Source organism: Pinus tabuliformis, chromosome 6 (genome assembly GCF_031772625.1).
Source record: "Pinus tabuliformis cultivar Carrire ecotype Pingquan chromosome 6, CPIR1, whole genome shotgun sequence".
Classification (NCBI taxonomy): domain Eukaryota; kingdom Viridiplantae; phylum Streptophyta; class Pinopsida; order Pinales; family Pinaceae; genus Pinus; species Pinus tabuliformis.
The window spans coordinates 1522948308-1523020396 of NC_142292.1; positions in this window are offsets into that span (position 1 = coordinate 1522948308).

A 72089-nucleotide genomic window follows, 5' to 3' on the forward strand; every position below is an offset into this window, starting at 1 on the left:
TCTTCTTCATTTTTTTTTTTTTGTAGCGAGGTTTTTATTATTTTGCGTATTTAAAGAAGAAGGTCAATATTTTGAAGTTTCGATATTCTACATCTTTATACATCATTAATTAATTTTTCAATGCACGTGAAATAATTGTCTCTAAAAAACAATAAATTTTAACAAATGACATAAACATAACTATTTTCAACATAAATATAACTAAAAAATTACACATTTTAATCATTTTTTGTAATTTTTTGCTAGAAATGACGTGTCAAAATCACAATTTTTATAAGAAAATTTTAACTAAAAATGGTTAAATAATAATATTTTTTTTTATGAATTTCATGTCAAAAAAAAATAATAATCACTGTTTTTTTCAAAAATTAATGATTAACATAAAAATTAATGTGAAATTCACATAATACAAATATTGAACACATAACAACATTAGTTGAATGCTTATTCTTCGCATAAAATGTCAAAATCAAAATATTACAAGTATAACTAATTAATAGTTACAAAAAATGAGCTTGATTTCCGAGCATAACTTAAATTTAATCAACAATATCACGTTATCCAAACTCTTCATCCTCTAGAGTTTCATCATTGTCTTCTTCCACAATATTTTTTGTTTCATTTTGCTCATTTTCCTTTTCTAATGGATCTTTGATGTGTATGTATCTCTCAATGTATGCCTTTCCAATCATTCCATGTAATGGTGGTTGGGGTTCATTTGCCTTTTTTGCCACACGTGATTCACTAAAGTCCCCTTTCTTCAACCCAATTTCTTGCATTGCATCTGGAAGAAATTGAAGAGCATTAATTCTTTGCTGAATAAAATTGCACTATATTGGATCATTTTCAATGGAAATGCAATTTCTTCCTTTCTAAAGGCAACATGCTAGTGTTGTACCTGATGATCAAGAATAAATGAAATAATGAAGTAAATTAGTACAATGACATATAAATTAAGAAATAAGATATTGAAATTCAATTCCATATAATAAAACTTACCTGAGCCAAAAAATAAATCCAGAACCCAATCTCCTTCATTTGAACATATGTCTATAAGATAGTTAATTAATAACTGTGGTTTTTTATAAATGTTAACTATCTCTCCTTTTGCTTCTTTGTCTTAATATGTTAGTTTTCTCACAATAGCATCATAAGCCAGTGCTTGGCTATCTCTTTCCATCTACCCGATTAAAAATCATAGACATATAACTATCATTTTTTGCCCAACTATCAATATGGATGAACTCGCAATAATTTATAAATGGTTGATATTCACGGTTAAGAAGATTTGACTTTTTCCTATAACATGAAATAGTAAAATTTCAATAAACTTGTACATAAACGAATTTTTACACATTAATCAAATATACATTTTCAACGTCTTACCATGTAAGCTGCATTCTTGAGTTTGTTTTACCCTTGAAGCTTGACAATAACATTGCCAATTGTGTGTCTGAATGAAATGTCACAAATCTCCATAATGACGATGATGTCAATTCTAGAAATCCTACAACCACTTTACTAAGAGCTTAATAAGTATAAGGGTCACTATCATAGTCAATGTTTGAAATAATGAAACCATGGGGAGTATCTGCAATAACTAGGGCATAATACCTTTTAGGTATGAATTTAGCAATGTCTTCACAATTGCCTTGTATTACTTGACATTGAATAGTGTCAAGCCCATTCCAAATGAAATGAATAAGAGTTGAATCAAGTTCAACGTTCTTAAGACGTTGCTTCTTCAGTCTTTCAATCTTAATTTTTTCAACAAAAGTTCTGAAACTATCCGGTGCTCCATTTGCATCCTTCCTCTTCTTTAACAAAATAAATAAATATATATGTAAGTTATAAAATAAAAATAGTATCCAGATGAATAAAAATGAATGTATAAATCAACATACTTTTTTAAATGCAAGATAAAAAAAATTAATGTTGATGTAGAACTTGAATCTGGATAGTTTTGTACAACATCATTCCAACTATCTTCATTCAACAATTTAACCATTTTTTCTTGTATTTTCATGTAAACTTTGTGACTGCATAGATAAAGTTTAAAAAGTTAATATAATTATATGTATAACAAATACTACCAAGAAAAATATGTTATATTTAAAAGAAAATTATAATATAGAAATAAGTAAAAATAATTCAACAAACTTACTTTTGAAATTCCTCAGACATTTCCTCCAATGATAATTCCTCTGACCTCACACGAGATAATATTGGTTTGACAAGTTTTTCATCCTTCACTCCTTGCAATGCTCTCCAAGGTGTGATAGTCATATCTTCTGGAAGATGCTTCATTTTAGGACATGATTTACTGTTGCTACATGTCAATGGTTTAAACCTTTTGACTTTTTAGTTTTTAATGTCAAAGTTCTCCCACATGCTAAAAATCTCATTAATCAATTCCCATATCTCTCCAGTTCTAAATGCCAACTGGAAAATGTTATCAATACCTCTGAATAAATCAGTATTTACTTTTCCGCCTTTTGAATTGATTTTCTCCTCAATTTGATAGCCTATTTCCATACAACATTCCTTTCGGAAATCTACAGTAACATTTATCTTATCCCCACCACATTTTTCTTCAAATTCACTATGAATAAATCTAACCCTTTGGATGAAAGTCATAGACATCCTATATTCATTATTTGAATTATGATCCCATGCCACTAACTTTGCTTCTGTATCTGATAAACTGGCATAAATGATACATTTCGTTGTTTCAAAATGTGGGTTATTGGGACATTCATCCATTAATTGTCTTTGAGCTTCTACAGAATGGTTCCCCCCAAGCACATAATAACTATATTCAAAACATTTTGACTTATCAAATGCTTCTTTGTTGGGAACTTTAACTGGATCAACAAGAAGCACATAATTAACCACATGAGCATATGGATTGTACCTCATCAATGTCTTCAAGTTGTGAACATGCAGGTGGTGTGGCTTTTTGATTTGATAATTACATTGTCCTTCACTTGCCTTATAGATTTGTCTCACATTAATCTAAAATGTACGACCACCCTTAATTAAGTTTCTCTTAGTCAAGTTCTGTCGAATGTCATTTTGTTTTTTTTTTTAAATGCCATCCTCTAAATCAGCTCCTGGTGTAATTATTTCTCTACTTTTTCTTCAAGTTTCACTAGGATCTTGACTATTGGTAATGACTACTTCAAAATGTTCAACTTTACTTTTCTTCCTCATAACATTCTCATCATTAACTAGAACAGATTTATTCTTGGGCTTTGTTACTTATGGTGTTTTACAGCTCTTCTCCTTTCTAACATTAGTTACAATGTCATCCTCAATAATGACAACATATTCTTCAGTGTCAATTTCAACTTCCTCATATTCAAAAGTAACTTGTCTACCTTTGCTAGATTTATCCACTAGAGGCATGTTTTTCTGATCCCTTGAATGTAGTTTTGTAGCATATGAATTAATACCTTTTGGTTGTTTGCCATATCTTCTTCTAACACTGAGTAGGAACTGTTGAAAACTTTCATAATATCATGCTCTATAAAATGAATGCCTCCCAACATAATTGAACTTTCAACAAAATTATGCTTGGAAACAAAATATCATATGTCAACAAAAACAAAGTTATAAAAATATAATGAGACAGTTACAAGAACGCAAAACACAAATATAAATAACAATACTTATGGTATTTTGTTTCACCTCATTTACGATTTGTTTACCAAACTTTGTAGATACCTCTCTTGTGTCATACAATGAATTAATAACTGGAATTTAATCCTTTCATGTGACTAGGGCGATTTTGTAAGTATGTAAAAAGCTTCAGTGTCCGGTACCTATGACCTTTCCCAACACCTCATAAATTCCATTATCGTTAGATATCGAAACATATAGATATATCTCCACATCTTGGCTTTCTCTTTCTTTCACATACCAGATATTTTTTGGAAGTTTCACTTCTTTTGATTTCTTCTAGTCTGAAATCACCTTCTTATCGTTTGAGGCACTTGAAAGATTTGTAGATATCAGCTCATATTTGGTCCGCTCAACAATGTTTTTTGAAGATTCATCTTTAACAGTGTTTGGTCCATAAATATTAACAAAAATCTTGTTTGATGCAATTTTCCTAAAAAAAAGACACATATAAATCAGTAAATTACAAAAAAATAATAGCTTAAATTAACAAAAAAAATGATAAATGATAATTAATTTTGTAAAACATAACAATTTAAAAAAAAAATTAAAAACACAGTGTCCTGTCACCCCACCCTGGAAATTGGTCGGCCACCCGGGCCAGAATTTGGGCCCAACCCTCTTACCCCACCCTGGCAGCCCAACAACCACCCCCCCTCCCCATCCCAGCTCCACCCGGCCCCCCAACCCACCCTGGCGGCCCGCCGAGGTGGCGTGTTGTTTCCGAGAATTAGCCCGCCACCCCGACGGCCTGACGGGCCATTGGGCCGTCGGGATGAGGTGAAGGACTGGCTTCCAGCCTCCGCCCCACCCCGGCAGGCCATTGGTGTGGGGCGAAGGCTAGCCGCCATCCCTCGCCCCACCCCAGCAACCCAACGGCCCGCCGCCCCAGCCGGTCATTGGGTTGCTAGGGTGGGGCGGGGTGCTAGGCAATTAGCCCACCTGCCCCTCACTCACGGGCTTGTTGGGCCGCCGGGAGCATGATCGGGCCCACCATGCCCACTGGACATAGTGGGTAAATCTGTCCCACAAAAATTTTTAACTTCTAAAAAAAAAAAAAAAATCATTAAACTTATTTAATTTTAAAATTTGCACAGCAGAAAAATTAACTAACCTTTCAAATGCGATAATCCTCCGTTGAATATGTTGTTGATAGCAATGTAGCTGCTCCACAAATTCGCTCCAAGTCTTTTAACAAACCTCGGAAAACCTTGATGTGATGTGAGGAATAGTGATAATGAAATTTATTATATAGGGGAAATTACGAAATTGTTTTACCGTACGGTTAATGTGGGATTAATTTGTTTTTATAAATTTTAACATGTTAATTTTGTTATGGTGATATAGGAAACTATGATAAAGCGAACATTACGAAATTGTTTTACAACACGGTGAATGTGGGATTAATTTGTTTTAGAAGATATAACAAAAATTAAAAAAAAACATTCAATCGTTTAGTAAATATTATATAGTTTAAGTAATAAATTAATTTAGGTAAAAGATTTGGTTCACAATTTTAATTTTAAAGATTTATTTCATAATTAAAAAAATAAATAAACAAATAAATAAATTATTTAAAGTTTTCCAATAAATTATAGAAGAAAATAAGGGAGGGAAATACATGAAACGAAATTTTTGGAGGGAAATTTTCATTCTTTAAGCTATATATTATCATTAGGAGAGTCTTCATTTGTATCATTCAACCTCTTCTATTTGAAAGGCATGGATTCTTCTTATAGTGAAGTTTCTCTTTGTGAAGCATCAACATCTTCGTCATGTAACAACTCTATTCATATTGATGAATATAATGGAAATTCTTCCACTATGAATAGAGAGACAATTCTTCCACTTAGTCCTAATCTGAAGGACTATGAGAGCAGCACTATTGAAAGATGGGAAGAAGAATTTCAAATAAATAAACAGTCACGGTTTCCACTTAATCCTAATCCTATGGATTATGATAGCAACAGCGATGAAGAACATGATGAAGAATTTCAAAAGAATGAAGTGTCACAGTGTCCACTTAGTCCTAATCCTATGGACTATGAGAGAAATAGTGATGAAGAGCATGATGACGAATTTCAAAAGAATGAAGTGTCACGATGTCCACTTAGTCCTAATCCTATGGAATATGAGAGTAACATTGATGAAGAGCATGATGATGAATTTCAAAAGAATGGAGTGTCACAGTGTCCACTTGGTCCTAATCTTATGGAATATGAGAGTAGCAATGATGAAGAGCATGATGAAGAATTTCAGAATAATGGAGTGTCACAGTGTCCACTTAGTCCTAATCCTATGGACTATGAGAGAAATAGTGATGAAGAATTTCAACTAAATAGATTGTCACAGTGTCCACTTAGTCCTAATACTATGGACTATGAAAGCAGCAATGATGAAGAACATGATGAAGAATTTCAAAATAATGAAGTGTCACGGTGTCCACTTAGTCCTAATCCTATGGACTATGAGAGAAACAGTGATGAAGAGCATGATGAATAATTTCAAATGAACAGTGTGTCACAGTGTCCACTTAGTCCTAATCCTATGGACTATGAAAGCAACAATGATAAAGAACATGATGAGGAATTTCAAATGAATAGAGTGTCATGGTTTCCACTTAGTCCTAATCCTATGGACTATGAGAGAAACAATGATGAAGAACATGATGAATATTTTCAAATAAATAAAGAGTTGCAGTGTCCACTTAGTCCTAATCCTAAGGACTATGAGAGTAGTAGTGACGAAGGACAAGATCAAACACTTGGTCTTAATCCTAAGGACTATGAGAGTAGCTGTGACAAAGGACAGGATGTAGAATTTTCAGTAAATAAATAGTCACATTTTCGACGTAGTCCTAATTCTATGGACTATGAGAGCGACATTGACAATGCACATGAAGAAGAATATCCAATAAATCAAATCAAATTTTCCATTTAGTCCTAATTCTAAGGACTATGACAGTAGCACTGAAGAAGGGGAAGATGAAGAATATCCTCCAATTTAGTATTTCAAAAGCGCATCTGATCATAGTCAAGATAACATTCCTCGGAATGATGATGATCCAATGATGGAGATGTTGCTAGGAAATATTGTATCGAGGAGTAGGAGTAGACCTTTTCGTATCAATCCAAGATGTTCTAGTTATATAACAGGTAGAGAAAAATATCTGACGAGAAGAAGTTTTATCAGCGCTCTCATTTCAAGTGAATGTTGTCAAAAACATTATTTGAAACATATGGATTTCAAATTTGCATTAGAGAAAAGGAAGAGATATTTTTCAATGAATAAAAGCATGCAAAATTCATATTTAGTTGGGAAATCTAAATTGTCAGGTTGTGGTTATCATATTGGGTCTTTGTTTCTCTATAGAAAGGCTTTCAAAATGTTTCATTCGATGGGTAATTTTCGTCTCTCAAGAATCCAAGAAAATTTGGAAAATGATCCCACATTTTATTTAGATGTACGTCATAAATCACAGTTTGGGCCATTATCAAATACTGTAATGTCATGGATGAAAGATTTAGTTTCAAAGCATAGAGAGTGTATGCCAAATAGAGAGACAATACATATTCCAGATAATTTTTCAAGATGAGAAATCTGCAACTTGTACAAAGAATATGCAAAAGGTTCTAAGGGACATAGTCGGTTTATTACATATCAATATTTTGTGAAGGTGTGGAAGAAAGAATTCAACAATGTCTATATTCCTAAGAAGACAAGGATGGGGATTTACAATACGTGTGCTTCTCTTAAATCAAAAAGGGATAATTGTGAAGGGTCAAAAAGAGGTAAGCATTCATAACTTTAACTTTTAAAATTGTATAGTTAATCTCGCACAGTGTTAATTAAATAAACCAAGGCAACCAAGATAAAGTCACAAATAATAGTATAGCAGAGATAAGACAAAGAATAAGATACATCAACTAGCCGAAAGAGCGAAGCATGGTTGGAAGGATATTCATCATAACTAGTTACTAGGGTCACATTAAAAAAATTAATAAACAAAGGAAGAACCAGTAAAATAAAAAAATTAATAAACAAAGGAAGAACCAGTAAAATTCCACATTACTCCTGAACCCAGAAAGCCACCGCAACTATATTCTAACAAATACGAGCAAAAGAATATATATATATATATATAAAACTGAGAATACACATAATATTGCCATCATAGGACTTCAATGCATAAACAGAGGTTCCGCCCAATAGGCAGTCTAAAACCTCGAAAACTGTCACAGTGAAAAGACTGGGTAACCTTAATAGTTCACCCTCTCCGAAAAACAAAAGAGATTTTATAACTTATCAAATAATACAAATTAATATCTCGGTTGAAGAGCAAGATATGAGTTAGCTCATCGTTACAATTATCCCAATTTTAAAAGAGGGACTCCATCTCTGCGCTTCTGACAAGTGGCAGTGGCCTTGCTTTCATGTTGGTCAAACTGCGGGGACATTGAATAGGCTTCCTTTGCCGATGAATCGAGTGCTGATCCTGCGAAACCCTCTGCATCCGCAAGCTGGAATGCGCTGGTCCACAGAGGGCAGGCCAGCGTACCAGGCCGAAATTGGCTAGGGTAACCTGCGGAGAAGAAGTTGAAAGGAAACAGGGCCTGCACATTGCCAGTGAATTCATGGCAGCAAGCGAAGGATTCATGAGCAACGACAGGAATGAGTATCAGAAAACCACAAAACCAAGCGATGGATCGACTTGGTCTAAATAGCCTCGAATTGCCTGTTACTGTAAGAGATCCAACACGTGAATCGATGTTGCTTTGAATTATTGAGCACCGTAACGGATTAGGAAGCGAGGGCCAAAAGAAAAACGACCAGCGATACGACAATTAAACTGGTTCAGTAACTGACCTTCAGCATTTCGGTGAGTTTGGCATTTGCTTTGGTTAAATTTCGACGTTCTGTGGGGGTGCCCGGTTGTCGTTTTGAGAAGTGAGTTTGGCATTTGCTTTGGTTAAATTTCGACGTTCTGTGGGGGGGCCCGCTTGTCGTTTTGAGGAGAATAAATTTTCGCGCTGTAGCATTGAATATGAAAAGATTTTTGCTGCAATGAGTAGTAGAGGTGACACCATAAGGCAAATAAGAATGGATGGCTCCCTGATAACACTGGTCGTCCATACCACTGGTTTTGAAATCCACTTTTAAGTGTTTTACCAGCGGTCCTTCCATTCACTGACACCATTTTCCATTTGCATTGGGCTAGAACGGACAGCCCAGTTTCCATTTGTCATGTGTTAGTACGTACCGTCCATTCACCGACATCATTTTCCATTTGCATTGCACTAGAACGGACAGCCCAGTTTCCATTTGCCATCGTGTCAGTACGCAAAGCCCTGTTTCCATGTGTTATTGAAAGCCATGCATGTTTGGAAATATTTGTTAGAGGTTGAGTTATCAATTAAGGAATCTTTCTCAAGACAAGAGTCGCGGGATGTTTCAAAATTTTGCAAAATCGTCCAGATTCTTATTTTATATTAAGGTTGGGAAAGTGTGAAAGCTACACCTTACTCGGAGTTGAGGAGTAACTTATTGTAAACACTGTAATTAAGTTGTTTTTACGCGCTCATCACAAATTGTTCCATAATTTTAAGGCTTCAGCGTTTTGTTCTCTTCAAAAAAACCTCTGAGCCTTACATCCGCCACACAACAAAAGGCTTTTAACTTGTATATTCAAATATACATTTCAACACATTAATTCATGACAAAGTCAAAGTATTAAAACACAGTATGGGCCTTTGTACAAAATATATATATTTTTAAGCTTGTACAGGTTGCGGAATACAAATAACACTTGCAGAATAAATGCTTGACCATAGGATCTTTGCATTAAATGTCCATTTCTTCTTAATTACTTGGTGTGTTGAGGAATGGGAAGTTTGTACTCCCGAACTTCATTTAATCCATGTCCTTCACCGTGCGAACCAATCCGCAACTTGGAGTAAAACTCCACTTGCTTAATTTACTTGTGTACCACAATTATGGTTTTTGTTAGTTTATTTAACGTGGAGGTTGGGATTACTTTTCCAACACTCCCTCTTAATCACAACTATCGCCGTTGAGAATTCCCAACGAGATAAACAAATTTTTCACGTGTCAATGGATTTGTGAAGATGTCAGTGAACTGTTTCTATGACATACAATGCTGCAACACAATTTCACCATTGTTAATCAATTCTTTAATAAAATGATATTTAATGTCAATGTGCTTGGTCCTCTTATAAAAAACAGAATCCTTTGATAGTGCAATTGCATAATTATTGTAGCAGAAAATAGGTGTTGTTCCCTCTTGTTCATGGCATAAATCCCTCAACATTCTTCTCATCCAAATTGCATGACATGATGTTGCTATTGCGGTGACATATTCAACTTTTGTTGTTGACAATGACACTATTGGCTACTTCATGGAGGCCCATGAAATGGCTTCCGAACCTGAATGAAAAACATGTCCTAATCTATTCTTTCTATCATCAACACTTTTTGTGCAATCACTATTGGTGTAACCAGCCAGCATAAAATCATTTGACATACCTTAAAATCCTTTTGGTTGCTTGCCAATATATCTCCTTAGGTGTCTCCATGAACCTTGACACCAAACTCACTACATACATTATCTTAGGGCTAGTTGTTGTCAAATACCTCAAACTTCCCACCATACTTTTGTATAATGTCGGATTAACATTGTTGTTGCAATCGTCTTTGCTCAACTTCAACCCCATCACAGTTGGAGTTGGTGCGGACTTGATTTTTTGCATATTAAACCTCCCCAAAATGTTTGCTATATACTTTGCTTAAGAAATAAAAATACCATTTTCTATTTGCTTCACTTTTATGCCCAAACAATACCTCAACAACCCCAAGTCAATCATTTCAAACTCATTTTTCATGACTTCTTTGAAATCAACAATGAGGAAATCATCACTCCCTGTAAAAATCAAATCATCTACATGTAAAACAACAATAAGAAGCTTACCATCACTCTCTTTGCTATTTCCATAATAGTCCTATTTTTTCTTTTCGTGACACCATTTTATTGACGTGTATACCTAGTTGTAAATTTCTTGTGAATTCCATACTCCCTGCAAAAATGCAAGAAATCATTTGATATGTGTTTGTCACCTCTATCAGTCCTCAAAACTTTGATGTAATTTCCACTTTGCTTCTCAACAAGAGTTTTGTGTTGGCGAAAGCACTCAAACACTTCACTTTTATGTTTTAGGAAGTAGACCCATCTCTTCCTTGTATAACCATCTACGAAAATCAAAAAATAGTCGCTGCCCCCAATTGATGATGTTTGCATTGGTCCACATAAATCGGAATGGACAACCTCCAAAGGTGATTTTGCCCTGATTGACTTTCCTGTTGGAAATGTCTCTCTATGTTGTTTGCCCAAGATGCATCCTTCACATAGGTTGTTCGTTTTTTCTATGAGTGGCAATCCATTCACCATCTCTTTCCTATGCAGCAAATTCAAACCTCCAAAATTAAGGTAACCAAAAATCAAATTCCAAAACCAATTTTCATCTTTGACCTTTGCTTGAAAGTTTACTTATGTGACAACTGCAACTTTTCTTTCATCCTCTTGTGAATTCGTTGACAGTTGTGCTTGCGCACCTTCTTCCTTCAAATCTAGTTTTATCTTTTGGGGGGAACGTTCTATTGTTTGTCATATAAACTTTTGCAATCAGTTGTTTTCTTGGAGACTTATCCAAAATTGTTCACTCTCCATTCTTAAAAAAGACATTGTAGCACTTTTGCATGAGTTGTCCAATGCTTATGAGGTTATGCTTCAAAACAGGGAAAAAATAAACATTTGAAATGTACTTCTTCTCCCCCTTCTTTGTTAAAATGTTGACTCTTCCTTTTCCAATGACAGAGACTTTGCTATCAGTCCCTAATGTCACTTCAGATTTCACATTTTGATCTAGATTGGAAAACATTTCTATGTTCCCTGTCATGTGGTTGTTGCACCCTAAATCTAGAAACCATACATCGCTTTTTTTTTCTTATGCTACATTACAAGCTAGAAACATGTTATCTTGGTTATGATTTTCCTTTGTGAAATTTGCACTTGGCTTGTTTCTTATATCACGTTTCTTCTTTCTACATTCATTTGCATAATGACCATACTTCTTAAAATAATGACACCGAATTTGAGATTTATCATACCTCAGACCTTGTTCTTGATTCTAGCTTGAGCCTTGACTTATATTTTGATTGTTGCCCCTTCCACTTGAGCTTGAAGGGCTACATCTTCCACCTTTGTGTGGGCTTCTGCATATTCCTCTAGCATTTGATCTTCCTCTACCTATACCTTGACCAAATGAAACTTGTGTCTTGAAGGCATGCCCCAATGAGGAGTTTGTTGCTTTATTCAGTCTATGTTCATAAGAAATTAGTGATGCATGAAATTAAACCACTAAAATTTGTGAGAGATCCTTTTTATTTTCTATGGCCACAATAGTGGCATCAAATCTTGTTGGAAAACTTCTCAAAATTTTCTCAACTAGTCTCCTTTCCTCAAGTGTCTCACCATGAGCCCTGATTTGAGTAACGAGTCTAATTACTTGTGTAAAAAATGAGTCTACATTCTCAGACTCTTTCATACAAATTATCAAAAAATCTCTTCTTAGCATTTGTAACACTTTTGTCTTTACTTTTTCCATGCCTTGGTAGGTTGTCTAGAGGGTATCCCATGCTTGCTTGGACTTCGTTGTTGTTGCAATCCTTGGGAAAATACTTTCATGAACTGCTTGAAAAATATAAAAGAGGGATTTTGAATCCTTCTCCTTGTTGTCCCTAAGCAAATCTTTTTCTGCTTATGACAAGGCATTGTATTTTGTTGCATCTATTGGTTCCTGGAACCCATTTTCCACAAAATCCCAAATATCTTGAGAAGAAAATAGAGTCTTCATTGTTATGGTCCAATAATCATAATTTTTTCCATTAAAGTGAGGTATCTGAGGATTATCCAAGCTTGTGCTTGATGTTGCCATTGTTCAAAAACACATTTTTCCTTGTTAGTAAATATGCTTCAAAAATATGCCTTCAAAGCAACCTTTAACTCCTAGTAAAAGCACTTACTCTTACACTAATAAAATTTCACCCACATGAAAGTTTAGTTAGAGGGGTCTTCCTCAAGACAATAGTCACAAAGGTTAATTCACTCAATTGACTTGAGTGATAATAGAGTTTAAAAAAACTTTAAATTTTACATTCAGAGTAAAAACTAAGTGGTTGTGCCAAACTAGACATGAAATTTTCAGAAACATATAGCAACAAACTATACTTTAGATTATGATTTCAAAACACATCAAAATACATTTTCATAAAACTATGAGTTCTTACTAAGATTTACACTTTACCAAGAGTTCAGGGTAACTCACTGTAAAACCCTGTAACTAAGTTGTTTTTACGCACCCACCCCAAATTGCTCCACGGTTTTCTCTTCGAAAACATTCTGAGGCTTACATCTGCCACACAACAAAAGGATTTTAACTTACTTGTATATTCAAACATACATTTCAACACATTAATTCATGACAAATTCAAAGTATTAAGACAGTATGGGTGCTTGTACAAAATATATTTATTTGAGCCTGCACATGTTGCAGAATACAAATAATAGTTGCGAAATAAATGTTTGACCATACGTCTTTACCAACCCTGCATTAAATGTTCATTTATTCTTGATTACTTGATGTGTTGCGGAATGGGATGTTTGTACTCCCATCAAGAACTTCATTTAATCCATGTCCTTCAGCCTGCAAACAAAATCCGCAACCTATAATAAAACTCCATTTACTTTATTTAATTGTGTACCACAAGTATGGTTGTTGTGATCTTATTTAATGCGGTGGTTGGGATTAATTTTCCAACAATTAAGTAATTTATAGAAAATCTAAATATCTATTTGTCTAGGACAAAACAAAATTAATATAATAAACAACTACATCATAAATCAATATTAGATAGTGATGATTCTTTTCATTATTGGTTTGACAACTAAGTTATGATATATTTTCCCATTTAGTAAAATGAAAACACATCAATATTAATTTATTGATATGTAAAAACTTTATCCATAATTTTGAAATCTATAATATCCTTTTTTGTGAATTTAAATTGTATTCCCTCTATTGTTTTTCATACAAAAACAAAAAATATCCTTATTCATTCTATGTCTCATCTCAATCTCCCTCACGGGAAACTAGATCTCTTGATCATTATAGACAAGAGTAAGAAAATTATGAAAACTACCATAGACTAGACTAAGTGGTGAAGCATAACATCAAGAGTAAGATGAAGTAACTGGGGTCGGGTCTTGAGTGCTTGTTCCAACTGGTGTAGGGGTTTTCAATTCACATTGTAGATGGCTTTGAAGGTGAGGAAGACGAGCATCCAAAATAATAATAGGGGAGCATTGGTAATGTGTCACCTGTTTTATTTCATTCAAAGAAGAGATTATATCAATACAATCTTCATGTTTCTCCAAGAGGACCCTACCCAAGAGTGTCTTCATTTGTGAATGAAGGATGATTAAGTTCAAGTATTAGCTTTGTCTTCCACAAGTGTGTCCCAGGTTAAGAACTGAATTGGCTACTCGAGCTTGAATTTCACTAGTGACTGAGACTTCAAGCTAGCAAATTTCCTCTTGAATTTGAGGGGGAGTGGCGAAGTGGAAAAATGGTTGACTTCTTAGGCATCAGCTTGGGCTCGCAGTTGACTCTGAGGACCCATTTCCTTATACCCCTGGAAGTAGCACATTCATTGTGAGGGTATACTGCACTAGGTAATCAATGGATAGGATAGGTTTTTCACCCAAAACACCTCAAAACCAAAGGGATTGGAAATGAGAAGGCCACATAAAATTAAAAGCACCACAACAAACTAGGAAATTTGTGCCAAATTTTAGGAAATTTCTTTTTGCAATTGGAATGAGCAACCAAGCACTAAATCTAGTGCTATTGTACATTTTCAAAGTGTCATTTTCTTCTCCACATTTGGCATTATATTTTGCATCAAGATTTGCATCTAGTTTTATGACCATTTTTTCTTCTAGTTTTGCGTCATTTTTTGCATCTTTTTTGAGTCCTTTTTCTTCCATTTTTGTGTCATTATTTGTTTCTAGTTTCATGCCATCATTTGCATCGAGTTTTACACTATATTTTTCTTCCAATTTAGTGCCTTTTTTGCATCCATTTTTTGCCAGTTTTTGCATCTAGACTCCGCTAGTTTTTTCTTCTAATTTTGTACCTATTTTTTCATCTAGTTTTGTGCTAGCATTTTTCTCCTACTTTTGCACCATTTTTTGCATCTACTTTTGCATTTGATTTGTCTCCCTTTTTTGCATCCCATTTTGTACCATTATTTGTTGCATCTAATTTTCCATCATTTTTAACACCATTTCTTGTATCCAATTTTGCATCGTTTTTAGTGTCCAAGTTTGCATCATATGTTGAGTCATGTGTTGTGTTCACCTTTTTGTCCCATTTGTGTTTAATGTTACTCTCAATTTTGAGTTATTTTTTATGTCCATTTTTGCATTTGTTTTTGCACTAAGTTTTGCATCACTTTTTACTCCTCATTTTGCATCCAACATTGCATCTCAATTTGCATCCAAAACAATTTAAACTTTGAAACGAAACTGATAATGTTACCTGTTTCATAGAGATAGCAAAAAAGTGACCCGATTTTGAAAATGGGCGATGCAGAACACACATATTTTTTAGAGCATAGTTTTTGGCACTTTAAAATTTTTTATGTACATTACGTTTTAGAATGATAGTGATTTGCATGCTAATTTAAAAAGGTGGTGACTCTGCATCAGGCCCTTTTTTTAAAAGACCTATTTTTTTATTTTAAATTTTCTAATGTATGAAATGTGAATAATTATTTTCTAAATTTAACAATTTTTGAAGTGGTCTTCTTCTTCATTTTTTTGTTTGTAGTGAGGTTTTTATTGTTTTGCGTATTTAAAGAAGAAGGTCGATATTTTGAAGTTTCTATATTCTACATCATTAATTAATTTTTCAATGCACGTGAAATAATTGTCTCTAAAAAAACAATATTTTTTAACAATTGACATAAACATAACTATTTTCAACATAAATTTAACTAAAAAATTACACTTTTTAATCATTTTTGTAATTTTTTGCTAGAAATGACGTGTCAAAATCACAATTTTTATAAGAAAATTTAATAAAAATGGTTAAATAATAGTTTTTTTTATGAACTTCATGTCAAGAAAATAATAATAATCACTGTTTTTTTTTTAAATTAATTATTAACATAAAAATTAATGTGAAATTCACATAATACAAATATTGAACGCATAACAACATTAATTGAATGCTTATTCTTCGCATAAAATGTCAAAGTCAAAATATTACAAGTATTTAACTAATTAATAGTTACAAAAAATGAGCTTGATTTCCGAGCATAACCTAAATTTAATCAACAATATCACGTTATCCAAACTCTTCATCCTCTAGAGTTTCATCATTGTCTTCTTCCACAATATTTTCTGCTTCATTTTGCTCATTTTCCTTTTCTAATGGATCTTTGATTTCTACGAATCTCCCAATGTATGCCTTTCCAATCATTCCATGTAATGGTGGTTGGGGTTCATTTGCCTTTTTTGCCACACGTGATTCACTAAAGTCCCCTTTCTTCAACCCAATTTCTTGTATTTCATCTGGAAGAAATTGAAGAGCATTAATTCTTTGCTGAATAAAATTGCACTATATTGGATCACTTTCAATGGAAATGCAATTTCTTCCTTTTTGAAGGAAACATGCTAGTGTTGTACCTAATTATCAAAAATAAAAGAAATAATGAAGTAAATTAATACAATGACATATAAATTAAGAAATAAGATATTGAAATTCAATTCCATATAATAAAACTTACCTGAGCCAAAAAATAAATACAGAACCCAATCTCCTTCATTTGAACATATGTCTATAAGATAGTTAATTAATAACTGTGGTTTTTTATAAATGTTAATTATCTCTCCTTTTGCTTCTTTGTCTTAATATGTTAGTTTTCTCACAAGAGCATCATAAGCCAGTACTTGGCTATCTCTTTCCATCTACCCGATTAAAAATCATAGAAATATAACTATCATTTTTTGCCCAACTATCAATATGGATGAACTCACAATAATTTATAAATGGTTGATATTCACGGTTAAGAAGATTTGACTTTTTCCTATAACATGAAATAGTAAAATTTCAATAAACTTGTACATAAACGAATTTTTTAACATTAATCAAATATACATTTTCAACATCTTACCATGTAAGCTGCATTCTTGAGTTTGTTTTCCCCTTGAAGCTTGACAATAACATTGCCAATTGTGTGTCTGAATGAAATGTCACAAATCTCCATAATGGTGATGATGTGAATTCTAGAAATCCTACAACCACTTTACGAAGAGCTTAATAAGTATAAGGGTCACTATCATAGTCAATGTTTGAAATATTGAAATCATGGGGAGTATCTGCAATAACTAGGGCATAATACCTTTTAGGTATGAATTTAGCAATTTCTTCACAATTGCCTTGTATTACTTGATATTGAATAGTGTCAAGCCCATTCCAAATGAAATGAATAAGAGTTGGATCAAGTTCAACATTCTTAAGACGTTGCTTCTTCAGTCTTTCAATCTTAATTTTTTAATAAAAGTTCTGAAACTATCTGGTGCTCCATTTGCATCCTTCCTCTTCTTTAACAAAATAAATAAATATATATGTAAGTTATAAAATAAAAATAGTATACAGATGAATAAAAATGAATGTATAAATCAACATACTTTTTTAAATGCAAGATAAAAAAAAAAAAGTAATGTTGATTTAGAACTTGAATCTGGATAGTTGCGTACAACATCATCCCAACTATCTTCATTCAACAATTTAACCATTTGTTCTTGTATTTTCATGTAAACTTTGTGACTGCATAGATAAAGTTTAAAAAGTTAATGTAATGATATGTATAACAAATATTACCAAGAACAATATGTTATATTTAAAAGAAAATTATAATATAGAAATAAGTAAAAATAATTCAACAAACTTACTTTTGAAATTCCTCACACATTTCCTCCATTGATAATTCCTCTGACCTCACACGAGATAATATTGGTTTGACAAGTTTTTCATCCTTCACTCCTTGCAATGCTCTCCAAGGTGTGATAGTCATATCTTCTGGAAGATGCTTCATTTTAGGACATGATTTACTGTTACTACATGTCAATGGTTTAAACCTTTTGACCTTTTAGTTTTTTATGTCAAGGTTCTCCCACACGCTAAAAATCTCATTAATCAATTCCCATATCTCTCCAGTTCTAAATGCCAACTGGAAAATGTTATCAATACCTATGAATAAATCAGTATTTACTTTGCCGCTTTTTGAATTGATTTTCTCCTCAATTTGATAGCCTATTTCCATACAACATTCCTTTTGGAAATCTACAGTAACATTTATCTTATCCCCACCACATTTTTCTTCAAATTCACAATGAATAAATCTAACCCTTTGGATGAAAGTCATAGACATCCTATATTCATTATATGAATTATGATCCCATGCCACTACCTTTCCTTCTGTATCTAATAGACCAGCATAAATGATACATTTCGTTGTTTCAAAACGTGGGTTATTGGGACATTCCTCCATTATTTGTCTTTGAGATTCTACAGAATGGTTCCCCCCAAGCACATAATAATTGTATTCAAAACATTTTGACTTATCAAATGCTTCTTTGTTGGGAACTTGAACTAGATCAACAAGAAGCACATAATTAACCACATGAGCATATGGATTGTACCTCATCAATGTCTTCAAGTTGTGAACATGCAGGTGGTGTGGCTTTCTGATTTGATATTTACATTGTCCTTCACTTGCCTTATAGATTTGTCTCACATTAATCTAAAATGTACGACCACCCTCAATTAAGTTTCTCTTAGTCAAGTTCTGTCGAATGTCATTTTTTTTTTTTTTTAAATTCCATCCTCTAAATCAGCTCCTGGTGTAATGATTTCTCTGCTTTTTCTTCAAGTTTCACTAGGATCTTGACTATTGGTAATGACTACTTCAAAATGTTCAACTTTACTTTTCTTCCTCATAACATTCTCATCATTAACTAGAACAGATTTATTCTTGGGCATTGTTACTTATGGTCTTTTACAGCTCTTCTCCTTTCTAACATTAGTTACAATGTCATCCTCAATAACGACAACATATTCTTCAGTGTCAATTTCAACTTCCTCATATTCAAAAGTAACTTGTCTACTTTTGCTAGATTTATCCACTAGAGGCATGTTTTTATGATCCCTTGGATGTAGTTTTGTAGCATATGAATTAATACCTTTTGGTTGTTTGCCATATCTTCTTCTAACGCTGAGTAGAAACTGTTGACAACTTTCATAATATCATGCTCTATAAAATGAATGCCTCCCAACATAATTGAACTTTCAACAAAATTATGCCAAACAAAATATCATATGTCAATAAAAACAAAGTTATAAAAATATAATGAGACAGTTACAAAAACGCAAAACACAAATATAAATAACAATACTTATGATATTTTGTTTCACCTCATTTACGATTTGTTTACCAAACTTTGTAGATACCTCTCTTGTGTCATACAATGAATATAATAACTGGAATTTAATCCTTTCATGTGACTAGGGCGATTTTGTAAGTATGTAAAAAGCTTCACTGTCCGGTACCTACGACCTTTCCCAACACCTCATAAATTCCATTATTGTTAGGTATCGAAACATATAAATATATCTCCACATCTTGGCTTTCTCTTTCTTTCACATACCAGACATTTGTTGGAAGTTTCACTTCTTTTGATTTCTTCCAGTCTGAAATCACCTTCTTATCGTTTGAGGCACTTGAAATATTTGTAGATATCAGCTCATATTTGGTCCGCTCAACAATGTTTTTTGAAGATCCATATTTAACAGTCTTTGGTCCTTAAATATTAACAAAAATCTTGTTTGATGCAATTTTCCTTAAAAAAAGAGACATATAAATCAGTAAATTACAAAAAAATAATAGCTTAAATTAACAAGCAAAATGATAAATGATAATTAATTTTGTAAAACATAACAATTTAAAAAAAAAATTAAAAAACACAGCGCCCTGTCACCCCACCCGGAAATTGGTCAGTCACCTAGGCCAAAATTTGGGCCCAGCCCTCTTACCCCACCCTGGCAGCCCAACAACCACCCCCCCTCCCCATCCCAGCTCCACTTGGCCCCCTAACCCACCCTGGCGGCCCGCCGGGGTGGCGGGTCGTTTCCGAGAATTAGCCCACCACCCCGACGGGCCGTTGGGCCATCGGGGTGAGGTGAAGGGCTGGCTTCCAGCCTCCGCCCCCAACGGCCCGTCGGGGTGAGGTGAAGGGTTGGCTTCCAGCCTCCGCCCCACCCTGGCAGGCCGTTGGTATGGGGCGAAGGCTAGCCGCCATCCCTCCGCCCCACCCCAGGAACCCAACGGCCTGCCACCCCAGCCGGTCGTTGGGTCGCTAGGGTGGGGTGGGGTGCTAGGCAACTAGCCCACCCGCCCCTCACTCACGGGCCTGTTGGGCCACCGGGAGCATGATTGGGCCCACCACACCCACTGGACATAGTGGATAAATCTGTCCCACAAAAATTTTTAAATTCTAAAAAATCATTAAACTTATTTAATTTTAAAATTTGCATAGCTGAAAAATTAACTAACTTTTCAAATGCGATAATCTTCCGTTGAATATGTTGTTGATAGCAATGTAGCTGCTCTACAAATTCGCTCCAAGTCTTTTAACGAACCTCAGAAAACCCCGATGTGATGTGAGGAATAGTGATAATGAAATTTATTATATAGGGGAAATTATGTAATTGTTTTACCGTACGGTTAATGTGGGATTAATTTGTCTTTATAAATTTTAACATGTTAATTTTGTTATGGTGATATAGGAAACTATGATAAAGCGAACATTACGAAATTTTTTTACAGCACGGTGAATGTGGGATTAATTTGTTTTAGAAGATATAATAAAAATTAAAAAAAAACATTCAATTGTTTAGTAAATATTATATAGTTTAAGTAATAAATTAATTTAGGTAAAAGATTTAGTTTACAATTTTAATTTTAAATATTTATTTCATAATTAAAAATAAAAAAATAAATTAGTTAAAGTTTTTCAATAAATTATAGAAGAAAATAAGGGAGGGAAATACATGAAACAAAATTTTTGGAGGGAAATTTTCATTCTTTAAGTTATATATTATCATTAGGAGAGTCTTCATTTGTATCATTCAACCTCTTCTATTTGAAAGGCATGGATTATTCTAATAGTGAAGTTTCTCTTTGTGAAGCATCAACATCTTCGTTGCGTAACAACTCTATTCATATTGATGAATATAACGGAAATTCTTCCACTATGAATAGAGATTCAATTCTTCCACTTAGTCCTAATCATAAGGACTATGAGAGCAGCACTATTGAAAGATGGGAAGAAGAATTTCAAATAAATAAAGATTCACGGTTTCCACTTAATCTTAATCCTATGGATTATGATAGCAACAGTGATGAAGAGCATGATGAAGAACTTCAAAAGAATGAAGTGTCACGGTGTCCACTTAGTCCTAATCTTATGGACTATGAGAGAAACAGTGAGGAAGAGCATGATGACGAATTTCAAAAGAATGAAGTGTCACGATGTCCACTTAGTCCTAATCCTATGGAATATGAGAGTAACACTGATGAAGAGCATGATGATGAATTTCAAAAGAATGGAGTGTCACAGTGTCCACTTGGTCCTAATCTTATGGAATATGAGAGTAGCAATGATGAAGAGCATGATGAAGAATTTCAAAAGAATGGAGTGTCACGGTGTCCACTTAGTCCTAATCCTATGGACTATGAGAGAAACAGTGATGAAGAATTTCAACTAAATATATTGTCACAGTGTCCACTTAGTCCTAATACTATGGACTATGAAAGCAGCAATGATGAAGAACATGATGAAGAATTTCAAAAGAATGAAGTGTCACAGTGTCCACTTAGTCCTAATCCTATGGACTATGAGAGAAACAATGATGAAGAGCATGATAAAGAATTTCAAATGAACAGAGTGTCACAGTGTCCACTTAGTCCTAATCCTATGGACTATGAAAGCAGCAATGATGAAGAACATGATGAGGAATTTCAAATGAATAGAGTGTCATGGTGTCCACTTAGTCCTAATCCTATGGACTATGAGAGCAACAATGATGAAGAACATGATGAATATTTTCAAATAAATAAAGAGTTGCAGTGTCCACTTAGTCCTAATCCTAAGGACTATGAGAGTAGTAGTGACGAAGGACAAGATGAAGCACTTAGTCTTAATCCTAAGGACTATGAGAGTAGCTGTGACAAAGGACAGGATGTAAAATTTTCAGTAAATAAATAGTCACATTTTCGACGTAGTCCTAATTCTATGGAATATGAGAGCGGCACTAACAATGAACATGAGGAAGAATATCCAATAAATCGAATCAAATTTTACATTTAGTCCTAATTCTAAGGACTATGACAGTAGCACTGAAGAAGGGGAAGATGAAGATTATCCTCCAAGTTAGTATTTCAAAAGTACATCTAATCATAGTCAGGATAACATTCCTCGGAATGATGATGAAAATGCTTATACAAATGATGACCCAATGATGGAGATGTTGCCAAGAAATATTGTATCGAGGAGTAGGAGTAGACCTTTTCGTATCAATCCAAGATTTTCTAGTTATATAACAGGTAGAGAAAATTATCTGACGAGAAGAATTTTTATCACCGCTCTCATTTCAAGTGAATGTTGTCAAAAAGATCACTTGAAACATATGGATTTCAAATTTGCATTAGAGAAAAGGAAGAGATATTTTTCAATGAATAAAAGCATGCAAAATTCATATTTAGTTGTGAAATCTAAATTGTCAGGTTGTGATTATCATATTGGGTCTTTGTTTCTCTGTAGAAAGGCTTTCAAAATGTTTCATTCAATGGGTAATTTTCGTCTCTCAAGAATCCAAGAAAATTTGGAAAATGATCCCACATTTTATTTAGAAGTACGTCATAAATGACAGTTTGGGCCATTATCAAATACTGTAATGTCATGGATGAAAGATTTATTTTCAAAGCATAGAGAGTGTATGCCAAATAGAGAGACAATACATATTCCAGATAATTTTTCAAGATGAGAAATCTACAACTTGTACAAAGAATATGCAAAAGGTTCTAAGGGACATAGTCGGTTTATTACATATCAATATTTTGTGAAGGTATGGAAGAAAGAATTCAACAATGTTTATATTCCTAAGAAAACAAGGATGGGGATTTACAATACGTGTGCTTCTCTTAAATCAAAAAGGGATAATTGTGAAGGGTCAGAAAGAGGTGAGCATTCATAACTTTAACTTTTAAAATTGTATAGTCATCAACTATGAAAACGTATTTCTTAATGACTTTCTTTTATGTTATGTAAATTCCATCGTCAAAGAACTCAAGGAGCATCGTGAAAAACAAACAAGTGAAAGGAAAAATTTGTACAAGCATCGAAAGAAGTGTTATGATAATCCGAATAAATATTTAGGTTTGATAATTGATGGCATGGACCAAAAGAAAACACTTTTACCACATTTTGTTTGCACACCCAAAAATTTACAGGAGGAAAATTTTATTCAATATCACTTGGTCGGTTGTATGGTATTCAATGGGAAAATGTTGCCAAGGGTGTACTTCATAACTCCAAATATTCATAATGATGAAAATCTGACAATAACCATAATTCATGATGTGTTTTTTCATTGGTCTAGTAATCTTCTTGAAGTTTTGTATCTACAATTGGACAACACTTGCCGTGAAAACAAAAATCAAGTTGTTTTTGGATATCAAAACATGCTTGTTGAATTGAGAATTTTTCAGAAGGTAAAGGTTGGTTTCCTTCTTGTTGGGAACACTCATGACCATATTGATCAGATGTTCAATCATTTTTTAGTCACATTGGGCAGGCAGGAAGTTGGGAGTTTTCCATCATTAATTGAATGTATTAAGAAATCATACATGCCTGAGCTTACTTTTGATGTGTTGGAAGAAACTGTTCACATGCAAAGGTTTATTTTGGGATCACATTGTGAGGAGAAATGCATTGAACAACTTAATGACATTAACTTCCAACATCAATTCTGTATCAAAAAAATTGATGGGAAAACACCGATATGGGGCAAGAAGTATTCAACTACTGCAGAATGGGCACCGTTATCAGGTTTGGAATTTTTTAATTTCATTCCATATCATCCAATATTTGCATCAAAAATATTGTTATTACAATCAGTTGGTGAAGTTCATAATGCACGTAGACAAAATAGATATATAAATTATTTTGATTGCCTAGAAAAAATTAAAAAATGTATTAAATATACATATGAGTACTTTGATATTGTTGATTTAGTTTGGTGGGAGTCATTTTTCAATAATCAAAGTGATATCATTTCAAGAACAACAAATGAAGATATACATTTGAAAAATCCATTTATTTGGGCACAAAATGTGTCAAATGAACATGAGGAAAGAAACATTGTTGAACAGCAACAATCTCAAGGTATTATTAATTCTTCACAGGTAGAGGAAAGAGAGATGTATATTGTTTCCAGAAGATCTCATGCACAACGTGAAGCCATGGAAGACCTTTACATGGGTTCAGTACAAGATATTAAGGAGGGTTGCATGATCACAGTGCTAGCAGATGGAGATCCCAATGGCTATCCATTCTTGGTTGCTAAGGTTATAAAGGTCTTTACAGAAAATGAAGATGTTACAGGTGTTGAAGTACATTGGTATGCCACAAATACACACCCATTCAATGGTATGTATAAGCTAGAGATGGTAGTTGATAAAAAAAATTGGCGGAAAGAGAAAAAGAAAGGGTACAAATATAAATCGTCGCCGCACAGACCTCTTAAAATTGGAGGATGTTGACATACTTGTTTATGACTTCAATTTAACAAAGACAGGAACTCTTCGCTTCAAGATAATAGAGATTCTGAAAAGGCTATTAACCAGAAGGAACAATGTTGAGATGGGAGTCTGCTAAAACCGGTCATAGGTCCAGAAGAATTTTGAAACCTGAAATGGTGGGCATGCACGTGGAATCATATGGGGCACTAGTTGATGAAAGAGAAGAATATGGAACATCTCCGTCTACATCCGGTCATTCATTTGAAGATGTGAATTCTGATGGTGTGCAAGAAAATAGGAGTGATTTTGAATAGTTGTCTAAGACAGTTTATATAAGGGATGTTTGCATCGTATATTAAAATAAAATTTTTGATTTCCATATGGTGTTAAATCAGAAGTTATGAGTCATTTTTATGTTGTTGGATTATATGTTTTAATTATGATTATTTTTATTGTTTAGAATATCTCCAATGCAACAATAAATTAGAGATATAATGTATGTTTCATTCAATCTACAAATAATGACATTTTAATTAATTTATTCATGTAATTTGTTCATAATGTCATGGTTTTTTAATTTTATAGTTGAAAATTTCCCCATTTTTTTGTATTTTTGATGTTATGGTTGAAAACAATTAGAATTTTAGCGATCTTCAGTGTGATGTTATTATATGTTTAACAACATGGATGAAAACTAATAGAATTTTAATGTGTTTCAGATCCCATTATTTTATCTTTATCGTCATTACTAAAACATGTTGAATTTATACTTAGGAAAGAAAAATATTATTCTACCAAAAACATTAGTGTGTTTTTTCCTCAAAAATAGTTTTTTTTACCACATAAAAATTCGATTTTACTCACATTTTTTAAAAATGTTGAAAATTGACCCTAAAAAAAAACCGTCATTCCAGTATCAACGCTTTTCATTTTCAGGGTGTTTTTTGCATAATTTTTGCATGAAAAAATCGTTTTCACTGCCATTTTTAAAACATGTTCAAAATTGACCCTAAAAAAAAAAACCCATTGTTCCAGTACACCCACTTTTCATTTTTAGCACAGTTTTTGATGTTTTTTCTAGGTTTTTTGGCCAAAGTTCCTATTTTGAGTGTATAGTTTCCATTTTATTTACATTGTTCCAATTTTGAGCCATTTTTATACCCATTTTTGCACCACTTTTTGTGTCTACTTCTATGTCCAATTTTGCACCAACTTTTACGTCTTTTTTGCATCATTTTTAGGGTCTAATTTTCATCTTTTTTGGCATCAATATTTGCATCATTTTTTCTATCTCATTTTGTGTCCACATCCGCATCTCATTTTGCACCTAGGTTTGAGTCTGAAATTGCATCTAGTTATGCATCATTTTTGGCATCCAATATTGTGCCCTTGGTTTCACCCCTTTTTTTCCCCATTTTGCATCTTTTTTTGTGTTTTTTCTTACATCATTTTTTCTTCCTTTTTTGCACCCAATTTTACACAATTATTTGCATCATCATTTGGCATCTAAATTTTCATCCTTTTTTTCTTCTTTTTAGCACCCAACTTGGCATCCCCTTTTTCATCCAATTTTACATCTAGTTGTTTGTCCTTTTTTGCATCTAGTTTGGCATCTATTTTTTTGTCCTTGTTTGCGCCAAGTTTGGTATCCTTTTGTATGCTATGGTTTTTTCCCTTCTTTCTATTTAGTGTTGCACCATTCTTTACTTATAGTTTAAAACCCTTTTGTGTCCTTCTTTGCACCCTGTTTTGACGCCTAGTTTAACATCCAATTCTACTCCCAATTTTGCATTCATGGTTACACTCACATTTACATACACATTTGCCTTCTTGTTTAGACTATTGTGTGTGGAGCATGATTGTTCAGAGGTATTTGTTTCAGCCGAATGTATACCCCAAAAAGTTTGTACACCCCTCCACGCGGGGTGGTACGGGGGGGACTTGTCCCCCCGCGAGGGTCAGAGGGGGCTAAAAACAGATGTAAAATTGCCTTGTAAAAGTATAGTAATTTCTAGTCAATCTGGGCCGTTCATTAGGCAGATGATCTGACGGTAGAACTTATGTTTAGTTTAGAGTTTTTTCCCTAGAAGGCAACCCCTCTCTTTGTATGAGGGCATTGTATTTGAGGCTGTGTAATAAATGTGTATTCTCTGAGCGAGAAACAAAGAGGTGAGACTATGAGAAAAAACAAAGGATATTACAATGGATCTGTTGTAGGTTGTGTCTCTTCATTTAACTGGATAATAGAAAGGAAGGACTGGCTGTTCGGGGTGGACGTAGCCCAAACTGGGTGAACCATGTATATCTGTGTCTCTCTTGTTTTACGCGTTTTCTGTGTTTATATTTCTGCTATATTTTATGTGTTGAGCACATTTGTTTCATGTATTTTCAATTTTTTCGATGTGGGTCTACTCAAAAGTATGTTGAGTGAATACTCATTGGCTGTGGAATTTAATTCCACATCCAACAAGTGTATACACTTGAAATTTGAGTAAACCTACAAGGAGAAAATTTGAAAATACAATAAAAAGTAGTTTCTTTTTTTGTTTAAAAATTCATATCTCTTATTTTATTATTTTGACTATTACTTTATTATTTTCCTTAGGGAGGCCAATTTAGACCTCAAAGTTCCCCTAATGTTTTATTGTATGAATTCATGCATGAAAAGGAGTGCTAGGTGGAGTCCTTACACAAGATGGAGATGTAATTTTCTATGAGTCTAGGAAGTTTAGCGAACATAATAAGCATTATGTCTTGCATGACTTGGAGCTCACAATTGTTATCCATGCCTTTAAGATGTGGTGACATGATTTTTTCAAATGTAAATTTGTTTTGAATACTAACCATGATGGGTTAAAGTATTGATTTGATCAGTCCTGTCTGAATGCCATGAAAACCCAAGTTGTTGTCACTCATTAGTAAGTGTGATTTTGGGATTTTACACATTAAAAGGAAAATAAAAACATGTCATAAATGCAGATAATAAACATGGAAATGATCAAAACCTACAAGAATGGTTTGAGAATTAAGAAAGAATGCTTTGCATAATGATGCACATTTTATGCATGTTAATGAATTATTATAGTAAAGGATTGAAATACTATGGTGTATATGATATTAAGTGACTAAGGATGAATTATTGATGTACTAAGACAAGTTGAACATACCAAATTCTATTGAATTGAAAAATCTCACCATGGATTAACAACATGAAAAGCCTTATTCTGGGAACCTTGTCATTACTAAAATATGATTACATCCACAAATAAGTTATATTGTTGGCCCGGGATGAAGAAGGAAGTTTTGGAACACATCACTAGATGTTTGGAATGCCAACAAGTTAATGTTTAGCATATACACCCAACAAGTTTATTGTAGTCTCTTGCAATTCCAAAATGGAATGGAAGTGGCAATCTATAAATATGGATCTCATCATGAGACTACCAAAAATTGCAAGATAGAGTGATGAAATAATGGTAGTGGTGGAAAATCTAAAAAAAATAACTTATTTCATCCTAGTAAAATCCACTCACAAGGAAATTGATATTAGTGAGATCTTAAATAAATAATTTTTTAGATTACATGGTATGCCAAAAGTGATTCTTTCTTACTAAGCTGATAATTCACTTTGAGGTTTTGGAAAGCATTATTTGAAGGAATTGGGGCACAATTAGCATTTAGTACCACCTACTAATCTCATATTAATGGGAAATAGAAAGGAAAAATAAGATATTAGAATATATGCTCCACATGTACCTAATGATTAAACCTACTAAATAGGGGAAATATCTATGTTAATATAGTTTTCATACAATAACAACTATAAAGAATCATTAGAAATGAGTCTGTTTGAGGCATTATATAGCTTTAAGTGTAATACTCCAACTATTTGTGACCATCCAGTGGATTGGATGACACTAGGACCTAACATGTTGAAGGAAATGGAACATGAAGTCTTATAGATCAAGAAAAGGTTGAAGGCAACTCATGATCGCTTGAAGAGCTACTTATAAAAATAGATCCTAGAGGGAATTCAAGTGGGGAATTATGAGTTATCTCTATACTAATCCCAAAAGAAACTTCTTGAGAATGGGAACCTTTTCCAAATTGGCACCCCACTCTTATGGACCATTAGAGGTTTCATAGAGAGTTGAACGAGTGGCATACATGTTTTCCTTACCTCCTAATATTATAGCACATAGTTTATTCCACGTGTCTTTTCTTAAGAAATATGTTTATGATTATAATTGCATCATTAAACGGGCTATGATCTAGGTGGATCTAGAAGGAGAATTATAAGTTGAGCCTTACTACATTTTCGACAAGAATAAGACCCTACTCTAAAATTGAGCCATTGTGTAGTTCAAAATGTAGTGGAAGAACTATGGAGCAGATGAAGCCACATGGAAACTCGAGGAAGGCATGAAAATGGCATACACATTTGTGTTTATTGTCTAAACTCAATTATTTGAATGGTAAAACATCATGGATAGTGTCAGTTTAAGGGGGAGGGGAAAATAACACATCATTTTCCTCTATATGTAATTATAATCATGAATCAAATTTTCCATGAGCCATGAGAAAGATATTTTTTATGATTTTTTAACTGTGGCAAATAAATTGGTATCATTTAAATGTATTTAGTTAATTAATAAAAATTTCCAACCAAATAATTGCATGGTAGAGCACTTGTATTGGCCATGATACCACAAGTGGAAATCAGTGAGGGGGCTAGGGAAATCACATTTCCTATCAAGTAAATATCCATAGAAAAAATACACATATTTCCAAAATGCCAAAAACTTAAAGTTTAAATTATTTCCCTCTTTCCCACTCCCCTGAAATCAGTGATTGAGAGGAACTAGATAGTTCAGCATCCAACCACCCATACATGGTGGTATGGAAAAACAAAAAAGGAAACTGAAAATCGATATAGGATGGTACAATAAGTACCCATCTCAAGTTATAAGCTTTAACCCATGAAATCTCTTGACACGAGATAGAAAACAATGGGCTATCCTTGGCTAGCTAAGGAAGGGAATGCACATGGTGATCAAAGTAAACTTTATTCTAAGTGTGTGGAGAGTGATGAATGTTTCAAAAGTGTAGAGGAAGATTTTTCAGATATTTGAGAGCACCCATGAGTGAAAAATGAGTTGATTCATGATTAGGTTTTCTACTTATATTTACATGCAGATTAAAAATCCTAGGGTGGCTAAAATTCATGCCCAAATGATGCATTCAAGTGACTAGACCTATTAACTTTTAAATTTGATGTAAATTTAAGGTAGGAAAACCTAAACCCAAACAAAGAAAAAGGGAATTGTGAATATGATGCTAGCTACGTTGGATATTAGGCACTAAGGGTCTACATATGCAATGTAGGGACTTCATTATACAACTACAACTAACTAGGAAGGTATCTAGAAAACTCATGGAAGTAATCACTCAATGGGTAGAGGGTTGTTGCCATGGTTTTCCTGTGAAATGGAATGGATTTTACATCTAGTAATTTTCAAAAGAATTAGAGTATTTCCCCTAGTGGTATTATGGATTGGCTAGGGGTGGCGATTTGTAGAAAATGAGAAGAATAGTTGAGCCTAGGGTTGGGTGGAAAAGCGAACACCCTCATTTAGTTGAAAGCAATTTATTTCAAAGAAGTCTCTATATTTATTTTTATTTGATATCATTTTGTTGTATAAATGTGTGTGTGTGTGTGTGTGTGTGTGTGAATGTATTTAGATGTTCATGTTGTGTTACCTCTTAATTATGACTATGTCTTAATGACTTTGTGCTTAGTTGAGTAAATTTTATAAAGGATAATGGTGCTAATGATGTAAGAGGATAAAGCCTAACTTTTATCATAGACCTCACAAGTTGGCATAATTAGTTTTTATAATAGGAATAAACAAACCAAGGTCTTCATAGAACATCTAAATCTAAACTTTAAAAAGTTCTCTTATGTTCTTATGACCCTTGCAATTCTAGTCTAGGGTTATCCTGGATTCCTAAGCATAGTACGAATGTTAAATTACTCCTCGTGTACATTAAAAGACCACCATTAATCTCTCCCAAACCTCATTTGCAGTTGCATATCGTTGTGATGAAGGGATATAACACTATGCCAAAGGGTTGGTTGGATTGGTGGATGCACTGGCCTTTAGCTTATAGAAACCATGTCGCTCATGTTTGGCTAAAATCTAGAATACCCTTAAGTCACTTCCGAGTCAAGAAATATTTGGAGTGGTCATAGCCATGGGGGCTTCACTAGGGGAGCAATACTATGTCATGTGCGTTCATATTGGGGGATATATATTGAGGAAAAACTAACATAATATATTGAGCATATAATAGGGGTAAAGGGTTTTTATATGTTTTGTATACAAAATGGAGCTAAAAGTTAATGAAAAAATACAAAGGGGTATAAAAAATGTTAATGAAAAAATGGATACCTACAATAACTAGTGAAAGTAGAGGTTTTTAAATTTGGAAGGTGTATTGGGTTTGGATTGGTAGGAGGTTAAATAAAGTGATTTTTAGAGATATTTTCCAATATGTAGTCAAATTAAGAGTATTGTTTAGTATACCACAAATGCACGTATTATATCAGAGATTCATTAAATAAATCCCTCGTGGGCATAGCTTCCAGGATTTCCAATGAAATAATTTATTGGAGCCTTTATGTCAAAATCAACATGTTACATTTGAACCCTTAGGGATAATATACATATGTGATATTTGGTTTTTCCTCTCCATCATGTCGAGGATCGAAGTGGGGAAATAAAACCAAATTTAAATCCCTTTTATGGGAAATATTTTGTAGCAAATAATTCTCGAATATACCTATAGACATACTAGGTGTTTGATTGTATGGTTAAGTAATAGGAATAAGGATTCGTATGTCTAGTTCAATATATCTTGAAAATTCTTGAATCCTCGACCATCGAGAGCACCTAAGGGATGGATTCATTACATTCAAACCCTCTCATGAGCTCAAGGCACAAGATATGGCATTGTTATTTGGGAGAATTTTATCTTCCACTGTATAATCATTCTAACCGGAAAGAATGAGACTTACACGTTACGATGTGATAGGAGATAAGAGTACATCTACTTCAAATCAACTATTGAAATTGGTGAATATAAATTGGTATTGGTATAAGATTGTTCAGTAATATCTCATTAATTCCATGTTTGAGTTATAATACATGTGAGTATCTAAAAAATAAAGATTCATTTAAATTAGGTCACAAAATTTTTACAAACTTAAATTGGTGCTGGATCATAATTCAACGTAAACCTTGTGACCACAATGAAGCACACTTCAAACTTTAAAAGTTGTATTTAATAGTATTATTCTTAACGTTGTAGTGATGTATTTTGTAATTTTTAATAAGTTTAACATGGAATTAATTATATTTATATAAAATTTAAAACAAATTTGTATTAGGCATAATTAATTTTGGTATCAACTTATTATTAAGTAAGATTAAAGAATTTTTGAAAGGAAAAAATTACGGAAGTTGAATTACAGTGACATATGACTAATTAAAAAAAATATTTTTCATGGAAGTTGAATTATAGTGACATATGGTTAATTTGGAGTCCATGTTACATAATATATGTTCCACATAACCTAAAGAAGAGATTCTCTCGCCACTAAACAATTCCCTAAAAAATTTATTATCTCAAGTGTTTTTCAATGTATACATATGAAGTCTATTTACAGTTAATTTTTTATGTTGAAATCCTACGATATTTTCTTAGTTCTTGGATAATTTGACAATTAATTTTCTCAAGGGATTGTATTGTTAACTCTTTAATCAATTAAGTAGCCATTATTACACATTATCACTTTCTTCATCTTCATTATGAACTTTTTTTCCATTTATGCTTTCCTTCATAAGATTTATATGCTTCTTTTCATGAGTTATTTTTTCCCAAAACATGATAACAATTTTTTTCTAATAAATCTATATTGTCAACGTTTCAAATCCCAACAAGGATCCATCATCAGGACAATTACTGAATATGGATCCCTATTGGGATTTGAAACGTTGACAAGTTTGATTATTACAGTGGGTACTCTGAGATTCAACTTAAAAGAAACGAACCACAGAAGCCTGAAATCCAAAATCTATATTTTATTTTCTCTATACCTTTCATAAAAAACCTCTCTCCTTTCCATTCAAAATTTCTTCTCTTTTAATGACTAAATGATGGCAAGATGGCGAGAATAATCTTTATTCGAATCTTTCTAGACCCAACAATGTAGCTAGAACAAATTGCTATTATATAGGTGAGGGTTGCCTAGATCTAGGAGTGGTTTACAACCACTTGCTTTAATTCCAATTAAACTATAGGCTAAGTTGAATACCAATATTATAAATTAGTGAAGATTGTTGTAAAGACACTGTAGCCAGAATGAGCAAGTATGGGAAACATAAGTAGTGAATCATACATGCATTCTAGTGTATCTTTTTAACTTTTATCTTTTTGTGGTATCATAGTCTCTTTATTGTTAATTCTCAATTAATTTTTTTTAGAATATTAAATTTAGCTATCAAAAATATAATTATTGAAAACACATGTCTTGACATTCACTAGTTGTGAGCCTTGGTAAAAGTCAACTAATGACATTATACAAAATGGATAATGAAAAAAAAAATGTAAAATATAGATCTAAATTTTTTAATAAATTTTAACTTAAACATAATTATTACAAAATCATCTTACTTTAGACTTTTATTTATCCTTTTCTCAATACTTTAAATTATATTTATTAAATTAAAATCAAAAACCTATGTTTTGATCAATATATATATATATATATATATATATATATATATATATATATATATATATATATATATATATATATATATATATATATACACACTATGACTGACTTAACATTGTAATTTGATTGTAATTATCTAGTTTAGCCTGGGTAGGATTCAACTAATGCCACTCCAGAAAATGGCTAATAAAATAATTGAAATTGTGAAATATAGAATTACATTTTTTAATAAATTTTAACATAAACATAATTATTGTTTATTATTATACCTTAAATTATATTTAGTAAACTAAAACCATATAATATTTTTATATATATTTGTTAATTTCTTTTAAATGTATAATATATTATTATTCACTAAATATTGTAATTATAATTTAACATAAACATAATTATTATACCTTAAATTATATTTATTAAACTAAAACCATATAATATATATATATATATATATATATATATATATATATATATATATATATAATAATTATAATTTAACATTGTAATTGACTAGTTGAGCCTAAACACGAGTCAACTAATGACATTACACAAAAGGGCTAATGAAATGATTGAACATGTGAAATATAAATGTAAATTTTTTAATAAATTTTGAGATGAACATAATTATTAAAAATTATCTTATATTTATTTTTTTTCAATATTTTATATTATATTTATTGATGATGATTATGATAAATATTTATTAAGTCTAATGTGGTTTATCAAATCTTAAGAAAAAAGAATAATATAATTGTAATTCTTTAGAATCTTATTTCTATACTCAAAAAGAAGGGAAAGAAATGCACCAAAAAGATTGGAAGTGTGACAGATTTTAGGGAAATAAGAGCGGATGTGAGTAAGAGTCGGACAATTTAAAAGAAAGTATTTTTTATCCTCCGCCCTTTTAGTATCACAGATCTGACAAATTCTAAAACCAAAACCCTAAATGTTTATATATATATATGTGTGTGTGTGTATGTGTGTATATGTATATATATGTATATGTGTATATATGTGTGTGTGTGTGTGTGTGTGTGTGTATAAAATATAATATAATATAATATCACTCACTAAACATTGTCATTGTAATTTAGCATGTAGTACTGACTAAACATTGTAATTGTAATTTAGCATGTAGCAATGACTAAACATTGTAATTGTAATTGAACATGTAGCATTGACTAAATATTGTAATTGTGGTTTAACATGTAGCATATTTCAATATGCAATATTGTAATTTATTTCATTTTTTTCTTATTTTTAATCAATTTCAATATTTTAATATTGATATTCGAATTAATTTATTAATATTTATATTTCTCAAGGGTGTAGAATAGACTGTGACAGTGTGTTTTGTTAAGACACTTCGTGGTGAAAAGACCACTAATTAGAAACTCTTTCGGAAAAAATATAATCATTCTAAGAGTTGGTACAGCCCAAGTTTAATCCCTAAGTTATTCTGATGGCTTAAAAGCCCTTGGGCTAAAGCTACTCAAGTCATAACTTAATCTTGCCAACATCTCTTACATTACTTAACAAACAAAAAAATTATTAACATTTCATTGATATTGTGATATATTAAAATTGATAATATTTTAATTATTATATTTAAATTTATTTTTTAATTAATGATGATGATCATGATGGTTAACATCCACTGAGACCAAACTTTGGTCTATCGGACCTAAAGAAACGAATTATTTAGTTTGATTTAATATCTTATTCCTATGCTCAAAAAGCTTGGAGAGAAGCCTCCCGAGCTCACTATAATTTTGACAGCGTAAAAGGCTAGGAAGGTCAATATTGCAACAAACATTATGAAACTGAGATCTAATGCAGTTGTACGTGGGGCACTCTAAGAGGAAGTGATTTTCATCCTCGATGTTCATATTCTCACAAAGATGGCAGATCCTTTCCATCCATGGTGTTTTAGGAACTGTCCAATGACCTGTTTCACTATGGAGCTCATAAGAATTCATTCTAATCTTGGCTATATTAATTTTCTTCTTTGAGCTAGTTAAAACAGAGAGATACTTTTGATCTTCTAGTGTGGGGTTGATGACCTCCTTATCATATCTTAATTTTCTTTTAACTGCTAAATATTTCTCACACCACATTTTTTCTTTGAACTTAGAAGTAACAATATTGTTAATTTAATTAATGTTTTGCAATGCAACATTCTCGTCGATCTCCCAATGGTTTAACCAGGCCCTGGTGTCTTTATACCAACCTCGTCTGAGCCTTAGGTAGTTTTGGCTGGAATTTAAAGCTAGCTTAGGGAGTCTATGGTCTCCTATGTTATTGAGCTTGTGCTTGTACAACAAAAGCCTAGTCATAGTTAGGCTCTCGATAGGGGAAAGACCCACTTCTATAAGGAGAATAGGATAGGGTGTATTTCTTTTAATTTTGAGGTTATACGTTATAAAACGCTTATGGATTTGCTCAATCTTTCTCCAGGATTCTCTAGAGATGCTACAACCCCAAACCTCAGATCCATATAAGATAATAGGAGTGACTAAAGTTTCAAAGAGGAACTTCTTTCTATCCCACATTACAAGGTTTGTCGTTTTACAATTATTTTCAAGACCAAAATAAGCTTTCCACCCCCCACTAATCCTTTTCTCAATGCTATAGTTCCAGTTGAGCTTGTGATGAATATCAATTCCTAGGTACTTGTAAGAAGACACTTCCTCCAAGTTACTATTGTCATACATAAAATTAGCGTAAGCATCCTTCTTGGATTTGATAATCATAACTTTTTTTGTTAGTGTTAACAGTCATACCCATGGTAGAGCAAAAATCCTTAAGAAGTCTAAGTTCCTTATCAATATCATATGGGCACCTTGCGATAAGAACAATATCGTCAATATAGAGAAGAAGGATGATGATTATACTAGTTAAGATCGTGCCAGCACAGCCTGCTTCCTCTAAACAACCTTCTAAGTTGTCAATGTAAATGCCAAATAGGGTGGGGGAGAGGGGGCAACCTTATTTAACTCCGATATTACACTTAATATCTTTCGACCACCCCTCATTGCTCTTTAACTTGGAAATTACACTCTCATATAACCTTATAGTGGCAGCTCTCAACTCGAAAGGAACCTTTAGCTCTTTTAATCTATTCCACAGGTTTTTTCTAGGAACCATATCGAAAGCCTTTCTAAAGTCCACAAAGCACCAAAAGAGATTGGATTTATCATTGCAGAACTCCTCCACAATGATCCTAAGCGTAACGAGGTGGTTCATTGTTGAGTGTTGCCTTCTAAAACCTGCTTGGCCTTTATCCCACTTACTTCACTTTCAAGCCATATGCTCAACTTCTTTTCCAAAATAGTACCATATAACTTAGCTAAGAGAGAGATGATCATAATAGTCTGATAATTAGAGGGGTTATTTGCATCCCCACTTTTAAAAATAGGGATAACGAGGCTCTGAGTCCATGGTTTATGGAACCCTTGCTTGACCACTTGATTGAAAAGCTTGTGGATGTGGGGGATGAGGACAGGACCTCCAATTTTTAAGATTTCCACCTGGTAACCTTCAATGTCCTTAGCTTTCCCATTTGCCAGGTGTTTAACCCCAAAATCAATGTCTTCTAATGAGAAAAATTCTTTCGTTGTGAGTAAAGTTTCAAAGTTATCCATGACATTTGGAGATTCATAAAGCTTTTTATTAGCAATTTTATTATTATCTTTAGTTTTCCTAGTTAGAATCTACCTCTAGAATTTCTTAGGAGCTACCTTAGAGAGTTGTAAGAGATTCTCTTGTCTTTTACGAATGTACTGTCTTTTTTTCCTTTTAGTTAGGGCTTTGTATATTTTTATCTTGCCAATTTTAAGAGATTCATCAACAGTGTCCTTAATTGCTCTCCTCGCACTTTTACAATCTTTGTGATACCATGGGTTGGTTTTGCTATTTCTTTTATTACTTGAAACTTCAATTGAGAACTTGTTAATACAATATAAGAGGGTTGTAGTAAAATTATAATAGAAGTCTTCTATGTTGTCTATTCTAGATAAAGCAAGCAAATCAGTTTTTAATTCATTTAAAAAAACATAACTTTTATTTCTATCAAAAATTTTAATAATTCTAATATATTTAAAATAATATTCATATATAATAAAGTTTAATATATTATAATATATATATATATATAGTAAAGGAAGTTGTTTCTCACTTATCTAAAATCCCCATCCCTACTCAAGTTGCTTGTTTGTTAAATCAACGTCGCTTTACAATATTGGTTAAAGAATTTGATGCCTTTGGAATCATACATGGTGTTTTGGGTTTAATGGAATGTTTAGTCGACCTTTATATGGAATGTTTCATAGAAATTTATTTGTGTGTATATTTATTTATTAGATTTATTTCATGTTTTTTAACGAGAATGTTTTAGTGAGATTTTTTTGAAGTTTTTTAATTTAATTTCTCTAAAATTTGGTAGGAATTTATTGAAATCACAAGCTTGATAGGTAACCTCTACACAATCGAAGTGATTTCACCTTAATTTTTTTCACCAAATTCCGACACCACAAAGTTAAAAAAGTCAGACTACAGGCAATCTTATAATCCTTCAGTGAAAAAATATTATTTATTTTAATTTTAAAAAATTTAAAATTTGATTTTATAAAATATTTTTGAAAATCCATAGACATAAGTGTTATTTAATATTTTTTTAAATTTCAATATTGAAATAATGTAATTTTTATTAAATAAATTATGATAAATATTAAACACATCTTATGATAATTTAATGATTAATTTATTACTTTTTATGTTGTTCATTAAATATTTTATTATTCTTTTAAGTAATATGCAAATATAGTAAACCAATGATTAACTTATTATAAAATTCTTGAAATTATAGTAAATTAAATTTAAACATTTCTATATACTAAGCACGCTATATAATAAGTTATGATGATTTAGTATTTTTTCCTTTTGGTTTATTAAATATTATATTATTTTTATTTAATAAATAAGATAGAAATATAGTGTATTAATGATTGACTTATTATATTAGGATAGATTCATCTTAACTCTTAATCTACTAAGGGTTGAAAGAGATCAAATTTCTCAAAATACAATTCTCTTTTTACCTGTAAAACTTGAAATACCTGGTAAATCCAAAATTAAAATGAATCTTGACTAGTTTTTAATAATGTTATTTTTATTTATATAAATTTAGAAAACCCTATACATAAAAATATTATTATTCTTAATTTTATTAAAACCATGATAATACATATAACATATATCTGCAACAATTTTCTTTAATATGTTATATAAATTTTTATTTAATTTTTTAATTTGAAATGGATAACATTGATTATTAATATAGATAAATAGATATATATTTTTAAAATACAAATAAAAAATTATTGTAGATATTGGATTTTTTATATGTTTATTAATAAAATTTAAATATAAGATCGCAATGATTATGCATATCAATATGTATTTTAATTTATATGGTGAAATGGATCTTAATTTGTAACTATTATTTATATCTTATATATTTTACATTTTTGTATTTAGAAATATTTTTATTTTTAATTATAAGTTTATTAATTAAATGTCTTAAATTGTTGTATGTTTATTATTTATACTATTTGAAATATCATGGTTACAAATATGAATCATTATTATTCAATTTTATTTCAATGCGAATTTTTACAAGGAAAAATTGTTTATAATTTTGTTAATAAAAACAAAATTTTGGATTGAATCGATTATAATTTTTATTACTTTTTTTAATTGAGCCTACAAAAATTTTTATTATGATTCTTTGATTTAATGCTTCATTTTACAGACACTACAACATCTCATTCATCTTAATCCAATACTTAAGTGTTTACACTCATTTAGGGACAGTACATCTCTCCCATACTAAGTTGTAGAGCACCTCAAAATACAATAATGTTTAATATTTATAGTACTAAAAAACTATATAAAGTAAATGGTTAGTAAGTGTCGATAGAAATTCACTATGAAAAAAATTCATAGAAATTAACTAAATATAATTCTATTTTAAATTATTATTATTATTATTATTATTATTAAAAAAATTAATATATGAGTTAAATATTTATACATTTTAATGTGTAATAAGATTTTTTTAACTATGGAGATTTGCCATACTTTATCTAGATTCACCCCACTTTACTATAGAGATTTTTGATCTAAAAATAGTGTTAGGATCACAAGCACCGAGAGAAGTGGTGGTGTCTAAATACACCTTTGTTGTGTTCCCAATGGCCAGTGGGACTACTTAACATAGAGCCTTTTCGACCTTTAAATAGGCTACATTAAAGATCAACACCATGGGTTCCCATAAAGCGCAAAAATCCTCCTGTAACTTGACCGAGTCAAGTTCACCTAAACCACCCTAACAACCCCCCCTCAAACTTGACTCGGGGAGGTTAAACTAGTCTCTCGCATGTGAGTTCTCACATTCTCCCCCTCAAGTTAGGATACTAGTACATCTGCCACCTTGTTACCTCTCCAGGTGATCCATTCCATAGCTTCATGACTCCAAATACCACTGCATTGCATGTATGCCTGAGAAAACTATTAATGTATTACAAAAATGCGTGCTCATGCGCAACATGTTTGTCCAGGAACATCAAGTCTCACAAATTCCTAGAGAAATGCACCAATATTTCACAACTTGGACCAAAACCATGAAGGTGTTCACATATTACAAACTTGCTCCTTCATTAAACTTCAACAACGTTTACTCCATCTTTGTTCTTTTGCTTCTTTTTCCATATCACTTCTCTCTCTTGCTATATCCTAGGTGATCTATATCTTGACCTAGCTTTTCAACACAAATTGCACTCACCCAATGCAAGTGGTCTTTAATGAGCATCATTTTCCATTGTCACGATTGCATTCCATAAGTTATTTTTGTGTAATAATATCATGAATCAATACTATGGGTTATCAATACTACATGTCCAACAAACCATAATTCATTTCCCCATCATATATATATATATATATATATATATATATATATAAATATAATAATTTGAAAAGTAAAAATAAATTATTATTTTAGAAAAAATTCAATTCCATCTTAATTATTATTAAAATATTATGTAAATATTTATTAAAAAAAAAATCCTTGTCTCTCATTTATCCATTTATTTATTGATAATTAAATTAAAAGTCATAAATTTAGAGCACAAATGCAAAAAATTGTTGAAACCATCTAGAACATTGTATTGTTATCTATATAAAGTTGTATCCTATTTCGCACTTCAATTAGTTCAAGAATGCTAAGGCCCAAGTTTGGAATATTGTGATTTAATGATATAAATAAGTCTGGTGGTAATGTCATTACGGTTTGTTGTTTGATTTTTTTTATTATTTTTTTACATTATCAAAATAAATTTAATAAAAAAATCAAAATAATCAATACAATATGCTTAAAAAAAAAAATAAGTAATTTAATTAAATAAATACAAAGATAAGCAAGAATGTAATATGGAAATAACTACTATAATAAATTGTTAAAAAATTAGAAAAAATTGATTATTACAATAAATTTGTGAAAAACAAATTTAGAGTATATATATGTGTGTATGTGTGACTTTTCAACTTTATCTTAAATATAAAGCTAATTACATATATCTTTTATATTCACAGTATTAAAAAGTTTTAATAAATATCATATTAATTTTAAATTATCATATATGGAAAGCTATTAAATTCTTAAAGGTACAATTATTTTTTCAAATTTTCTCTTTTTAAAAGAATTGCACTTCTAAATATTTTATTCTTCTCAATTCAAAATAGATTCAGAATTAAACTGTATTTACACATTTTATATATACATGTTATTTATCTATTCTATTCCATATTAAATATGAAAAGAATTATGCATCTTCCTCATATACATATTATTAAAATATTTTAACAATAATAAATTTGTATTTTCAATTTTCATATATATATAATTGATATTTAAATATTTTATTTAAAAAAAAAAACAATAAAAATTATATTTATAATTGCTATTAACTCATTATTTTTAAATTTATATTAAAATAATTTTATTTTTTAATATCTTTTTAAATTTCATCTCCCAACTCTAAGTGTAAAAGTAATTACACATATTTCCTTATATTAATATATTATCATAAAAAAATATTTTATTTTATATATATATATATATATATTAATCATAAAGAAAAAAAAATATTTTAATTTTTTTATTATTTATATATATATGTTAAATTATATTTATATATATATAAATTAAATTAATTTTGAAGAAAATATATATATTGAAATATTTTATTTATAATTATATTATTTATTTATTATTTTTATATAATATTATATTTTATTTTAAAGTGTAAAAAATTCGTGGTTATTAAAAACATATATCTTATGTTATTATTATATTAAAGTAAAATTATGTTGCAAAGATATCAATTTTCAGTTGGTCCAAAAAATTATTTGATCACCACACAACTATGTGACTTATTCTTCTCCTCTCATATAATATTTCCAGACATGGAAATAACTAATTTGTATTGTAAATGGCAAAAATATGACCGTACAAACTAATGAAAACTAGGACTCATGCCTCAACAAAGCCACCCCAAAATTTACACCATTCCCAAAATTGTATGTCTGCGCAATGTGGCGATTAAGTGATACAGAGTTTAATTGTAATAATCGAAGTATGTTGCGAACAGTCAACTTCTTGATGTATTGGCGCTGCGAGCACCAGGGCTACATAGCCCAAGGCAAGACGTCAACAAACACTAAAGTTTAACATTGAGAGTTTAACATTGACAACCGTGATTTTTTTTTTAAATTTGGTAGGGATACAAAAATACCACCATAGCGTCTTTATATGTCACCGCAGTGACATAAAAAGATTGTGGCACACCCTCCAAAACAATAATAATTTGATAGCTTAGGAATGATGATAATCTTGGATGCAAAGTGTAAAATTAAATGATATACATTTTGTAATAGTATATTAAATGCCATGTTGATTAAAATATATATTATTAGATATATATATATAAATCACATTTACCATATTAATTAGTGAAAGCTAATTTGTATAAAATAGTGTCATAACCAAACCTTTTTCCAACTTCTTTCATATTGTTAGGCTAGGAGTAACTCCACAAATGAATTTATGCACTTGCATTAAGATATAATATGACTATATACAAGGAGAGGGATACTATTGGGTTTCATCTCCCAATGTCTCTTCATCTTCCAACTTCTCTTATTTTGTTATTTACAATATTTACATGGGATTCATAATCCCAAAGATTAGGTGTTCAACATTCCCCCCCTTAATTTAAAGGGATGTTGGTGAGTCCAGACATCATTCTGAATCTTTCAAACTTTTCCCTTACAAGCACTTTGGTGAAGATGTCTGCAATATGCTGATTTGTGGAACAATTTCATAGGTGGATTTGTTTGGCCTCAACATGATTTTGAATCAGATGGTATTTTGTATTATGTGCTTCGTTCGATCATGGAACTTTGGGTTCTTGGCCAAGTTTATTTTTGAAGTGTTATCAACCAAAATAGGAGTTGAATGCACTTGTTTCTCCTGCAAATCTTCCATAATTTTCTTGAGCCACACAATTTCCTTTGTTGCTTTAGTTATTTCCACATATTCTACCTCCGTTGTGGAATCTACTAGAATTGATTATTTATGTGACCTATAGGAGACAACTCCTAATCCAAGACTCATAACATAACTTGAAGTAGATACCCTAGTTTCTTTATCTCCATCAAAATCTGAACCAGAGTATCCAATCAAGCTGAAGTCACCCACCTGTGTATACTTGAGACCAAAGGCTTGAGTTCCCTTCAAGTACTTTAGAACTCTTTTTTGCAACAGACCAATGACCCTCACAAGGATTTTGCTTAAAACTGGAAAGGATTCCAACAATAAATGAAATGTATGTTCTGGTAGTAGTCAGGTAGTTGAGACTTCCTTGAGTCCAAAGTCTTGAGTTCCCTTCAAGTACTTTAGAACTCTTTTTTGCAACAGACCAATGACCCTCACAAGGATTTTCCATAAACCTAGAGAGGATTCCAACAACAAATGAAATGTCTGGTATGGTAGTAGTCAGGTAGTTGAGACTTCCTAGGATTGTTTATACTTTGTTGCATTCTCAAATTATTTTCCTTCAATGGATGTGAGCTTTAAATTATGTTCCATTGGATTAGTTAAAGGATTGCACTCAACCATGCCGAATATGTTCAATAGATATCCAATGTACTTTTGTTGAGAGAAGAATATAAACTTCAGAAGTTGGGTTACTTCAATACCAATATAGTAGTGAACATAGCCCAAATTTGTCATTTCAAAACCTTTCCTTAGTTCTTTCTTTATGGATGCAATGTAGCTCTCATTATTCCCTGTCATTAGAAGATCATCTATATACACCACAATACGTACAATTTTTTTTCCAACTTTCTTGACAAACAAAGTTCCATCATCAAGATCATAATGTTTGAAATTGAGTTTCAAAATATGCTCAGTAAATTTCTCGTACCAGGGTCGCGATGCTTGTTTGAGTTCATACAAGTATTTTACAAGCTTGCATACTTTATGTTCCTAGCCCTTCACAACAAATCCTTATGGTTGGGACATAAAAGCATTCTCTTTCATATCTCCATTCAAGAACACAATTTTTACATCCATTTTATGGGCTTTCCAACCATTCTGAGTTACCAAGGCAAAGAGTGTCCGAATGGTAGCCCATTTTGATGTGGGGGAAATTCTCATCATAGTCGACCCCTTCCTTTTGCGTATAACCTTTTTCCACAAGCCTGGCTTTGTGCTTGTCAAGTGAGACATATGCTTTATACTTGTCCTTGAAGACCCACTTGCAACCTATTGGTTTGGTTCCCGATGGAGGATCAACCAACTTCCAGGTGCCATTCTTTATCAAAGCATCATATTCTTTCTACATCGCTTATTTCCATTCATCATGAGAAGTGGCTTCTTTGAAGGAAATTGGTTCGAAATATGTATACAAATTTAGTTCACAAGCATAAGAAACATCCATATCAACAAGTGAATCAAGGTCGTCTACATCACCTCCATTCTGTCTAGTTGAGCTTCTTGTACTTGTATTTCCAACCTCATTAGGACAAACACTTTCAAGTGTCTTTGTCATCCATTTTGGAGGACCCTTTTGAGATGGCCTAGGCTGCTCAGTTGACTGAGATGGGGTTGAATCAAGATTTAGTCTCCAAATTTTGTCAATTACATCACTCAAAGTTTCATCAATGGTTGGAGCTTCATAGGAGGGAGAGAGTGCTTCAGAAGAAGATTCCACAGAATGATGCAGTGTAGGGATAGCCCCTTCAAGATGTGGAATCTCATTATCAAAATCTTGGAAATACTTTGCACATCTGAATATATCCAAGGCGATCAATCTGTCGCTCAACAACATTGTCAGTCTTGGAAGATTCAACAAAGATCACATCTCTAGATATTATAAACTTCTTATTCACTTCATCATAGAGATGGTATTCGTTGGAGGTATTTGAGTACCCCAAGAAGATACATTTGCGACTCCTTGCACCGAGTTTGTTTCTTTGTTCCTTAGGTATCAAGGCATAACATGGGGAACCAAAAACCCTGAGATGCCTCATTGAAGGAATGTGGCCATACCATATTTCATAGGGAGTCCTGTTTTTTATAGCATGAAATGGGCACCTATTATTTATATACACAGCACATAGAATTACATCGACCCAAAACATCAACTCAGCGTTCTTGAAAAACATCATAGAGCGAACCATATTTAATATTGTCTTGTTCATTCTTTCAACTACACCGTTCTTTTGGGGATTGTAATGCACAGTTTTTTGATGTTTGATCCCATGATGGCAAAAATAGTTTTCAAAATCATTTGAAGTATATTCTTTTCCATTATCAGCATGAATAGAGCCAATATGAAATTGTGCATCATTTTCAATCCATGCATGAATGTTTTTGAATGTTTCAAAACATTCAGATTTGTTCTTCAATAAATAAACCCAACACATTTTGGTGTAGTCATCAATAAATGTCATCATATATTTATTAGCATTTGCAAAAGAAACGGGCATTAGGCCACATAAATCAAAATGAATGAGTTCAATTTTTCTATGTGCTCTAGAATGAGAATCATGAAAATATTGTTTGTTGTGCTTTACTAAAATACAAGCATCACATTGCTTAAGTTTCCTAGGAATTGTAGGCAAACCAGTAACACCATTTTTATTCAACAAACAGAGAAAGTCATTGTTCAACTGTCCAAAACTAGCATGCCATAAAAGACTTGATGGAAATGTAACTTCATCATAGTGATATTTGTATGAAAAGTTTTGTGCATGAGCAGAGGTTCCTTACAACTTCAAAAGTCTTTCTTCTTCTATCCCAATCATGACAAGTGAGTGATTTGATACTTTTCTGACCTCAACCTTGTCATCAAATATATGAATGGAGTGTCCTTGTTGGAGTATGTGGACCAAAGACAACAAGTTTCTCCTCAACTCTAGGAGGTATAGAACATCATGCAAAAGAAAGTCTAGAAGTCCAAGCAGTTTGAGCCTGATCGTGCCAAGCCCTGATGGCTTGAGTTTTGAGTTGTTTGCAAAATATATTTCTTCATCAATCTTATCAGTGAATTCTTCAAAGAAATATCTTCTGAAATTCATGTGGCAAGTTTCTCCTGAATCAAGAAACCAAGAATCTCTCCATGAAGCAAGTGAAGCATTAAATAATTCTTCAATTACTCCAATGTTGCAATGTGCCACAACATAATGAGCGGACTCGGGTGCTTTACCTTTCCCTTTATTATTTGTTTTACCTTTTCCTTCATTTCTTCCATGCTTGATTTTGTCCCAAGGCAGATTACATGTGGAAGCATCATGTCCATTTCTCTTGCATCATATGCAATGAAGATCAAACCTTTCTCCTAGGAAATGTCTCCCCCCGCCCCCCCCCCCCCCCGCCACCTCTAAAATTCTTCCTTCCTCTTCCTCTTCAACCACCTCTTCCTCTAGAAGAATCTTGTGCTCGATTCTTCTATTTTTATGCAAGGCACATAGCTTCTTCAGAAGATTGAGGAGTTGTCTTCTTCCCAAAATCCTTCTCTCTTTCAACAAACTTCTTCTCAAGGGAGTCAAAGGAAATCTCCTTAAGTTTTCCACTTGCTTGCAATGAATCAAGATAATGTGAATAGATGGGATATAGTGCCTTGACATAGGCAGTGAGAGGAACATCTATTTCAACTACAGTGGCTTTTATGTCATGCATAATGGATCTTATTTATGATGTTAAGGTAAGAGGGTCATCATTTTTCAACTCAAGATTGAACAACGTGATCATCAATTAAACAACTTCAAGTTTAGAGTGTGAGTCATACAATTCCTGCAGCTTCCTTAAGGCTTCAAAAGCATTTAAAAATGGGGAAATATGACGACTTACCTCTTCATTTACTGATGTTGCAATCAAGGCATAGGCCTTGTTGTTCTTGTTTTCCCAAACAACAAGCTCATTGTTTGAAGTAGGCTTTTCAGGTGGATTGTCTCCTTCTCCTTCACAAATTCATTTCCAAAGTTCATTGAGAATGAAAGTGTGTTTTATTTTCTGAGACCACTCATAATAGTTCTTTTTTCGAGAAATAACTATACCCATAATAAAAATGAGTAAATGCATCATATAGTTTAATCTAGTTTCAAAATAATTACAATGATGATAAGAAAAACTTAATGTTTTTGCAATAAAATTGCCTAACCATATCTTAAAAAACCATCTATTAAAAATATAAACTCCTAAAAATACCCTCCAACATATACCTTGGTATATGTAGTTTCATGCAATATATGGCCATTATTAAAAAACCTCCCCAAATTCATATGCCATTATTTATATGTCATGGCCCCTTTGTTTTTAAATCCATTATATACTACTCATAAATAACATGTAATTCAAGCAATATGATCGTACCGCCTCCTTGTTTTTAAGACTCAGGGCATATATAAAATGAACTTCACACATGAAGCAGCATCATACCATATGTCTCAAAGCCAATGCATCAATCATATTTAAAATCCAACCTACCAAATAAAAACATTCAATGCACAGTATCCAAATAGCTATTTTCGGCCCTTATTGGATTTGCATAGCATACCTCAATGGGCAGGCAGCGTTCACCGCGGTGTCCGAACCCAAAGTTCACAGCAGCGTTCAGTCCAGCAGCATGCAGTGTTCACCACGGCAGGGGTTCACTTCCAGCGTTCAATCCTCCAGAAAATTCAACGCTCCATTGCATAAACCATTCAACGCACAGAAATAAACCCTTATATTCCGTTCTAGCGTCAATTGAATGCACCATGGGCTCTGGACGCTTCTCTCAACACCATCCATCTTAGAGAATATACAGACATTTTGAACCAACGCAGAGTCTTCAAAAAAAGGGATTAACACAGAGGAAGTTACCAACGCACACGATCATATGGCATTCAAAGTTATCCAAGCACAAATCCAATGCTCAAATCTTCCATATCACCACTGCACCATCTTCCTTCAACGTCGCTTCTTTCAATAGGATCTATCTAGAGGGACAGAGAGTAGAGGAATAATGGAAGTAGATAGGAGTTACATGGCAGAAAAGGTTAAAAAATGGAACCTGGTTTTGATATCATGTCATGCTATGTCTCATAACTCCACCAATAAGTTGATGCATTTGTATTAAGATAGAATATAACTATATAAAAAAAAGACACTATTGAGTTTCATTTCCCAATTTCTATTAATCTTCCAACTTTTCTTATTTTATTATTTATCCTCATGAGGCTTCGTTTACGTTGATATTACATTTTAAGAGCTTATCGTAACCATCTTTAAAAAATTACACAATCTCTCAAATAATATATTCTTTTAATTTAAAATAATAAAAGCAAAATAGAATTTATTTTTTTAAATTTAAAATTATATATATTAAATTTATTTAAAAATATTTTAATAAAATTACAATTAAAAAATAATTTTGTGATTAAATTTTAAATAGTAAATAAAAATATTATAGACAGGTTTGGAGCAATAAATGTGACTTTTGTTGCCCTAATTTTGAAGGCTTTTTGCTCTATTTCTTTTGGAGATTTTCACTCTATTTCCTTATGTAATATTATATACAAGTTGGTCTCAAAAATAATTGATAATTGAATTAAAGAGAAATTATCCATATATTTTGTAAAAGAACAGTTTGGATTCTTTTAAAATAGACAAATCCAAGATGTGGTTGCCATCGCACAAGAGTGTATCCATTCGATCAAGACCAAAAGATCTAAGGCTCTGGTGTTAAAGTTGGATCTACACAAAGCATGCGCTTCTGTAGACTAGAATTTTCTTCAGATGATTCTGACGAAGATTGGGCTTACTCTTGACATTGTTGACTGGATAATGGCGTGTGTTACCTTTGTTAACTATGTCATGTTGATAAATGGGGTCCCTGTGCATTTTTTCAAGGCACACAAGGGTCTCTATCAGGGTTGCTCCTTATCAACATTATTGTTTTTACTAGTTATTGATGGGTTGAGCAAGAAGATTAAGAAAGTTCGAGATGTAGGAAATTTGCACGTCCTATAGGTAACAAGAAAAATATATGTTTCACATTTGATGTTTGTTGATGACATGCTCATTTTTTTGATACGTTTCATTGACCCAATGGAAACTTCTTTATTCCGTCATTTCAAATTTCGTGGATGCGTTTAGTTTGTTCATGAATGAACATAAAACTATTGTATTCAGTGATCCAAACAACATGAGTTTGTATCAAAGATCGTTAATATTTTTGGGGTGGCAACTACAGGGCTTGAAGCAGGTTTCATATACCTGGGATTCAAGTTAAAGCAAAATAAATATATAATCAAGGATTGGCGATGGCTCACAAACAAATTTGAGAATAGGTTGTCCCTTTGTGCTCACAGATGGTTAACCATAGGGGGAAAATGTACTCTTGTGAAATCATTTTTACAAAACATATCGTATATTGGATGCACTTATTCCTAATCCCTTGTAACATTATCCATAAAATAAAGTCCATAATTGTTGATTTATTGTGGTCAAGTGCAAGGGGCGGAAAAAAATACATTGGGTCAAACTGGATGTGATTATAAGCATGAAATATTTCAGTGGATGGGGTTTAAAGGACATTAAGTTTTTCTAGAGGGCTATAAATGGTTGTGGCATATGACAGGATATTATCAAAGAGAAATACATGTGCACATTGTCTATCATGCACTGGTATAGGGAAGGAAATTGTTTAATCTGGAGTGGTTATCACATTTGGAATGGTTTCCTAAAGATTAAACATTGGCTTTTTGATAATCTATAGTGGGTGTTTGGAAATGGATCTAAGATTTCGATTGGTATTAAATCCATTTTGGGCATGCATTCCAAATATTTACTCCCTGGGCCAGTATTAAATGTTCTGCACTCAAGAGGAATATATCTCCTATCGCACTCAAGATGGTTTCGATTTGTTGAATTCATATCCTATCTAGAAATCGATGATGGTGGTTGGGCTATTAGGTGAAAAAGCTAATATATGGGATTAATACATCTTTGGTCTCCATATGACAGGGGTTTCTATTAATGATAGAGAAGATGAGCTATGTCGGAATGGCATCATGCGTGAGGGTCAAATAGTGGCCTCAAATGTTTACAAATTCATCTCTCTTTCCCACAAAGGGCATGTGGCTAAATGATGGTACAGGGTTATTTGGACATGGAATATGCCACTGAAGATAAAAACTTTCAGATGGTTTGCTTAACAAGACAGGACCCTCACATGGATAACTTATGCAAGAGAGGATTTGTTGGTCGTGGGCGATGTTATCTTTGTAGAGACGCGTTGGAAAATTTTCTCCATATTTTCCTTCAATGCCCATTTACCATAGCGATATGAGGCTATGTATTACATCGGTATCAATTATTTCAAGGGTGGCATTTCAATTCACTAGAGGCATGTTTCAAGTGGTGGATCCAATGGCGAAAGGCATACAGGACTCTACCATTCTTTCTAATATGGGGAATCTGGTGTGCTAGGAATACATTAATATTTGAAGGTCTCCCTGTTGACATTAGTTGCATTTGCAACAAGATATGTGCATATTTTGGAGAACATGCCCAAAAGGTACTCAAAATTAAACCTGCCCAAATCTATGGTCAATGTACAAAATACTGCGTATATGGTTGGATATTTTGATGGTGTCACTCAAGGTCATTGTGGAAGTGGAGTTGTTATTATGGTGATTCAATATACCTAGTTTCATTTATATTGGTATAGTGATTGTGGAACAAATATCATAGCAGAAGTGATGACCCTATGGAGATTGTTATATTGTGCATAGAGACTTAATTTGGAAAATATCTCAATTTTTGGCGACACCAGGATTATGATTAAATGGATCAATGGACGAGCCAATCTTTCCTCGCCTTCACTCATAAATTGGTTATGTTGAATTGAGGCTTTAAATACTTCCTTCCATGGCATTTCATTTGAACATATATACAGGGAATACAACACCGTGGCAGATGTGCTCTCAAAGTAGGGGCTTTTTGCGGCTCCTGGGCATATACATTTTTGCGTCTATTGCAATGGCGTACTACAAGGATATAGTTCTCTCATGATTGTTTGAAGGTTTTTTCCATCCCTTTGGGTGGATATGTGGTATCTAGGTTTTTTTGTAGTTTTTGTTTCTTCATCAATTTACTGTGTAAACAGTGGTTTCCACCATGTACTGGAATGTGTTGTCTTTCTTATGTTTTGGGCACTGTAAGTGTTAGATATAATTTAGTTTCATAAGATTAGAAAATAATATGGGATGATCCACTATCTTTATTTGAGTGATATATGATCATTTTGATATATACGTGAAGACAATTACATGTTGTTATGGACATAATGAAAATTCTTGTTCTTTCACTTGAACTATGTACAAGATATCAATAATATGATAGTAAGAATTTTTTCTTTCCTAAAATAAATAAATAAATACTATAATCTAAATATTTTATCTTTTGTTTTTATATATTTTTCTAATTAATTTTACTTAATATTGAGTAAAATTCGTTAAAATTATAAAACTTATATAATCTAAATTTTCCATTTTTAAAAAATATTACATTTAAAAACATATTTTAAATTATATATATATATAACTAACTTTACACTGCAACAATAAAAACCATAAAAGGATTATATATTTTTAACAGAAGTGAATAATGTTTGAACATAATTGCAATAAACATCCTTCACGTTAGTGAAGCTTCATGGAAGTAGGTGGACGCGGCTCAGTGAAAGGCACGGTCGAGTTTGACTTTATTTTGTTGGACAAAGTTCATCCGTTCGGTCATCCATGTCTAAGATATTTCGATCTCTTAATTATAATGTTAGATTTTAACTGTCACGGAATTTATTTTTTTAAATAACACATTAATAATAATTGTGTAGAATATTATTCCTTATAGTTTTAGGGCTTCATCTATTTTACGCAACAACAAAAATTTGAAGAATTTGGATTACAGAAACTAGATATTATTATTTTTGTTTGTATCTTAGAAATTAGATATAAATCACATAAACTTAATTCTTTTAAAATAATCAGATATCTCGAAAACATCAAACATTATATTTAAATATTGTAATCTTATATTTTTTTCTTTTAATTCAAAATTGGAAAACCAGTTTCAAAGATCATGGGTTGAAAATCCTCCTAACAGTGAATTTTTTTTATGAAAATATTTAAAAATAAATAAATATTATTTTTTTTAAATGTAGTTTAAAAAATTATCTTTTTCCAGATTTTGTGATAGATTTTTTTATTATTCATATTGTCTTTTTAAATATAAAATAAATTTAATTTTTGAAAAAAATAATTATTTTAATTAGATAAAGTTTAACAATAAAATATTAATTTATATAATTTTTAATTGAATTTTAATAAAATAGACTAAGAAATCTAACCCACAAAAAAAAATAAAATTTCTAATTATTTGCTAAACAAAACAAATTGATAAATATTACAAATTGTAAATTTAATAACTCTAAATTTAAATATTGAGCTGGAAAGACCTAGGGGGCTAGTCTCCTGAAGAAGTTTTTATATTAAACCCGTTTTTTACATATTTATAAATGTTATTAGTCACATCAATCACATCACATCGATATATAACTCCCGGATGATAACCGCGCAACCCCACAAGAAAAACAATCCATCACAGGCAAGGTGCAAGAAAGCCAACAACAAGTGCACTTATTAAACCAATATACTGATCAATATCAGCGGCTGGAAAAATAGTCCAAAACTAAATGTAAATACTTCACGTGCGGTTAGATGCATGTTTACAATTAAAAATCATTCTTTGCATATAACCAACTCCAGGTCGACCCAATGCTTCAACCATATGAGATTCTTTACGTCAATAGCCAACCCCTATTGCAAATGGGGTGTCACAGTATAAGTTCCGGAGATCCTAATAATATTTCTGTTATTTTTTTAAAATGGAGTATTATGAGTTTATAATCATAAAACAATGTAATTATCACAATGACATTTAAATAAAGATAGTTAATATACTTCAATGAATGGCATAGATACTATGATTAACTACTTAGATGTAGTTGTATTAATTGATAATTGATATGTATGGTGAATTAAAATAGGAATAGAATTAATAATAAGGTATATGATTAATTTTTATGGATAGCTAGGTATGGGATGGTTTACCATATTAATTATGTTGAATTAAGTTAGGTTATGGTTTGTTATAGTTGAGTATAATTGATTTTGTTTGATTGTATTTGACTTTGGTTAGTTAAGTTTGAATATGTTTGGTTATGATTGATTATATTAAGTTATTATTGGTCTTGTTTAAAGTTGATTAACTATGTTTGAATAGTCGTTAATTATAGTTGATGATGGCTGAACATGTGGCTATAGATAACCATGGTGATTATTGCTAACCATGGATGACATGGTTGACCATGTTTTACCATGGTTGTCTGTGTTTGAAGATGGTATACAACAATTGACCATGGTTAACTTTGGTATACATTAGTTAACTTTCATTAACTATGGTTGATGATGTTTGAGCATGACCACGATTGATCATAATTATGGTTTCCTATGACCATGGTAGATTTTTGTTTACTTTGACTATGGTTAATTATGGGTGACCATGGTTGACCATTGCTCACCATGGTTGATTATGGTTGACCATGGTTGTTGATGAATATGGCTTATTATGTTTGACCATGATTAACAATTGTTGACTATGGTGGACCACAATTGATCATCGTTGGTCATCGTAATTATAGTTGACTATGGTTAACTCTGGCCAACCATGGCTAATTATTGTTGACTATGACCATGGCCATGAATATGGTTGATTAAGGTTGACCGTATTCGACAGTGGCCATGGCCCAACCATGGTTGAATATGTGGATACCTTGGTTAGCTTTGTTTAACCTTGGTTAACTTGGGTTGACCATGGCTTGACATGGTCAGCCATGGTTGGTTGTGGATGACCATGTTGATTATGTTTAACCTTGGTTTGTTATGTTATTGTCACATTGAGAGGGTCATCATGGTTGGCTTATGTCAAGTTTCTACATTCTTAACGATTATGTCTAAATGCGTTGAAATGATTAACCATGGACATGGTTAACCTTAACAATGGTTGACCTTGACTGTGGTTGACTGCTATTAAACTATTGTTGGCTACAGTTGAACTTGGTTGACTATGTTTGACATTGGTTGACCATAGGTGAATATGTTGACTATAAATAATCATGTTAATTGTGGTTGACTATGGATGACATGCTTAAACCATGTTTTACTATGATTACCTTTAGTTGAGCATAGTTGACTATGGTTGAACATGGTTAACCATGCTATAATATTTACTAAGGTATCAAGGCCTTTTTAAAAGCAAGCAAAGGTCCAAGGATTAGGAAATAGTTAGGAGAATTAGTTTCCAGTTTTCAACTTCCCTTCATCCAAGGGACTATCGACAAGATTTCTCAGATTCTTAGGAAGCACAATGTTTCTTCCACCTTTAGACCCTTGATCACCATTTGTAGCTCCTTACGATCCGTCAAAGACCATGTGGAGCCCAGAAACATGAAAGGCATTTATTTGGATCCATGTTCCTGTGGGACCCCCTACATTGGAGAAATTTCTCGTTCCATAAATCAAAGGATTTAAGAGCACGCAATTGACATAAAACATTGTAGGACTCGCTCCTCAGCTTTGGCCGAACATGCTAAGAAGACTAAACACCAAACTTGTATAGAGCATTCCCAATTCATTGCTAGGATTTATCATTTCCATCACCGTAAGTTGAGGGAGGTCATCGATATTGAAAAAAGGTCTAATACGCTAAAGAGGGATGATGGATGGAAGATTAGTAGTTGTTGGATCTCATCTATATATTCATAGGTGTTGTCCTTTACGTTGCTCTCCCTATGCTCTTGGGTGTTCCCTTTCTTTTATTCTCCTTTCCCTTCTCGTGCTGTCTTCTCCTTAATTTTTTTGTTGTTAGTATATTTTATTGGTCTCCTTCATTTTTTGGTATTTGGCCAATTTATGCCTCTTCTTATTTAGTAGGAATAAATTATCTTTATTAAGTAAAAATGATATTTAACTTGGCTTTTCTTTTATTAATATTCTTTTTGTTTCCATACCTTTCAGAGAATTTGATTATTCTTACAACTTTTATATATATGCATATATATTCTTTCATAGATTTATGTTTTGATCATTATTAATTCATTCATTGGATTTATTTAATCCTTTTACATTTATTTTTATAAATAAATATTCTTTTATATTCCTTTATATTCCCTTCTTTTAATCATTTTAATCTTTTTGGAAATTATTTTTAATTTTAATTATTTTCATCTATTTATTATTTATAATTAGATAATCTTTTTCATTTTGTTTCTTATTATTTTATTCTTTTATTTTTTTTTCTAGATTTATTCTTTTAATCTCATAAATATTTATTGATTTAGTTATTACTATGTCACTGTGTGACATAAGGATGGGTTAGAGGCAATAGTTTGTCCGTATAGGTGAAATTTTTAGCTTTGCCTAATGTAAACTTTAGTTTTTTGCTTAAATTTCTTTGCAGATGACAACGCATCGCCGCATACCCAAGCCAAAGTTCTAGGAATGACGTCTAGCACATTCGGATCCTAAGGCATTTCAGTAATGATATTGTATTATATTTTGCAGTATGAAACAATACTACAATGTTCCTTGGTTTTGGTATGCTTGCAAATGTGGAGAGCTCGGTGTGTTTGATAGTTAAATGGTCTTGTGGTTTCAGAACTTCTATGGTCGTGGGAGACCCCCTCATACTCAATCAGTGCCACAGTTGGTCATTCTACTCGGTCCGAGGAGGTTTGCATTAAAGTTATTTGGTGTGTATTTATAGGGATGGTAAATGTAGTCGAACAGAAGTTACAGGTGAATAAATTTGGATTGATAGAGAGAGTTTTGTGACATAATCACATTCTAAGGTTTGAAGGTTTAGAGAATTCTTTGCAGTGATGTCAAATTTCATCAACTGTAAATACAGTCGAATGAAAGTTGGGGTTTTCTCAAAGTTGCAAGTGATGTTTCAATTGCATCATATTGAATTGTGGATATGCAAGGTATAGCATTGAGGACAAATTGGAGGGCTGTGACGAGGTGATTTCATAAATTTGGATTCATATAGAGAAATTTAATTATTTGGAGAATTTTCGTGGGTTTTCTAGTGTTTGCAAGAGATATGGAGACTTTTGTTCGGTTTCTTGTTCTGAAACCAAGCTTGTGTAGTAACCCTTTTTGGTGATGGTGGCATGAATGAGGTCAGTTTTAGCTCCCAGCTATCAGATTTGTTACTCGCACAATTATCTTTCTAAAGAAAGATGTTGTGTTAATTTGTGCTCCTGATGTCGATATGAAACCTCTATTGCTTTCAGCTTATGCATTTCTCCTTCTTTGGCTCCAAGAGATTTTCACGGTAGTTTTACCATTCTTTGCAAAAGATCTAGATAATTTCACTTTGTTTCTCATTTTTGTGAATTTTTTCAATATTTGGAGAAGAAGTGGCGAGTTTGGGTGGGTTTCTGGTTTTCGTGGGTTTCTAAGTAATCGCAGGGGATAGCTCCAAGTAACTTATGCTACTGGTTCAAAAAGTAAATTGCAATTATACGACTAGTTGAATAGAGTTTGATTGCATTGTGCATATAGCTTGTTATTATTGAATTTTAGTGTAGTTTAGGTTGGTTTCAATGCAATCTTCTTTTATGCAAATTTGATGAAAACCATTGATAACTCCATGTCTGCTTTTTTTAGTCACAAGTTGGTGAGTGAAAGGAAAGTATGCTTCTCATTTTCGTGGTTGTCTTGATTTCATGTAATTCTTGAATTTCTTTGGTGATCATATTCGTTTTATTTCATCAATAGAGAATCTTGTGTAAGTTGGATTGATTGAGGAGCATCTAACATGGTTTCCCTGTGTTTCTTTGATCTCTTATTGTTTGCACTCAAGGTGCATTCAATTTCTTTCATGGACTAATTGTTCTTCTTAACATATCTACTTCAGCAGCATGTAGGCCTCCCATGCTTGTATTCAACTTCTAATATGGCTATAATCTTTTGTTTTCAAGTTTATAGTGATCTGTATTTTTGGATTTTAAGATTCTAGGAACGTTCGCATCACTTCATCAGGTTCAATCAGGTACCTAGTTGTTACTCGTTCGTCAAATGTTTATTTTCTAGTAGGGAAAGTGTTTACATCTTTAGTTGTTGGGAGTATACAGGATAGAATGAGCCGGGGAATGGCAGATGCAAGACTGCTTGGAACTAGGTACGGTTTTGTTGGTGGGATTTCTTGTGAGAAGGTTTTGTTCAAGATGAGATTGTTCTCCTTAACATGCAATTCTCCCTGGTGCTTGCATACGAGTGTGCCTTGTTGTTACACATCATTTTTTCGCATTAGGAAAATGATCATCAAAATTGGATCTCTTGCCATCCATCCAAGTGTCATGAAGAACTCCCTTGCAAGTCAACAACTTATATACCTTAAATGAAGTGGAGTTTCTGGATCTCATGGTACAAAACCTTGCTTTTGAGCATTTGCGCAATTTTTCTGAACAAAAACCGCACATGTGCAGTTTCTTCCACTATAAACTACATAGAACTGTGCTCAGTTTCTGAACAAAAACTGTGCAGGTCAATCAATAAAAAGTAAAAATAAAAAGCGATATCTAGAAGCATTGTTGAGCGAATCATTCCCAATAAAAATCCTCGAACTCATATTTATTCGAGCCTAACCTCATTTTTTATGGAACTGATTCCCATTCTTCAAGGAGCCCTCATCCCTCTTTTAGTGGATCTCATTCTTGGACTAAGGATCTCAAAGCACTTCCTTTTTGGCCTATTAATCAAGCTATAGGTGGGAGAGTTGAGGGAGGTGGTTGAGAGTAAGTTTATGCTGGAGTAATCAGGTTGGAAGGCTTATCATTCTTGGAGAGGATTGAGATCAATGGGAGGAGCTTCACAACATCAAGGCACAAATTTTATAGGTAAGCATTCCTTCTCAATTCATTGTTTAATGGATTAATTAATCAATTTCATGGATGGTTTATGTTATTTATATTTGTCCATTGGAATGATGTTATTTATATTTTTCCATTGGAATGATGTTTGTTACTAGTCTCCTTGATCACTAGTTTGAATTATTGAATCATTTATGTTGCATATGCCTTTGATCCTTTGTTGTTTCCATGTGTACAGGTCTAGATTCAAGCATCGAGGAGTTGCACTAAAGCACAAAGGGGGATCTTCAACAAGCATTTCGTAATAAGGTATGAATTTCCTTTTCTCACCTTCTTAGTTTATGATTCAAGGAAAGATAGATTCATGGAAGGAATTAGCTTGATTTTATGTTTGTTTCTAGTTTCCTTTTAGGATCTAGGGAGATCGCTCTTGTCCGCAAGAGGAATTTATCTGCCTAACAAATTGGTAACTCCACTAGGGAACAACTTATTCTCTTCCAGCTCTTTGTTTTTTATTCTTGAACTTTTGTTTTGATAGCTTTATCTGAGTCTTGACAAGTTAATGATATTTCCAATTTTGTGATTTGTTTGAATACTTTTTTATTTTTTCTTTAAGTTTTTAGACCTATGTGGTTTCCGTTTAGAAACATAGCGCAGATTTGCGCAGATTACCTTTAGTAACAGTGTGCATGTGCACTATACTATACTATCTACCTACGCATACTCTGAGATTTAAAAAAAGAAATAGCTTTTCCTCTCATTAAAATCTGATTTTTTTTGTTTTTTACGGTTTCATTACATTTTTCTATATCTCCAGTCAGTCTCTATGTGTTTTATCAAGTGTTCTTAAGGAGTTTTCTTGATATTTGTCCATTTTCAAGGATTGAAAGGTAGGATTTCTCAAGAATTTGTGTTTTGATGAGATGTGCTTCTTATGTTGCATTGAAAACAGGAGTCATTTTTATTCCAGTACTGAAGTTTAATCAGAATTACACTTTAAGCATTGATTTCATAACATTCATTCAAGCATTTTCATTTTAAGGATTTCTTTGGTTGTTTTAAATTTGAATTCCTTTGCTCATTGCTCAAAGATTTGTCTCAGTTTCTTAACAATTTTTGCATGTTTTTTCTTTTTTAGTGTTATTCGCCTTTGACTGTATGAGTGTTAATCGCCTTTGAGTGTCATTATTTTAGATCTTTGGAATTTTCACCTGATTTCCTTTACTTACACTTGATTGGTTCTTTAGTTGTATTAGTGAAAGAAAATATTCTTGTTGTTCTTTCACTGATTGGGAATCATCTTGTGTTTGTTTTGAAGAATTCTCTTGCATAGATTACATTTGCATGGTTATAATTCTTATTTCATGAACGAAAACTGTGCATAGATTACATTTGCATAGTGTTCACGGAAATTGTGCATAGATTACATTTGCATAGTTTTCAGGAAAATTGTGCATAGATTACATTGTGTGGTTTGCAACTTAGAGCTTTGAATTGCATTGAAAAATTAAAAGTGGTACATTTTGGAGTTAATATTTTAAAGAAGAACCTCTTTACTTACTCTAGCTAGAATTCATCAATATAAAAATATTAAAAAATTCGTATTTGATACATTAGAGTTTTGAGTCAAGTCGTGATACCATTAGTTTCACGCCCATTTATCCTTTGAGTAAATAACAGCTTAATAATACAGCGTTAGTTAAAATTCATCTAGAATTTTACATTTTTCTAGGGCTCTTGCCACCTACAGTGGTTTAAGTGTAGGGATTTGGAATAGGGAAGGAAGTAAACTTTCCAAAGCTACAAACAAACCATAGAATCTTGAGTTAGGGAGAGAAAATCCAATTATTTCAATTTTGCTCTGGGAAGCTCTTCTTATACATGAGTTAAGCACGAGATCATGTTGGATCTAGTGAAGTGATCGTACCCACTTCATTGGCTATGATATAGTGATTTTCACGTATTAAATGGTACCGAAAGGTATTTGGGGCACTTGAAAGTAAACCTCCAATTGATCATGTGGAGGAGCCTTCAAGGGGATTGAGCTTGTTACTCTTCCCTTGCATGTGCGTTCAATCTACGACCATCCCCCCAAGTAAAATTGTTGTATTTGTTAAACTTAGTTATTATAATCCTAGGGCTCTACCTAATTTGACGGCAGAGGGAAGGTCCTACTGTACCTGGAACAGACGTTGACTAGACTCACTTGGACTTTTTGGAGGGTGATATTTGCTCGAGATGGCATAAGTGAAGTTACTTGCACCAGATTGTTTCATTAAGCAGGTTGTCAATATAACTGGTTCCAAATTCTCATATCTATAAATCTTTTCACATTGATCTCTACGATGTTGGATTTCATCACCAACTAGTAAATATTGATCTCTGTGAAAGGTAAGTTTGTATGGTTTGAATTCCTAGATTTTTTAGCATGTGTTACCTTGTTTGTTTTTAATTTTTACAAGACCTTAGGTGTGGATTGTGAATATTATTTAATTTTAATAATAAAAAATTATTTGGATTGAATCTAATGGAAACAATGTCGGAAGTTACCGATAAAAACATCCCTTTTAATGGGAACCCTAATCCTTTTCCTGATTTTGCAAATGTCGGTCCTCCTTATATGGCTACATTATCACTTCCTGGATTCATGATAGGTTTACATGTATGGTTGTTCTCAACTTCTTTAATTCCAAATACTCCAATTGTACCAACTCAACCAAGTTTTTCACCTCAACCGAGTTCACCATCTCAACATCACCAACCTACTATTGATCCTTTACCTTCTTCATCCAACATGTCCTCCTCCCTTTCTTCTTCTTTGCTTAGTAAAAGCCTTGTTGCTAGTAACCAAGTGACTAAGAAGAAGAAGCAAGATAAGAAACAATTAAACCAACCAACCATAGTCGTAAGTATTGGTATTATTGAGGGAACTTCTACAATGCATTGTAAACCAAAATACCCTTGCAAGCTTTGTAAGGGTGACCACTTCCTTATCAATTGTCCTGGTATTCCTAAGGTCTTGGAAGTTTGGTCCAATAATTCTCATCAACTTATTGTTTATCCATCAACCAGTGATTCTCAAATTCTAAGGAAAAAGATTAAGGTCAGGTTTCCTTGTAGGTTATGTAAAGGGACTCATCATAGTCACCTTTGCCCTCACATGGATGAAGCCTCAAAATTGTTGGAAAAACTTATTATTTCACAGCAACAACTTCCAACTAATTACTATAAACTTTCTCCCCATCTATCGTCAATTGACAAAGTGATTGATCTAAATCCAAGTACAGTCAATCCCACTCTTCCATTGGAGGGTGAAACATGTATCACTCAAGTTGATAGACTATTTGTTAATTAAGTGGTCAGATCGATTCCATCTTCAGTCGATCCCACTCTCCCTTTAGAGAGTGAACTTCATACCTCTCATGTTCTTCATGTTACTTCAGATTCTTCTATTCATGGGGGCATTTCATCTGTTGCTTTTGAGCCCCATCCAAGTAATGAGGCTATTTATTTTTATTGGAGTAGACTGACAAAACCTCATCTTCCTTATTCCACCCCTTTCCAAATCATTGTGAAAGCTTATGGTAAGAATGTGTGTCGCACCAATGTAGATGAAGGTGCTTATGTCAGTATTTTATCCTTGACTTCTTGGCAAGCATTAGGTTCCCCTCATCTTGTGCCTGTTACACAAAATATGTTAGCTTTTAACAGAACCGTTAGTGAACCTTTAGGGATCCTTCCTAATTTACCTATTACCTTGGAAGGTAAAAATGTTTGTATTAATATTATGGTAGTCCAAGGTCCCTTAGATTTTAATTTCCTCCTTAGGCAAGACTATGTCTATTCCATGAAAGCTATCGTATTGACATTCTTTCCCCTTGACATGTGTTCCTTCCACATAATTGTTCTTCCATATGATGAAGACCTTTTGGAAGCCATGATCAAGGGGTGTCCCTTGTCATGTGTTTCTTCCATATGGAAACCATGAACAAGTTCCATGAGGATAGTTCTTTTACTATGTCAACCTCGTTAAAAAATGAAATAAGTCTCATGAGGATGGTTCTTTTATTGTGTCGACCTCGTTAAAAAATGAAACAGGTCACCTTGAGGATATTTCTTTTAGAGTGTCAACCTCGTTAAAATGAAACAAATCCTCCCCTATTTGAGTTGAGTCTTTAACTAGATCTCATAAATGTTAAGTCGAGTCTTTCTGATCTCGTATATTAGCCTTCATTTCATCCACTTATTAGTAAATTTTAGTCTACTCAAGTGAATGAAATGAAGTTTAGGGGGAATGTGCCCTTGCAGTCATTATGTTGGGGGCATGAAAACTTATCTCAAGCACAATTTTCTCTATTTCAAGCTTGTGTAAAAATGAAACCACCCTCAAGCACAATTTTTCTTTGTTTCAAGCTTGTGTAAAAATGAAACTTATCTCGAGTCCATTTTGGTTATTATTTTCAAGACTCATTAAACTCATGAAAATCCCGAGCTCCTTTTGCTATCTTTTCATGCTCGTAAAACATACATGAAAATGTCGAGTTCTTTCCATCTTTTCCTGCTCGTTAATTAAATTGAAATTCGGTAAGATGAGTATATTTTTATCACTTTTTCAAACTCGTTAAAACTTATGGAAAATCAAAACCATGGAGTCCACTTTTAAGCCCTTTTTCAGACTCTTAAAACATGAAAAGATCATCGAGTACTTGATTTTTCGAACTCGTAAAATTAAATGAACAACCATCCACTCAGTATAAGTTTACCCCTTTTATGGACTGAGTTAGGATTGTTTATGAAAATGGTATACGTTGATCAAACATGGTCAATAAATTTCTCTCTTTTATTAATTTATCCTTTTTTGAACCTGAGAGACTAAAACTTACAAAAAAGAACGTGATGGATTCTACTTATGTTTTTCTTCTAACTCTCCAAAATTGAAAAATGTCAAGCTTTACTTTCTCTAGGCTCGTTAAACTTTTACAGTAAAAGAACTGAATTATTTTCACTTTTTTGTCTTTTTCAAACTCTTAAAATAAAACGACATCGAGTTACTCCTTTACTAGACTCGTAAAAATTAAACAGTATAGGACTCGTTAAGCATAACGATACTGAACCATTCCTTCCTAGTGTTCGTTAAATATACTAGGATGGACTCGACTGAAGGATGAGCTTACAAGACAAGCATATGTTATCCTACTCAAGCTTGTAAAAAATAAAGAGGTACTTGCCAGTAATGATGGGGGAAAATTGAGAAGAAAAGTTCATTTCTTGTATTTCAGGCAATATGTCGCTCTTGAACATGACACTCTGTCACATATCTGTTTAGGTTGGGAAATCCATTTGTCTCACAGTTAATCGAACCTTATTGAAATTCTTCAGTTGGTTTTGGGTATTATCGTTGAGTTAAATGCTGCCAAGTCATTTTGTCGTGTCGCCAATATGTTCTAAATAACTCTAAACCTCAGTTCAAATTACCTTGCAATTTGTAGCCATCAATCACGTCGACCATCCCTGAGTCAATCCTTGCAAACTGTTCTTCAAAACTTAACATGAGTTTCCAATTGTAAGCCCTCCTGCGATGAGTCACTTCCTATCGACTGCAACTCATTATCTAGGAAATTGATCTAGAAACCTTCAATACCTTGAGGCATGCATCCCTTAATGGCAGGTTTCTTTCCTTCGACGACAAGTTCTCATCATTGGCCTTCAATCGAACGATTCTGTGAGTGTTCAACTTCATATCACCTATTCACACTTCATAGATTGTACTGAGAATACCTTGAGAGCCATTGTCATTATTGGTGTCAATTCAAGAGTGAAAGGGTGGTGTTACCCTCTATTAGGCCCCTACCTCTTGCACTTGTTAACAGTTCACATCATTAACTGGTAATCAAGTGGTTTATGTCATGTTCAAGTTCAAGACATTTACTCGCATGGTTATATTCATACTATGGATCAAGAGATGGAGATCAAGACCATGGATCTAGTTTCATCCATCCAGGTTGCGAGCAGTTTTGTATTCATGATTATATAAAAGAGTTTTATGTTTGATGGTTGTGTCCATCCTATATCTACTTTGACATGATGTATTTTTGTATTGTGCTTTAAGACTTTTATGTTTTGAGTATGGAATGCCTACCTCAACGATGATTATTATATTACATTGTAATCCTTGATTGATTGTTGCAGGTTTCCAACCATGATCTCTAATCCAATCCTTGATATGATAAAGTACTTTAGTCCTCAAACCTTTCTGACTTTTCACTTTAGGGGGCAATCTATTACATGTCATTTTGTCGCATTAGGCAAATGATCATCAAAATTGGATCTCTCGCCATCCATCCAAGTGTCATGAAGCACTCCCTTGCAAGTCAACAACTTATATACCTTGAATAAAGTGGAATTTCTAGATCTCATGGTACAAAACCCTGCTTTTGAGCATCTGCGCAGTTTTTCTGAACAAAAACTGCACATGTGCAGTTTCTTCCACTATAAACTGCACAGAACTATGCTCTATTTCTGAACAAAAATTGTGCAGGTCAATCAATAAAAAGTAAAAATAAAAAGTGAGATCTAGAAGCATTGTTAGGCAAATCATTCCCAACAGAAAGCCTTGAACTCATGTTTATTCGAGCCTAACCTCATATTTTATGGAACTAATTCCCATTCTTCAAGGAGCCTTCATCCCTCTCTTAGTGGATCTCATCCTTGGACTAAGGATCTCAAACCACTTCCTTTTTGGCTTATTAATCAAGCCATAGGTGGGAGAGTTGACGGAGGCTGCTGAGAGTAATTTTATGCTAGAGTAATCAAGTTGGAGGGATTATCATTCTTGGAGAGGATTGAGATCAATGGGAGGAGCTTCACAACATCAAGGCACAGGTTTTGTAGCTCCTTTATGTTTCTGAAATTAATACAAGCAATCATTCCTTCTCACTTCATTGTTTAATGGATTAATTGATCAATTTCATGGATGGTTTATGTTATTTACATTTGCCCACTGGAATGATGTTATTTATAGTTGTCCATTGGAATGATGTTTGTTACCAGTCTCCTTGATCACTAGTTCGAATTATTGAATCATTTATGATGCATATGCCTTTGATCCTTTGTTGTTTCCATGTGCACTAAAGCACATAGGGGGGTCTTCAACAAGCATGTCATAATAAGGTATGAATTTCCTTTTCTCACCTTGTTAGCTTATGATTCAAGGAAATATAGATTCAGGGAAGGAATTAGCTTGATTGTTTGTTTGTTTCTAGTTTCCTTTTAGGATCTAGGGAGAGGAATTAGATTAATTGTCCGCATGAGGAATTTATCCGCCTAACACCCTCGGGTTTTTTCTGGGAAGGATTCCTGTGGAATGGAATTGGTTTACTAGTCAACTAATGGTATGGTTGTAATCATTGGTTTTTGAGCTTATAGTTGTTTCGATCTTAGGTTTTTAAGATTTTATATTCATTCAATGCATCCTTTGCACCAATCCTGTATACAATAATTTTGGGGATCCTGGATACAAGTTCTCTAGTACTTCAATATGGTTGTTCCCTAGGGTTTTCCTCCAGGAAGTGTGGTTGTAATCATTCATTTTCGAAGTTATAGTGATTTGGAACTTGGGATTTTAAAATTTTATGAGCATTTACATTAATTCCCTAGGCTCAATCAGGTTCCTAGTGATTGCTCGTTCATCAAATGTTTATTTTTTGTTCGTGAATTTGTTTACATCTCAATTGTTGGGCATATACTGAATAGAGTGAGCGAGGGAACATTAGATGCAAGATTTCCCAAAACGTAGGTATGGTTGTGCCAATGGTATTTCTTGTGAAAAGGTTTTCTTCCGGATGATTTTTTTCTTAACTTGTAGGTCTTCCTGTTACTTTTGTGCGAGTGTGCCCCATGGGTTTTATGTAGGAAGGATTCCTACAAAATGGAATTGTTCTCCTTAATTCTCAAGATACTCTATTACGGTGTCAATGGAGCCTTGTGGTTTGAGAGTAATCTTGGGCATTGAGGCTTTTCACTGGTGTGTAGTGTACATTTAAGTCAAATTTTACGACTTTATGGTAGTCCTACTAGTCAATTGGTGATATGGCTCAAATCGTTGGTTTTCTAGCTTATATTGTCTGGATCTTAGGTATTTAAGATTCTATGATAATTTGCATCATTTGCGTGAATTCAATATCTAATAAGTCTCGGGATCTCATATACAGGTTCCTCGAAACTTTGATGTGGTTGTTCCCCAAGGTTTTACTCCGAGAAGATTATCTCTGGGAAGTGAGGGAACACCAGGTGCAAGTACGTTTCTTCCGTAATGAAATTGTCCTCCTTAATTCTCAATATGTTCTACTTCGATGACATTGGAGAGTCAAATTTGTCACCTCGGTGTATTTCTACTAGTCAACTGGTGGGATGCTTGTAATTGTTCGTTTTCAAGCTTATAGCTGTTTGGATCTCATGTTTTCAAGATTCCACGATCATTTGCATCATTTGCGCGAATTCTGGATATAGTAGGTCTAGAGGTCCCAGATACAAGTTCCTTGGAACATTGATGCAGTGGTTCCCAGGCATTTTCCTCCAATAAGGTTTCATCCAGGAAGCCCAGGAGCACTGAATGTGAGTCTTCCTGGAACTTAGGTATGATTGTTCTTCGTGGTTTTCATGCGGGAATGTTTTGTCTAGGGTTTTTTTTATCGCCATAAAAAACAAGTTGTATCATGTTTTTTTTCGTTTCTCTCTCGTCAATTAATACTTCCTTGTCCAGGAATACTTTTACATATCTACTTGTTGTGCAAATTCCCACTAAAATAAGTCAAGGAACCCCGGATACAGGTTCCTCGAAACTTGGATGTGGTGGCCACCTAGTTTTTTCCTCTGAGAAATTTTCCTCCAAGAAATCCAGGAACATGGGATGCAAATGTGCTTGGGACTTAGCTACAATTTTTCTCTATTATTTTCATGTGGGGATGTTTCGTTCACAATGGTCTTTATGGAAATAGTCAATAAATTGAATAAGCTACTTGTTTGTTGCTCGCTTGTTAGTTAATTCTTTCTTGGTTGGGAATATGTTTGCATACCTAGTTGTTACACAAATGTCGGATGAAATAATCTCGGAAACTTTGGATGCAAGTTTTCTAGTAACTTGGGTACGAGTGTCCTATATGGTTTTCATGTGGGAATGCTTTGTCCGGGGCGGTTTCGTCTGAGATAAAGTGGTTCTTTTTAAAATCGGTATGTCTAAGGATTTGGTTGGCTGAGAGGTAGGTCTCTATGTCGATAGTGAACAAGTTGAATCAAGTGCATGTTGGTTGCTCATTTGTCAACTAGTTCTTTCTTGGAAAGGCTTTTGTTTGCATACCTAGCTATTGTGCAAATGTTTGATAAAATAAGAGGTCTTTTGTTCAAGAATGTGGAGGTCATGGTGACAAGATTCTAGAAAATTTGGTCAATAGTCTATCTCTCTTTCATTGTTGTCCAGTTAGCATAATCTCTAGAATATGGTGAAATCTATACATCTTCTTATGTGATTGAAAGTCTTAAGCTATTGTTTTGTTAACTTGTTTTTCAAAATAGTGTCACTATTGTTATGTTTATTTAGTGCTTTGTAGTTTAGATGCATTTATTGATTGACTTCAATATTTTCTATTTGACTATATTGTCTTTCATTTGTTGTGCTTTGATATTTTACATTCTTTATCACAAAGTCAAGAACTAAAGAATTGTTGTGTTGAACAAGTTGTCATATTGTTCAGATAGGGTAAGTCAAAATGAAAAATACTTTTGCATTAAGTGAAGCAAATTTGCAAGAAATCGATCACAAGTTATCTAGATTCATTTTATATAGATTGGAGCATTTTTCTTATTATATTGATGATTGTCTATTTGAGTCATTTATTGTACTTTTTCATTTCCGATATACTTCCACTGAAGTACTACAAGGAATTGTAAATCAATTTTGATATTTCTTAGACCACTAAGACAATATTGCTTTACAGTCATTACGAACTGAATTGACACCTGACTTTTTTCAAGACCTTCACAATGTTAATGATATTGAGACGTACTTCGCAGGATTGTCTACACCTTGTTATGTTCTTGCTCCATCCACAATTAGCTTATGGGGAGATTCTTTTTGTGTCAAATGGTTCACATTATCATTTACTTTTCAAAATTGGTGGTATTGATGATATTAGCCATGATAACAATATGCAAGGAATACTCAAAGCAACATTGGAAAGAGAGACCGGTAATTCAATTTCAAATGTGCATTTTAGGCATGCTTCTAATTATGAGCCTATTTGCACTACACATTATATGCAATTGAGAAATCATTCAGTTGTTACTATAGTTCCAAGAAAAAGGAAATTTGTTGAAGTTGTTAAACTTTGGAAAATATCTAAATAAGACAGTGATTCTTTCTCAATGCACACACACAAGAACAAAATAGGATTTGTTCCTTCTTCCAATGAATGCAATAAGCAACACACTCACTTGCATCAATTGAAGTTTGTACTATTCCAAACATGAGGTGCTTTGTACATAAAGAGCATGTGCAATCAAATAAGGAAATTGAGAAATATCTTCAGTCAAATGAAGACACCTACAAATGCATGTTGCAGTTTTGACAAATTTGTCTTCACAAAATACATGAGAATCATTGATAAAGTTGCATTGTGTGATTCTCGCTATCTCATGTAGGAAACAAATTGAAACAAATAAAAATATATGAACAAATTTGCAAATTTTGTAATAATGCGATACTCAATGAAAATCTACCTGCATTTGCATCACCTATATGTATTCATCGAAATATGAAATTGATGTATGTTGCACAATTGACAAATCTAGAGGAAAGATTAGTGGCACAGGAATGGATTTTGCACAAATAAGACAACTTGGTTACAAAAGGTCACAAATGGTTTAATAGTCATAATTATAAATTTTCCTACCAACTTTGATAGAGTTCCAATAGATTTTCCTAGAGATGTTGATAAATTCATGACAATTGCAGTTATGCTACAGAGAAAACTAGAGTACAAAAATGCTCATTTGGTTGGGAACATTCAGACAAAAAAATTTATGATTGTTTTACATGACTTGTGCAACACCACTTTGTACAAAAATGAGAAGATAGTAATCAATAATGAATGTAAAAACACTTTTATCAATATAAACAAAACCATGAAAACAATTTTAGAACATCGAATCAACTAGATTCGATGTATTTTTGATGATGACCTAGAGCCGATAATTGATACACTTGTGCATGGGTAATCCAATGTTCATGTCATCCATGACCTTGATACAAGAATAATACAAATTTCACCTTCTAAGGGATTTTATCCCCTTGTCATTTTTTCAAGACAAATTTTCTGAGGAACTTAACTTTCCAACATTATTCTACGGATCAAGTCAACCTATTGATGTTGTCAACCAGTTCTCTTATCAACAAATTGTTCAATGGGAATTGTTGCACATGTTTGGTGACTTTTCAACCCATATTACAAACATATTATTTAAAATTGTTTGTATATTGATAAACCAAGTTTCTAGTTCAGCTTGGATTTCTATACGCAAAGGAGAACTAAAAGGACAAAAACTACTTGCCAAAGATGTCAAGAATCAAAAAAATCCTTAGAGCCTGTTGCAATCATCAATTGCATATCAATGTTTTAAAATCATTCGCACATCACAAGATTACTTTGAACATATAAGAAAAGACATATTTGCAATGATGTAACAAGTTGGGCTACTAACGTTTTTTGTCACATTCACTAATGTTGAGCATTTTTCGAATGCATGACAAATGCATTGATAAAACAAAGCCCTGGCTTTCTAGCAAGTGACAGTAACAACTTTGTTCATGAATTCATTGGAACATTAATCAGATATCAACTGGCCAATTGTAGTCGATATTATAGACACATAATCATGTCACTACGCACTTTGATTACAAAAAATAATGAATTATTTGGTGAAGTGCAAGATTACTTCTTTATCACTGAGTTCCAAAGCAGAGGGACAGAGCATGAACATGGATTGCTTTGGATTAAAGGTGCACCAATATATCAACATTCACCTGATGTTGACGTTATAGCTTTCATTGATCATTATTTGACATGTGATTCAGCATTGTTTCCAGATGGAATGACTCAAGTTCAAACTCATCACCACACAAAAACTTGCAAAAAACATAGGCATTCCACATGTAGATTTAGTTTCCCTTTCCCACCAATTGTTGAAACTTGTATCTTACAGCCTTTGTTGAATGAAAACAATGAAAATAAAGTAATGAAGGAAAAAAAATCCCTTTCTACAAAACAAGTTGTATTCAAAAAACATAACATTCAAGATTTTCCTAGCTGGCCTTGGAATTACAAATAAAGAATACAATTTTCTCCTTTGTTTTTGTATCACTCGGCATATTGTATTACTCAAAAGAAATCCTTGTGATGTGTGGGTAAATTCATTTGCAAAAAACATATCGTCATTATGGCAAGCAAACACAGATGCTCAATTCATTTTAGAATCCTATGTTGCAGCAGCATATTGTAACTCATAAATGACAAAGATGGATCGCGCAACGACATCTTCTTTCAAACAAATTCAAGAAAATTGCATATGTGATGGAGACAACAAAATTCAAATTATTTGTAAACTTGGAAATGCATTTATAAATATGAAATAAATGTCAAGTCGACAAGCAATGCACATTGCTCTTCCATTGCCTTTATACCCATCTTCTAGAAAAGAAAAAAAAAATACATTTTTCATTAACACTGCTTCAATTGAAAAATAAACATGTGCTAAAAAGACCTATTCGACCCAATCCGGAAGACCTTTCTCTAAAAAGACCTATTCTATTGAAAAAAGAGCCTGATAATTTTGAGGATATTGTTTGCATGACAACCATTGATAAATATGTCACATGTCCCATTTAAATTGAGAAATTTTTCTTAGCAGAGTATGATTCTTCCTACTTGGGCATGAAAACAAGAATGAAAAAAATTCCCTTGTGTCATATGGTTCATTTGATATAATGAAAAAAGAGACCCAGAAAACCATTATAGAGAAAAAACGATGCTCTACATCCCATACAGAAAATTTGAATATACATTAAAGAAGGCTCATGAGACATGTACTGAGGCATACTTGTCCCACAAACACATTTTCTATGCACTGAAAAAATAGTTCCGCGTGCAATCTCACCATGGGGTGATACTGAAATTGCCTCGACTGCAATCAGATCCAAAGACGAAGAGGTATTTATTCTTCACTTTCCATTAAAATATGGCAATAATACTCATGCTATCAAAAAATATGATATTCAACATGACCTTTTAGAAAAAAATGTGCTCTAGAAACATTCAGACTGGATATGTAAAAGTCAATGAATTCATTAAGCATCCCTTTGTTTTAGACACAATAGCATATCATGAAATTAGAAGACAACTAAATAAAGAATAGAAGTCAATAATAAAACAAATAGTGTTATTGATAAAAAAAAAATTAGGAAAGTCGTTATATTGGTTTATCACTGGAGGTGCAGGCACAGGAAAAATATTCACTGCACAAGAACTTTACCATGCATTGGTACGACTTTATAACAAAGAATTGTAAAGTGACCCCTTGAAGAAAAAAGGGCTCATTCTTGCATTTACTGGCAAGGTTGCATATATTGCAAATGGTGTCACATTACATTGAGATTTACATTTTCCACTTTCACCATCTGACATGATGCCATCGACTTCTAACACATTTGATATATTAACCAAAGAATATGAAAACCTTAAATTCTTGCTCATAGATGAAGCTTCATTGGTTGGTTCTCGATTTCTATATAGCATTGACAGACGACTTCACAAAATCATGCATACTCCAACTAGTCCATTTGGTAATCTCAGTGTAATATTATGTGGTGACTTATGCCAAGCAGCGCTTGTGTGTGATTGTTGGATATTTGAAGATCCAAGTTTTAAAGGAACTATTGTGCCTTATAG